Consider the following 72089-nt stretch of genomic DNA (forward strand, 5'->3'; position numbering starts at 1 on the left):
CCGTCCCCATAGACTGCAATGCATTGTCGTGGGGATGCCGTAGAAAGCATTGACATGTCAGTATGTCAGTTCTTTCTGCGGAGGCCCGAATCGGAATTTCCGCGGCAAATGTTTTTGTCATTTGCATAGTGCAGCAGAACCCCATTAAAACAATGGGACTCTGCTGCAACAGAAATTCTAAGTGAAATTTTTTTTGCCGATTACGCATGTAAATTCCACTGTGTGAACTTGGCCTTACAGTACCAAGTAGACTGTCCACCTCTATATAATAGTTATACAGGTACAAAATGACAGTATACAATGAACAAGTATTGTCACCACACATATTGCATCATTCTGTTACTGACCGAATGCAGTATACCGAGACACCATATAAAGGCCAAAAAATATTGGTGTACCAAGTCCAATGTAGCCACCATCCTGTCTTGCCAAGTCCAGGGTGTCCTGATCTGTTTGCTGTGCCTCTTTCATAGTTGTCCAATGATGGTCCAAAGGATCCACATTCTCCCTATATAGAAACACACGTAACAGAAGGTGGAGACCAAAAACAACTTCTCATGTTGTAAATTTACTACTTAAAGGGGTACTCCGGCTCTTAGAGACAGCTGTCACGCCCCTCCAATAGGCTTGCATTGAGGGGGCGGAGCGTGACATCACACGAAGCAGAGCCTTGACTTCACAACGCTCCGGCCCCGTGATCGACAGTAATCAGACCCGGAGCGAACACGCTCCGGGGACTGATTTTAACGGGGTGCGGCGTGCAAGATCAAGGGGGTCCCCAGCGGCGGGACCCCCGCGATCAGGCATCTTATCCTATATCCTTTGGATAGGGGATAAGATGTCTAAGTGCCGGAGTATTCCGGGATTTCTTTTTTCTTCAGCCTTTGAGCCCATGATGCCCGCTTATACTACTACCATGTTTCCCTGAAAATAAGACACTGTCTTATATTTATTTTTCTTCAAAAAGACTCACCATGGCTTATTTTAAGGGGGCGTCTTATACATGCACGACGCCCTGCATATCAGCTGCCGTCCTATGACCCGCCGCCACTGCACAGAAGTCACGTCCCACTGATCAGCTGGGACACGCTGCACTGCATATCAGTTGCCATCCCGGGACCCGCCACTGCACAGAAGTCACGTCCCACTGACCAGCTGGGACACGCTGCACTGCATATCAGTTGCCATCCCGGGACCCGCCGCTGCACAGAAGTCACGTCCCACTGATCAGCTGGGACACGCTGCACTGCATATCAGTTGCCATCCCGGGACCCGCCGCTGCACAGAAGTCACGTCCCACTGATCAGCTGGGACACGCTGCATTGCATGTCAGCTGCCATCCTGGGATCAGCTGGGACACGGGACCCGCTGCTGCTGTAAGGACATCCCTACGGTACAGTACTTGTCAAGAAGTGCTGGCCGTCTTCATTAGCTTTAATAAGCCACACCTACCATTATTGCTTATTTTTGGGGTTATGGCATAAATTAAGCGAATAGATAGAACTGGCTTATTTTATGGCTACATCTTATTTTCGGGGAAACACAATATTACCTCTATGCTCCTCTTTGTCCCGTTTTCATGTACAGGACCCACACCCAGAAGTGCCATAGTGCAAGTCTTTTTATTTTACTGTTATCTCTGACCTTTCCGAGCATTCAATGTGGCCAGAGACAATGGGGGAGATTTATCAAAACCTGTCCAGAGGAAAAGTTGTCCAGTTGCCCATAGCAACCAATCAGATCGCTTCTTTCATTTTTAACAAGGCCTCTGCAAAATGAAAGAAACAATCTGATTGGTTGCTATGGGCAACTGGGCAATTTTCCTTTGCACAGGTTTTGATAAATCTCCCCCCATATGTCATAAGTCCTATGGGGGGAGATTTATCAAAACCTATCCAGAGGTAAAGTTGCCCATAGCAACCAATCAGATTGTTTCTTTCATTTTTTTAAAAGGCTTCTGCAAAATGAAAGAAGCGATCTGATTGGTTGCTATGGGCAACTGGGCAACTTTTTCTCATGACAGTGTGGTAGCCCTTGGGGGGTGTATGGTAGTTGGGGTGTTCTGGTAGATGAGGGGTTAATGTTGTTAACCCTATAGTTCGTGACGCCAGGCTGGGGGCTAGTATGCTGAGGTAATTCTCCGGCCTATCGCCGCCCTTCCCAGTAACGATAGGTGCATATATAAAAATGACTGAAGGTCCACAAGGTCCTTGAACTTGGATAACTTTACTTAAATGCTTGCAGTACACCAATGCACAATAACAGTCTTTGAAATACAGTCTCTATCCAGTGCAATGACTGACAGTTGTTGCGGACCTTGACTTTTCATAAAAGTCTCTGAATTAGGGAATATTGCAAAGATCCGTCCGGATTTAGGGGATAGATAAGGTCCGATGATCTTGCAGAGTGTTTAGGGATTGATACACTCACAATTTAGAAGATATCAGCCGTCGCCGCAAGGCTCAGGCCTAACTCACTGATGATAGCAGCGCAGATCCTTCTCCATCAACAGCCCACAAGGAAAGAGAGAGAGCAATGGCCACCGCTCCCTTATATGGGCAGGGGCGGGGCTGTTTTTACTGGTCTAATTAACTGTCACTCACCGTTACAAGGAGCAATGGGAGATAAACGTCATAGGGAAATCCAAAGGTCCTTAAGCATAAAACCATAGAGTTTACCCGGTCACGTGACCCCTGTTACCCTATGCTCAGGTAATTAACCATTTATATACACTTATACAATCCTATATATATACAAATCCTAAAGAATTATTAGATGACTAATACTTAGATGAGAGGTGACTAGGGGCAGGCTAGTTAAGAAGAACCCCGATGTCCTAGGGACTCTGGCTATGGGGACTTATATACAGAGGTATCAGATAGGATGCGGTAGCGGGACACCACAAACCCCCTTACTTAAGATAAGTCGACCTCGACGCCTGTCCCCTAAGACAGAGGGACTAGGATTAGAACAGGATGATCTATAAATTTGCTATACATCCTAAGTAAACATTGAACACATCTACATTCTCTGATACTCTTACTAGTATCTGGACTAGACAATAGAAATCTATCTAGACATTGGTGCTATCCAGACATGAATGCTATCTAGACATTGGTGCTATCTAGACATAAATGCTATCTAGACATTAACAAAGCTATCTATCCTTTAGTTTCTAGCTTCTTAGACATTTTATTAAACTTACTATACATTCTAAAGCTTTCTTGACAATTAGGCAGCTATCTGACATGTAGTGGCTAGCTCTTAAGACATTTTATTCCTAAGACATTTTATTAGCTCTCTACACATTTTTATGAGGCTAAACTGAACATTAGTACAGCTCTATATACCTTTAGCATCAAGCTGACTAGACATTTTATTATCTCACACATTTTATTCCCCAACAATCAGTCCACCTGTTAGTACACGAAAGGTTATACTGGCTAGCCGGAAGCTAGGTCACAGTAAGGGTGGCTGCTAGGGTCTATCGGCTACATGCAACTTACCCCTAGAGCACTTTCAAAAGAACCTAACTAGGTTATTCTTAGAATTACGTGTCAAATTCTATATTCGCAAGAGCACCTACTGGCCAGGCAGAGCATCTCACACACGCAAAGAAGGAGAAGAAGTGTACCTAACAGTGGAAGGAATTGGGTATCAATATGCTACAATTCCTAAGTGTTTTCTTAAGTGAGATATTTACTTTGGTGTATGTACTAAAGAAACTTGAGGTAGTACATTTAAGTCAATAATCTAGAGTACTGATAGGCAGAGCATTGAAGTGGGTTATCAAAGGTACTATGTGTGCAGGTACTAAATGTGAGTCCTGGTACCTTATGGGTAGTTTTCCCTGTGTAGTCCTTTGAGACCGCCGCAACACCACCTCCGAGTCATCAGGAGTTCCTTCACTTAGGGGTTCTTCAAGAACTTCAGTCCCCGAGGGACCAGCTGGAGGGCTGGAAACGGAAGCAACATCTTCGGTTGGACTGGGGGGGTTCTCTGAAGACAGGTGGAGTAGTGGCATCAATATCTGGAGCAGTCACTGGAGCAGGACTGATGCTGGGTGTAGCAACCAATGGTGGTTGACAGGGAGCAACAGCTACTGGCAACTGACTGGGTGGTGCAACCAGTGGCGGCTGGCTGGATGGAGCTGGGAACGGTATACCCCAATACATGGTAGGCTGCTGAGATGGGAACAAAGGAACATCCATAGTGGGATGAATTCCTTCTCCCGGCACATATTCTCTCATTGGCCTTGTTGGAGGTGGAATAGAAGTAGCAGGAGGAGCAGAAGGAGTAGGAGGAGATGGGCCAAGCATATCTTCTTTCAGGCACACTTTTATCCTATTCCGGAGGACCACCTGTGGCTCGAACCCGTGTTTTTGTATCTCGTACACGTCCGTTTCAGGATATGGAACTGCAGTAATGGTGTATGGCTCTGTTTCCCACAAGGAGTCCAATTTATTGGTTCTAGGAAATTTTCTGAGCCACACTTTATCTCCAAGCTGTAAGGGCTGATCCGAAGCATGTCGATTATAATCTTTCTGCTGGCGTTCATGAACTTCACCCATTTTCTTCTCAACAATGTCCTTGGTTTCCTCAATTCTTCATTGATGCTCTGACACCCAACCTTGGGAAGCCTGAGGAGAATTGTTGAAAGGTGCCTGTAGCCCGAAGGTTCGATCCTTTGGCAATTGGCCGTGTCGGCCCATCATCAGGAAAAAGGGCGTATACCCCGTAGAGCAGTTGACAGTGTTGTTGTAAGTTTCTAGGAGTTCCGGCAAAAGCTGAGGCCACTCTTCGTGCTTTGAAACAGAGGCAGCTCTAAGCATGTGGATGAACACTTGATTGATCCTCTCACAGAGCCCATTCCCTTGGGGATGGTAGGCCGTCGTCTTGCAATCATGCAACCGGCAAAGTTCCTGGAACAACTGGGCTTCAAAGGCGGTTCCCCGATCCGTGAGGACCGATTTGGGACACCCCAGAGGTTGGATCCAATGTCGATAGAAGAGCTGAGCAGCAGTCTTGGCGGTAAGATCCTTGACAGGGACCACGACCACCCACTTGGAATAATGATCCACCATGGTTAGAGCATGACAATAGCCAGATCGAGTGGGGGCTGCTTCACATGATCCAAGGCAACAATTTGATTCGGCCTTTCTGTACAGATGGGATGTAAAGGGGCTCTTGCGTCCCTTCGGGGGTTCTTTGTCACGTTGCACACGGAGCACTCGGCACACCATTTCTCGATGTCTCCCCGCATCCGAATCCAGTAAAATCTTCTTCTGACGGTGATCTCTGTCTTATGGACCCCAAAGTATCCAGATTGATCATGATAGGCATTCAGGACCATTGCTGCATCTCTTCTGGGTACTACAATCTGGTATATGTGGTCCCCGGACACTGGGTCCAGGGAATTTCGGTAGACCAGCCCCTTGTGCAGGAACAGACAATTCCTCTGTCACCACAACCGCTTCAATTCGAAATCCCCGTGGGCCTTGTGCACCCGAGTGGGCACTTTCTTGTGGAGGCAATAGTCTAGGAGGTCCCCGATAACCCGGCTTTCATCCTGAAGTGTCTTCCACGTGGACAAATCTTCAGGGACTTTGGGAGATTCAGGTCCGTCACCCACCTGGGCAGTTAGAGCATTCTGGCTCACGAACCTCCGGTAGAAGGGAGGCATTTCTACATCTTCCCACACGTCTTCAGCAGGAGGTGCTTCTCCCAGGGCCATGCGAGAAAGTACATCCGCATTAACATTGGTTTTTCCTCTGCGATACTTAATGTTGAAATCATAGTTGGCCAACCGAGAGGCCCAATGCTGCTCAAGAGCTCCTAACTTAGCAGTGTTCACATGGGCCAAGGGGTTGTTATCGGTGTAGACCGTGAAGGGAGTAGCAGCCAGATAGTCCTTAAACTTCTCAGTAATGGCCCAGACCAGGGCCAGGAGCTCCAGCTTGAAGGAGCTATAATTGGCATCATTCTTCTTAGCACCCCGGAGATGCCGGCTGGCATAGGCAATCACCCTCTCTATGCCATCTTGCACTTGAGATAAGACCGCCCCCAGACCTTCAAAGCTAGCGTCAGTGTATAAACGGAATGGAAGGCTGTAGTCAGGATATGCCAAAATGGGGGGTTCCATGAGGAGGTACTTCAGGGCTCGAAAGGCATCTTCCTGTTCTTCAGACCACTGTATGGGGAGCCTCCCATTATAATTATCCCGGGCAGTCCCTCTCAGTAATTCGGTTAAGGGTCCAGCAATTTGAGCAAAATGGGGGATGAAGCGCTGGTAATATCCAGCAAATCCCAGGAAACTTTGGATGTCTCGCACCGTCCTGGGTGTAGGCCACTCTTTCACAGCACTCACTTTGTCTGGATCAGGCTGGACTCCTTGAACACTGACGACATGTCCCAGATAGTGTACTTGTGGATTTAGTAAGTGGCATTTGGAAGGTTTAACTTTGAGTCCATGTTGGATAAGGACTTGGAAAACTTCTTTCAGGTGATCCAGGTGTTCCTGATATGTCCGAGAATAGACGATGACGTAATCTAAATACAATAGAACACTCTGGAAGTTAAGATGCCCCAAGCATCACTCCATTAGGCGTTGGAAAGTAGCTGGTGCATTGCACAATCCAAAGGGCATACTTTTGAACTCGAAGAGACCCATAGGGGTCACAAATGCGGTCTTCTCTCTATCCTCTTCTGCCATTGGCACCTGCCAGTAGCCGCTCGTCAGGTCCAGTGTTGAAAAATAGGCGGCCGACCCCAATGCAGTCAAGGATTCTTCGATGCGACGGAGAGGATAGGCATCCTTATGAGTTATGCTGTTCAGCTTCCGGTAATCCACGCAAAAGCCGATACTCCCATCTTTTTTCTTCACCAGGACCAAAGGTGCAGCCCAAGGACTCTGGCTTTCCTGGATGACATCGGCCTCTTTCATCTCCACGAGAATTTGCTTTATGGTCTGATACATCCCAGGAGCCACAGGGCGATGACTCTCTTTAATGTGTGGATTGTCCCCAGTGAGAAACCTATGTTTGATCATGGTGGTCCTGCCAAAGTCTGTGGGGAACTTGCTGAAAGCTTCTTGATATTTCTTAGCCACCTGGATGACTCCTTGCACCTGTTCCTTGGGGGGTATCTTCACCTCCTATCTGTAGTTGGCTCCACCAAGGTTCCGCAGGATTCTGGTCAGGTCCTCGTTGAACCACTTGTGACTTCGAGACCACATCTCTGACGTCTAAATGGTGTAAAGTAGCCACTGGGGTATTCTTGGGTAGTTGGACCGCAACTTGAGAGAGGTTAATAAGTCTCACTGGAACCTTCCCATTACGTATGGTTACCAGGCTTCTAGCGGCTCGCACCAAGGGACAATCTTCCAGTAGGAGGGGTTCCAAGAGCGCTTGGTAATCTTGATTTTTCACCCCGGGCCGGGCACGACACCAAATAACTGTCTCCGTCTGTGGCTGTAGACAAACGGCTCGGATATCTTGAATCCTTACTTGACAGATTTCTCCTTGATGATTCCCGAACTTCTGTTCTGCTTGGAGGATTTTGAGGTGGTGTTGGGCAGCTCGCCGGCCTGGGGGTGACAGGTGAGGGAGAGATGCATGCATTGCACAGACAATATCATCAAAACAGTGTCTCATAATATTTATGCCTAAAATGAAATCAGCTGCCCCCTCATCCCTATCATTGGTGACAATCACACCCTGCCTTCCTAACACATGTTTTCCCACCTGCATCTTGGGCTCCAAGTAGCCATACCTGGGTACTGGTTTCCTGTTCCCTGCAATTACTCTAAACTCTGCTTCCTGAGGGTCACACAACCTTTCTGGGCCCCAATACTTATAGAAAACCCCCTGTGGAATAGTGGATACCTGAGCTTGTAACCGGATACCTTCAACCATCACCTGTACATAAGGACAAGGACACCTGTACATACATAGACAGTCCCTTCTTGTCGCTGGTTGGTTCTGGACCTTCAGTCTCTACTCCTGGGGTGAGGTCCTCGACCCCAGGGGACGCCAGTTTAAAGCCCAGCAATGGCTCTTCCAGTGTCCATTCTTGTTACAATAGCTACAGACGGGTCTCTGACTTCCAGGTGGTCTCACGGGAGGAGTATTAGGTGGAAAACAGGGCGAGGGTCAGCCTTCTTAGGTGGTGGTGTTACAGATCTAGCAGGATTTGGCCGTACAGCCATTTCTTTAAAGGCCTTGGCTAACTGTTCAATGTCCTGTTTGATGTCTTGTAAGTCAGCTGTCCAAGGGCTAGAAGAAGGTGTTGGCGGGGCAGATTGAGAAGGGACAGGCGGCTGGGGCGCAGGCCCCGGAGATTCGGTAGTGGGGACACTAGTCTCTTCTGTCTGAGGTCCTGACTCTATTACTTTAACCTCGAGTCTCTTAAAAGCTGGGAAAGCCATGTCAGGATTTTGCACGGCCAGCATCCTAAGTTGGGCCTTGTCCCATTTGTTCAGTACCCCTTCTATAAAACGGTCCATCAGTACTCGATTGCCCTGATCGGGCGTGATGCCGTCCAACTTCTGTACCGCCTCTAATGCGCTCTGTAAAGCTACTGCATATGCTCGGAGAGTCTCCCTGGCGTACCTCCGAGGGAGAATGAGATTCAAACACTTGAGAAAGTCATTCAAAAATCTGTCCCACTGTGGCTTTATCAGCCGCTGGCCAGGTGCGAAGTTCTTCCAAGGCGGGTCTCTGGAGCTGTCCCAGAAGCAGCTGTATCTATTGATGAGGGGGTAGTGCATAAAATCCAAAGAGGCTGTAGAATTTTTCTTTAAAGTCTCTCAATGTAAAAGGGTGACCATTGTAGGTGGGAAGCACAGGATTCCCCAAGAAGACAGGTGCAGCAACAGGGGCTCCCAACACATAGGGAGAGACTGAAGGTGGACTTGCTGGGTCCTACTCCGCCTGTGATGGAGTTCTTGCTGGAATCATAGGTAGAGCACGTCCTTGTGAGGTAGAAAGTGTTGGTGAAGGCGGCAACACCCTTCTGACTTGGGGTGGAGACCCCATTGGTGGGGCCACTGACATCTCTGAATTTGGTATGCTGGCCCTTTAAATAGATCTTGAATTCCTAGGTCCCAAGGAGGTACGCAGTTGTTCTCTAATCTGGAACTTGAGAGCGTAGATTTCAAATTTGAGAGCGCTGACTTGAAACTCAACAACCTTTAATTGAAATTTGAGTGTGTTGATCGGCAGCTGAATTGCCTCTATATAGGACTTCAATTCGGCAATCTGGCTCAGAGTCCCGTACTGTTCCAGCTCCTCACAGCTTCCAGCCCGTTTTCGCACTCTGCACCTTTTCCCGCGCTGAACTGTCTCTCTTTGTTGGTTTCTGGCACTAGACTCCAACAAAATGGCCGCCGCGGCACCGAGAGCTTCGGTGGGTGGGGTCTCTGGATCATGTGCCCAGGGATGTCCCGCGCTAACTTGTAGCTCCGCTGTACTGTTCGCCTCCCCCTTACTTTACATGCGCACTTCCTCCACACAGCACTGTGTGCGCAACCCCTTACTCCGGCGTATAAGTCACAGTACATAAATAAAGTTTGTTTTCTGGGGGGGGGGGGGGAGTACACTTTCACTAGTGGCAACTGTAGTAGGCACACACCCGAATCCTGTTCATGATGCCAAAAAGGCTTTGTGGTAGCCCTTTGGGGGTTTAAGGTAGTTGGGGTGTTCTGGTAGATGAGGGGTTAATGTTAACCCTATAGTTCGTGACACCAGGCTGTGGGCTAGTATGCTGAGGTAATTCTCCGGCCTATCGCCGCCCTTAACAGTAAAGATAGGTGAATGCATAAAATGACTGAAGGTCCACAAGGTACTTGAACTTCAACTTGGATAACTTTACTTAAATGCTTGCGGTACATCCAAAGCACAATAACAGTCTTTGAAATACAGTCTCTATCCAGTGCAATGACTGACAGTTGTTGCGGATCTTGACTTTCCATAAAAGTCTCTGAATTAGGGAATATTGCGAAGATCCATCCGGATTTAGGGAATAGATGAGGTCCGGTGATCTTGCAGAGTGTTAAGGGATTGATACACTCACAATTTAGAAGATATCAGCCGTCGCCGCAAGGCTCAGGCCTAAACTCACTGATGATAGCAGCGCAGATCCTTCTCCATCAACAGCCCACAAGGAAAGAGAGAGAGCAATGGCCGCCGCTCCCTTATATGGGCAGATGACTAATACTTATCCCTTATATTATTAGATGACTAATACTTAGATAAGAGGTGACTAGGGGCAGGCTAGTTAAGAAGAACCCCGACGTCCTAGGGACTCTGGCTATGGGGACTTATATACAAAGGTACCGGATAGGATGCGGTACCGGGACACCACAACAGGTTTTGATAAATCTGCCCCATGGTCTCCAGGGGTCGCGACTATGCTGCAGTGGGTGGGTGGATAGCAAGATGGAAGGGATTTACTGAAGTAATGCTATCCACCCCACCCACTGCAGCATAGCTACACCCACTGGTGACCATGTGACTTGTAACAAATTATCTCTGGCCGCATGGAATGTTGAGAAAGGTCAGGGACAACAGTGAAATAAAAGACGCACTACAGCACTTCTAGGTGTGGGTCCTGGGACAAAAAGGTAACAGAAGCATATTACACAGTATTATAACTTGGCATCATGGAATGCCCCTCTAAGGTGATCATGATGACGTGGGGCCCCATTCATAGTTTTGCTATAGGGCCCCATGGTCACCTGTTAACCCCATGGACCCATTGAGATTAATTCCTCAAACTACTGTATGACCATTATTAATATGTACCGACAATATGAGGATTCCGCCCTATAGGTTACCGCAGTGAATGGAAACCATCCATTATGTGGCAGATTTATTTGGGAACATGGGATTATTTCCATTGGAGCTGGGTTTATCCTCCCTGGAAAGGTACCGGGACTCATCCATCTTCCCCTTTCCCGTCTCTCTTTATTTATATTCCCTCCCGTCTCCTATAAAGTATTATTAGTGGCGGCAGCGGAGCGTTTGATACAGACCATGCCGCTTTTATAACCTTGTAAAGATCAGATCCGCAGGGACCGTAAATCTCTGTCACGGATCGTAGGAAGAATTTTGCCTTTTTCAACCAAACGAAAACCTCAGGTTTATCCAATAAAACTTATCAGGACATTCCTCCAGGCTTAGGATGCCATAAAAATAGAAGTGAACCGGAATATCAAACATACGGATTTCTAAAACATAAAAAAACAGTCATGGCCTAAAGAACAATCCATCATATTATCCAAGAAAATTCCAGTAACCCTGCGCCCAGTAATACAGTGTCGGCAAACCCGGTTAGATGCTGTTCTGTTCATTTCCAATGTAGACTATATTAGACCCCCAGACATTAGACCCTCTAAAGGTGCCCATGTAAGGGTGGTTTCACACCACATTTTGTACTTACGGTTACCGTATACGGCTGGGAGGAGGGGGGAGGGGCTTAATCGCGGCGACCGCACTCAGCCGTATAGGGGAACCGTATTTAATGCATTTTTATGAGCCGACCGGAGTGAACCGCAGCCTCCGGACGGCTGCGTTTTTGGCCGTATGCGGTTTCCCGACCGCAGGCAAATAACGTTCTGTGGATCATACAGCAGCTGACAAGTATTGGAAGGATTAAGATTTTTTTATATAAGTAATTTACAAATCTGTTTAACTTTCTGGCACCAGTTGATCTAAAAAAAAAAAAAAAATGTTTTCCGGCGCCCCGCACAGGAGATCACGGGGGTTCCATCGGTCAGACTCCACCTCCCAACCCCGTGATCAAAATATATCCCCTTTCCGCAGGAGAAGTTTTTCAGTAATATGTAGGATCAAACATCTCTATTAAACTCCGTCGAGTCTTTTCTTAAAAGGGGTTCTCTAGGATGAGAAAAACAAACAGTAGCTGCTTTCTTCCAAAAACAGTGCCACACCTGTTCTCAGGTCTTGTGTAGTATTGCAGCAATTTTTTTTTATTGAAATGAATGAAGCCTAACTAACATACCATAAGCTCTATAGACTTTGCATGGGACTTACGGAAAAACTTCCTCTGATCATGTCAGTTTTTGGCAACGAGATTGCACATTGGGGATAAGTATCTCTATGGGAGAGCTGGAAATACAGGAGTAGAGCGCTCGTGTATAGCCGGCTCTCCCATAGAGATGCATGGAGGGGGCGTGCCGACCCCCCTCTGTGCAGGAGGAGTGCCATGCGGGAGCCCTCGCGATTTGACACTTATTCCCTATCCATGTTCCCACTCTCTGTCTATGGGACTTAAAGGGGTTATCCAGGAAAAAACTTTATATATATATATATATATATATATAAATCAACTGGCTCCAGAAAGTTAAACAGATTTGTAAATTAAGGTAGAAGAAACAGACATGGTCGCACATCTACAATCTTGCATAATGATCTGATTGCTTCTCAGCATAATATCAAAAACTAACAGGTTGTTAGTATACATTTTTGATCAAAAAGTACAAGCCCACTCGCCACGTCAAGGCCACCTATCCAGAGTGGGTCCCTAACGTCCCTAGCATAAAATGGCGCAGCACCGGGCGGCGACCACCACCGCCGCGACACCAATGCCCACAGGGGGGGAAACGACCCACTGGCAGAGCGGCCCCAATGCCACTCAAACCAGTCTAAGGGCCTATATATAAATCAACTGGCTCCAGAAAGTTAAACAGATTTGTAAATTACTTCTATTAAAAAATCTTAATCCTTTCAGTACTTATGAGCTGCTGAAGTTGAGTTGTTCTTTTCTGTCTAAGTGCTCTCTGATGACATGTGTCTCGGGAACTCTAGAAGCAAATCCCCATAGCAAACCTCTTCTACTCTGTGCAGTTCCCGAGACAAGCAGAGATGTCAGCAGAGAGCACTATGGCCAGACAGAAAAGAACAACTCAACTTCAGCAGCTGATAATTATTGGAAGGATTTAAAAAAATTAATAGAAGTAATTTACAAATATGTTTAACTTTCTGGAGCCAGTTGATATATATAAAAAAAAGTTTTTTCCTGGAATTCCCCTTTAAGATGTCCCATAGACTTACATTATGGTGTGATTTAGACCTGAAAGCGAACGGGCACTTCTTCCAGCTCTATCGATTAATAAACGCATTAATTTTATTTTTTTTTGTTAAAGGGGGATTCCAGGAAAATACTTTTTTTTTTTATATCAACTGGCTTCAGAAAGTTAAACAGATTTGTAAATTACTTCTATTAAAAACCCTTAATCCTTCCAAAAATTATCAGCTGCTGCATAAAACAAGCCATCAAATAGGTCTGTAGGTGGTAAATTGAAAGCGTTAAGAAATTAAAAATGGCAGCGTCCTTAAAGGGGTACTCCAGTGGAACACTTTTTTTTTTTCCCATATCAACTGGTTCCAGAAAGTTAAACAGATTTGTAAATCACTTCTATGTGAAATCTTGAGCCTCCCAGTACTTATCAGCTGCTGTATGCTCCACAGGAAGTTGTGTAGTTCTTTCCAGTCTGACCACAGTGCTCTCTGCTGACACCTCTGTCCATTTTAGTAACTGTCCACGGGACAGCCGCAGCCCCGTTCAGGAGATCACAGGGGGTCCCAGAGGTCGGACCCCCCGCGATCAAACACTTATCCCCTATGCTGTGGATAGGGGATAAGTGTTAATCACGCTGCAGATGTCCTTTAATAACACTGTATGCAGTAAGCTCCCCCTAGTGGTGGCTGCAGCAAGTTGGAAGATATTATATATATATATATATATATATATATATATATGAATGAAATGAATCAGCACATAATTCTGCTTCAGCAAAACGATTTCTGTCTACACCAAGCAGTCGATCGGAGCTTTCTTCTCCAAATCTTGGTTTGATGGGATAACCTTTTAACAACAGCTTCAAGATGTTTTAAGTATTTGCAAATGTAATCTTATCATAACACATCCCCAGCTGCTCTGACGGAACAACCAGAAACAAGGGATAACCACGGTCAGATGTGGAAGGTATTTAGCTGAGACTGACCGGATAAAGGATGTTTTTAAAAAAAAATAATAATAATAAATAAAAAGCTTAAAGTGTACCTGTCATATCACAAAAAAAAAAATGTTTCTATAGGTTAATTACTAGGTCATGCAGATGCTTAACATGTCTTTATTATGTGTCCAGCTTCTGTATTTGTCTCACAAATCCCTCTCTTCTGCTGCTCACTCATACTGACATACGACGCTGCTCAGGAAGGGGCATGTCCGAGCAAAGCACTGAGCCCGCCCCTCACTCACCATGCATTCACGTCCTCCCTGAGTCTGCTGTGCCTTTTCTCTGCATCCAATCACTGCAGGCTGTTCTGTAACCCCCTCCTCTCTGATAGACAGGACAGGAGTGAGCACAGAGGAGTGTTAGTCCCTCCTTCACTTCTTGGACTTTGTCCCAGCCTGTGCTTCAGCTGGGACAAAAGATGATACTGCAACCGGACAGGATTAAGCTTTGGATGGTATGGGGACCCCTAGTGTTTTTTTTTTTTTTTTTTTTTTTTTTATAACCATCCTTTCTATAAAAAGGTCTTGGAGTCATGGCCTCAAAAGGTTTACAACTGCTTTGGCAGCACAAGTAGAGCATCTATTTCTATATGCATGGGTCTCCTATGCATAATCGTGCCCATCAACTCCTCCTTGACCAATTCCTATGTACACACATTCACTTAAAGGGGTACTCCGCCCCTAGAAATCTTATTCCCTATCCAAAAGGACCCCCGCGATCTCTGTGCAGCATCGGGCGTTCACTAAGAATTGCATTGAGGGGGCGTGGTGCTACATCCCAACCCCCGCTCCAAGCGTTCAGAACAAAATGTTCTGAACGCTGGGGCAGCAGAGTACCCTTTTAATACTTCGGACATCCTGGAGCTGATCAATGTACCACTACCTGAGCTGAGCCTCTGAGAGTCCACTTCAGTAGGTGTTCACACCGCACCACTAAATCTATGAACAGATGCTTGCCAAAAAAAAACCTAATAGCATAACAATATAGAATTTGATACGTAAAATGTAATTTGTGCCTTGAAGAACTTAAGAAATTCCTTAAAGAGTCCACAAAGCATCACGTTCAATGTTCTTAGTTACAGACGAAGCTCGGGCCAAAAAGATCCCCCCCCCCCAGCGATTTCTGTTTGCACATGTGACACTCATGGTGTACATGTAGAAACCTGGTGTTGATTTATGGTGGGTGCCTTGGATTACATGCTGAAAAGAACAAACGTTCTTCGACTTTACCTCAAATGATCTCCTTCCAGCTTACAAAACTTTAGCTGCATTTTTTTTTTTTTGGTCCGACTTAAAGATGAGAAAATGATATAGTAGAAGACCAATACAGAAGAGAACCAATTACCCAATGTCCCCCACGGGCAGCATGTGACAGATGCATGACCTGGTGTCCACAAATCCATGGGAGTATGGTGGGTCTTCCAGAGCAAGAAAAGCTTCAACCCCCTATATGAAAAAGTGTTATCCCAAGACTAAAAGTTATCCAAAATATAGGGGATATCTAACAAACAGTGGGGGTCCAATTGCTGGTACCCACGATCAGGAGGTCTTGTGAAAACAATGGGAGGCTGCTGCATCGGAATTTAAAGGGTTACTCACGTGGAAAACTTTTATTTATTTATTTATTTATTTTTTTTAAATCAACTGGTGCCAGAAAGTTTAACAGATTTGTAATTCACATCCATTAAAAAAAATCTTAATCCTTCCAGTACTTTTTAGGGGCAGTATACTACAGAGGAAATGCTTATCTTTTTGGATTTCTCTTCTGTCACGACCACAGTGCTCTCTGCCGACCTCTGCTGTCCATTTTAGGAACTGTCCAGAGCAGCATATGTTTGCTATGGGGATTTTCTCCTGCTCTGGATAGTTCCTAAAATGGACAGCAGAGGTCAGCAGAGAGCACTGTGGTCATGACAGAAGAGAAATCCAAAAAGAAAAGCATTTCCTCTGTATACAGCCCCTAAAATGTGCTGGAAGGATTAAGATTTTTTTTAATAGAAGTCATTTACAAATCTGTTGAGCTTTCTGCCACCAGTTCATAAAAATAAATAAATAAATAAATAATAAAGTTTTCCACGGGAGTACCCCTTTAAAGGAAAATGGTCCTCAGTGTCACCACACTAACCTGTTGGTACAAGTGTATAGTGTGGGTGACACTGATGACAACTAAACTTAAAAGGGGTACCTTTGGATAGGAGATAAGATGTCTAGGGGCGGAGTACCCCTTTAACTGTCCCCGATCTGGGGTCCCATTCTCCGGCAATGTTCCTCCATATCTTAATTTCGGAGCTGGCTTTGGGCATGGGCGGAGCTTCCTGATTTCACCGCTGCTGTTCCCCAAGCCTGCTTGCAGCAGGGCCCAGCAGAGATGTGGTGAAGCTCCACCCGTGCACCAAGCTGGCTCCAGAATGGAAGATAGTGGGAGAACGGCATCACGGATCGGGGAATGGTAAGTATGATTGTCATCACTGTCGCCCGCACTAAAACACATGTACCAACAGGTTATGGTTGGTAACACTGATGACAGTTTTCCTATAAAAGGTGTGTGAATGGACCGAAAGTGGTTATACTGAGGGTTATACACTCTTTCACCTGATAAGTCTCCACAGGGTGCCTTTCCTGGACTGCGAGCAGTTTACACGGCAGCCAAGGTCCTCCAACCATGCCATCTTAGGGTTCCTATTAAAAACAGGTCCCCCTTCTATTCTACTATTTTACCACACAGAGCATATGGGGGAAAAAAAAGTGAGAGGGCTCCCCAATTTGGCCAAGAGTCACGGAACCCCCCTAAAGTGGTTTACCCATTTACAAACCAAGATGACTTCTCCGACTACCTCCAGACTGTTTGTGTCTGCTGGAGATGGTTGGGTGGCTGGCATAAAACCCAATGACATTGGTGGGAGTTGCGTTAAAAAAAAAAAAAGTTATTTACGTATTCATGAGGTTTTCGGTGCTGCACAATTTGTGCACCTCTCATTAACGTCCATGGGAGTTACAGAAATTGCGCAAGACAGCAGTCTCTGCTTTATGCTGGCTGGAAATCCCCTTTCCTAAACTAGTATATGAAAATGAAGTTTCATATAGGATTGGGGGCTTTAAATGCGGTAGAACTAGACATCCCCCCCCCCCCAAAAAAAACTACCATATATACTCAAGTATAAGTAGAGTTTTTCAGCATGATTTTTCGTGCTGAAATGCCCCCCTCGGCTTATACTCGGGTGACTAACCCTCCCCACCGGACAGTCCCTGCAGCATAGATGGCCCGGACCAGCTCACCCTTCCTTCCCACCGAGGGGAGGTGAGTAGAAAACTAAAGGGGGGTCTGGATGATGACGAAGGCTGCAGTGGTCTTCAACCTGCGGACCTCCAGATGTTTCAAAACTACAACTCCCAGCATGCCCGGACAGCCGATGGCTGTCCGGGCATGCTGGGAGTTGGGTTTTGCAACATCTGGAGGTCCACAGGTTGAAGACCACTGAAATTGAAGGGATTGACAGGCAGTGATGATGAAGGGGGGATGATGACGGGGGTCTTGATGATGACGGGGGTGTTCATGACGGTGGTCTGGATGATTACAGGGGGGATGATTTATTTCCCACCCTAGGCTTATAGTCGAGTCAATAACTTTTCCTGTGTTTTTGGGGTGAAATTGGGGGGGTCGGCTTATACGGCAAAAAAAAAAAGCTTTATATACAGTAGTTTTGCACTTTTATTACACAATCAGGACAGCAGGGGAAAAAACAAACCTTTTAATGCAAATTCCAATCTAAACAATGAAAGCAAATAAACAGCCTGCAACAAACTAAAACGCTTAGAAAAATATAAACGGTAAAACGAAAACCTCTATCTATTTAGCATTAGTTGTTATCTAATCTGTCAGTATATCCTTATGAATACTTTATTATGTAATAAATACAATACTAAACCTTAAAATAACTAAATTCTGCAATACTTTCCTATATAGTGCTACATTAGGCTGTAACTTTTTTTTTTTTTCCTTTTAAATTCTTTTTTTTTTTTTTTTTTTTTCTTCACAAGGTCATTTTCCACCTATGGCTTAAAGCAAGGAAGAGGGCTTTGCTGTTATTAAGGATTTGTCTGGTAAAAGCATTAAGGATAAAAGGAATAAATCCCATCCGTAATTTGAAAGAAAAAACCCTGGAAACAAAAGGGAAAAAAAATATCGCAGACAATAAAAAAAACAAAAAAACGAAATAAAAATCTTGCTTTGTAACATGAAAAAAAATATACATATATAATGCTATATCTGCTAATACTATTAAGAAATGCAAGACCCATAGTAACAATTGCTACAAAAATAAAATATATATATATCATTTTTTAATTTGACGGGCATTAGAGGAATCCAAAACAACTGGGATTTTTTTATGAAATAAAGGTTAATAAGTTACTGAATATCAGTTTTTTCTTTTTTAATTTTTTTTTGGTACTCTATATGCTGAAAAAAAATACTAGAAAATCATGTAAAAAATATACACTTGTCAAGGAGAAAACAAAAAGTCTTCTATTTAAGCTGGGATCACACTTTGCACAATTTTACGCTTGCGTTCTGTCCGTAAATCGATTTAAAAAATAAAAAATTATTATTATTTTATTCCCCCCCCTCCCCTTTTGCAGATTATGCTTGAAAATTAAACAGCCTGCAAAATTCTACAAAGTGTGAACCAGGCTTTAAGGTGCCAAAATTCGACTAGCTATTTAAAGGGGTAGTTCACTTAATAATTTTTATCTATTATTAGTTTCCTCCTTGGTAGTTTTTTTTATTTTTGCAATAAACATCCATTAAAAATTTACACTCCTTCCACTATTCCTATGGTGAAAGGTAGAGATGAGCGAACTTACAGTAAATTCGATTCGTCACAAACTTCTCGGCTCGGCAGTTGATGACTTTTCCTGCATAAATTAGTTCAGCTTTCCGGTGCTCCGGTGGGCTGGGAAAGGTGGATACAGTCCTAGGAGACTCTTTCCTAGGAATATATCCACCTTTTCCAGCCCACCGGAGCACCTGAAAGCTGAACTAATTTATGCAGGAAAAGTCATCAACTGCCGAGCCGAGAAGTTTGTGACGAATCGAATTTACTGTAAGTTCGCTCATCTCTAGTGAAAGGTCATCAAAACCCTTTTCTGCCTCCCTGTTCTGGCATCTCTGTCTCGGCTGCTGTCCCTCCCCCTCTACAGCCCCCACCTTCCGAGACGGAGATCACATGACTGCTGAGACAACCACCTGACTCTCCATCTGGGAGTGAGAGCGGGAGACTTCTTCTGCCTAGCAACACCTGTGAGGCAGCGCGTCTGTTCCCTTACGCTCCGGCACTGATGACTGCCCTGGAGCGCAGAGGAGGGAGATGTCTATGTGTGTGTGTGTGTGTGGGGGGGGGGTGTTTGAACCTATGCTACCTTATGCAGGGAAATTATGCTCCTAATGTGGGGGAACTGCTGCCTACCTAATTTTTATTTTTTTATTTTTTTTAAACTACAACTCCCAGCATGCACTGACAGCCAAAGGGCATGCTGAGAGTTGTAGTTATGCAACAGCTGGAAGGGCTAATTTTGGATACCACACTCTAGTGGTCTCCAAACTGTGCCCCTTCAGATCTTGCAAAACTGCAATTCCCAGCATGCCCAGGCATGCTGGGATTTGTAGTCCTGGCCCTTCACATGTTGCCGAACTACAACCCCCAGCCTGCCTGGACTGTGAGTATGCTGGGAATTGTAGTTTTGCAACCTCTGGAGGAGTGCATTTTGTAGACCACTGTACAGTGGTCTATTGCCCTTCAGATGTTGCAATACTTCAACTCCCAGCATGTCCACACTGCACAGGCATGCTGGGAGTTGTAGTTGGCAACATCTGCAGGGACATAATTTGTAAACCATTGCACAGTGGTTTCCAAACTGTGGCCCTCCAGAAGTTGAAAAACGACAACTCCCTGTATGCACGGACAGCCTCTGGTTTCCTAGGCATGCTGGGGGTTATAGTTTTGCAACAGCTGGAGGCACCCTGGTTGGGAAACACTGATTCTATAGAATATATAAAAGTATTTTTTGTATATATATATCTATCTATGATATCTAATACGCACAATTACTTGTTTGAAGAAAAAAAAATACATACGTGTGTATATGTATTTTTATTCAAATATGTGTGTGTATATGTAATGTATATATACACAAGCTATATATTTATTATGCTTTAGTAGAGCTTTATTGGGGAGATATATCTCTGGCTGCCGTGTGTGTGTGTGTGTGTGTGTGTGTATATATATATATATATATATATATATACATACACTATGTAGCAGTGTTTCCCAAAAAGGGTGCATTTAGTTGTTTAAAAACTTTAAAACTTCAACTCCACGCATGCACAGATGGACTTTAACTTTTTGGGACTGCTGGGAGTTGTAGTTTTGTAGATGAAGGCCCCCATTTTGTGAATTATTGCTATATAATGGATGGGAATGGTTGCTTAGTAACATTCTGACTGCTGGGGCTGGTCAGGTGACTGGGGCAGAAAACGGTAGTTAGGAGGAAGTGAGCACAGAGCGGCAGCAAAGAATGCTGGGACCTGTAGTTTAAAGACAGAGTGTGGGGAAGGGAACAAGCAGGAGGACAAAAAAAGGGTATTAGAGCCACGTACAGGAGATACAAAGGTCACAGTAGAATACTAGATGCAAGGTTAATGTCCTATGCTGATCTGAGTTTTTTTTTTTATTTTATTAGATTTGTTGGATAACCCCTTTAAGTGCCTGCTAAAAAAAAAACACTGATGGGAATTCCCACTACACATTATATTTGCCAATACATGTAAAAAATAAAAATAAAAAAAATAATTCCACATTTTTGTGCTGACAGGAGGAAATCTATGTACATAGCCAACTACAAATAGGGAGCTATTTACTGTGAAGCACCACTGGTTAATGGCGTTGTTCAGTGTTAGGATAACATAGTTGCTTTTATTCTAAAACAGCGCCACACATGTCCATGGTTTATCCCTAGAATTGCACCCTGGATCCATTTAAGTGAAAGTTTATGTGTAATACCACATACAACCAGAGGTGGCACTGTTTTGGAACAAAGCAGTCATGTTCAATTCTGAACAACCCCTCATTTGAGATATCTGGAAGCATCTCAGTTATCGACTGGTTTAACTTTGCCTTGATCTTCCACTTTCCTTATAGCAGCCTGAATGGCTTTTTGGTCACCCAGAAATTCGTGAGGCTTGACAGCTTGCAGGTTCTCATCCAGTTCAAGCAGTACAGGAACACCGGTGGGAAGTGAAATTTTTATTATGTCATCGTCAGAGATCCCTGTAAGAAAAGATAAAAGATTATAAATAAAATGATCTAAAACAAGTGCACTGTGTAATACCTCACTTCTCCTGTGGAGGAGCTGCAACAACAGAATACTGTGTGATCTGCTTCAAGAGGTTGTCCTCATCCACAGGAGAAGCAATAAGATTGCTGGGGGTCCAACTTCTGGGATCCTCAACGATAAAGAGAATGGGAATCCTAAGGGCACAACATGTGTAGGGCTTCTAAAATATTTTCCCTACCTATTTCGGGATCAGTGGGGTCCCAGCAGTCAGACCACTAACTATGAGCTTGTGATCACCTATCTAATAGATAAGGGATAACTTACGGGGTCAGGAATTCCCCTTCAATGTCAGGGGACGAGGACATCAATTATAGGTGGGGCTGTAATGGAGGCCATAGAGAGAGAGAGATAGATAGATAGATAGATATGAGAGATAGATAATGAGATAGATAGATAGATATGAGCAGGGGGCAAGTCCTGGGAAAAAAAGTGTGGGAACTCACCCAAGATTTCCATTATAAACATCTTATACCCTATCCACTGCTGGGGACCACCACGTTCTCCCTGCGGCACTCGGCGTTCGTCTAGAGCGTTGGGTGTAGCGCCGGAGGCTCGTTACGTCACAGCCCCTCAATGCAAGTCTATGGGAGGGGGCGTGATGGCCATCACACCCCCTTCCATACAATTGTATTGAGGGGGCATTACTGTGACGTCATGAGCTTTTGCCCACATCACCAGTCATCCGGCATGGAGCGAAGCTTGCTCCAAGCACCGGATGTCTGGGGTGCCGCAGCAGAGATTGCAGGGGTCCACAGCAGCAGGACCCCCGCGATCAGACATCTTACACCCTATACTTTGGATAGGGGATACGATGTCCAGGGGCGGAGTACCCCTTTAAGGGCTGGTCCTGCAGGACACCTGCTAATGGGAACTGCGTTCCTGCTGTGGAAAAAGTGCAGGAACTCTGTTCCCATGAGTTCCTGCAGGACTTGAGCCCTGGATATGAGATAGATAGATAGGAGATAGATAGATAGGAGATAGATAGATAGATAGATAGGAGATAGATAGATAGATAGATAGATAGGAGATAGATAGGAGATAGATAGATAGATAGGAGATAGATAGATAGATAGATAGATAGAAGATAGATAGATAGGAGATAGATAGATAGGAGATAGATAGATAGATAGATAGGAGATAGATAGATAGATAGAGAGATAGATAGATAGATAGACAGGAGATAGATAGATAGACAGGAGATAGATAGATAGACAGGAGATAGATAGATAGACAGGAGATAGATAGATAGACAGGAGATAGATAGATAGACAGGAGATAGATAGATAGACAGGAGATAGATAGGAGATAGATAGATAGGAGATAGATAGATAGGAGATAGATAGATAGGAGATAGATAGATAGGAGATAGATAGATAGGAGATAGATAGATAGGAGATAGATAGGAGATAGATAGATAGGAGATAGATAGATAGGAGATAGATAGATAGGAGATAGATAGGAGATAGATAGATAGATAGATAGATAGATAGATAGATAGATAGGAGATAGATAGATAAGGTGACAGCGTTGAACTTGGTAAAGGTCAGAGGTCGGGAGGAGACTGGTTGCATATAGATATATTTACACCTTGAACTTTTCTCGCTCTCCCTCTAACACAGTAGAAAGGTCAGTCTACGGACTGGGACACATGCTGCCAAAAAAACCTCACAAGTCTACAAGCGGTCTGTGCAAAAACCAGTCTCTGCTCTTCCTTACACTAATTTCACTAACATAGAAGAATAGAGGAAATGTTGGAGTACAAGCAGACAGATTAGTCACCATCAATGTATTACTTAAAGGGGTACTCCGGTGGAAAACTTTTTTGTTTTTAATCAACTGGTGCCAGAAAGTTAAACAGATTTGTACTTCTATTAAAAAATCTTAACCCTTCCAGTACTTATTAGCGGCTGAATACTACAGAGGACGGGGATTTGTTCCTACTCTGGACAGAGGTGTGAGCAGAGAGCACTGTGGTCAGGCTGAAAGGAAATTAAAAAAAGAAAAGAACTTCCTGTGGATCATACAGCAGCTGATAAGTACTGGAAGGATTAAGATTTTTTAATAGAAGTAATTTACAAATCTTTTTAACTTTAAAAAAAAAAAAAAAATTCCAGTGGAGTACCCCTTTAAGTCAGTGAACTGCGATGGCTGCTGGGACTTCTGACAACTGACAGCCCTGACGACGCACCATCGAGCGGGAGGGTGTCACTGGTCAGACATACCGAGTCAGAGCCTGCCGAAATGATCTGACAGACACAGGCCAGGTAAGTAATGGTACAGTAGGAGGGGGGGAGGGAAATGAAATATCACAAGGAGATCAAGGGGCAGAATGAAGTGGCACAGATGGAATTAAGAATGGGGAGAATGAAGTAACACAGGGGGGATCAAAGAGAAGGAATGGAGTGGCACATGGGGGATTCAGAATGGGGAGAATGGGGTGGCACGGGGGAAATTGAAGTGGAACAGAGGGTGATGAAATGGCACATGGGAAGATGAAGGGGGTGATGAAATGGCGCAGGGGGTGATGAAATGGCACAGGGGGAAGATGAAGGGGGGTGATGAAATGGCGCAGGGGGTGATGAAATGGCACAGGGGGAAGATGAAGGGGGGTGATGAAATTGCGCAGGGGGAAGATGAAGGGGGTGATGAAATGGCACAGGGGGAAGATGAAGGGGGTGATGAAATGGCACAGGGGGAAGATGAAGGGGGTGATGAAATGGCACAGGGGGAAGATGAAGGGGGTGATGAAATTGCGCAGGGGGAAGATGAAGGGGGTGATGAAATGGCACAGGGGGAAGATGAAGGGGGTGATGAAATGGCACAGGGGGAAGATGAAGGGGGTGATGAAATGGCACAGGGGGGGTAGCAGCCACATTTCTAATGCTGATACTAGATACTTGTATCACATCATGCATCACAGGACGTGCGACCTGATACATGCAATTGGTGGTACGGCAAGAAGTGTGTCACCAAACTAGGCATGTCTAAAAAGGAGGTCACCAAAAGTTTGGAAAGCTCTGCCTTACACGACCCTGGTTTTCAGCATTTCATAGATACCATATTGTTTATCTCTGAACATACACTGTTACACTATTGAAGATAATTGATCCTGTATACTGTTGGGTGTACACTAGTATTTTTGCTTAGATTTTTATGTATACATTTTTTACATCATCATCATCATAATTTATTTTCTATTTTTTAGAAATTTTACTTTCTTTTCTAACCACAAGGTTCCTGTTATCTTCAATAAATCCAATGGTAACTTGTACTACACAATCCCTCATTCTTCGTGTGTGTGTGTGTGTGTGTGTATGTGTGTATGTATATCTTTTAGAACAGTTTTTTACTATTATATACACTTGTGTTGCACATGTCATTACTATAATGTGGCAGTATTCATATGTCGCATGTTTTTTTACCTTCCATAACTGGAACATGGCCCAGCTCTTACATACGTATACACAATGGGGGGAGATTTATCAAAACCTGTCCATAGCAACCAATCAGATCTCTTCTTTCATTTTGCAGAGGCCTTGTTAAAAATGAAAGTAGAGATCTGATTGGTTGCTATGGGCAACTGGACAACTTTTCCTCTGGACAGGTTTTGATAAATCTCCCCCATTTTCACCATTTACTGAAATGTACTATACTCATCACAGCAGAAGTTTTGTTACAATCGAGCTCAGTCTAGAAGAATTCTGTGTGACCTGGACAGAGACCTGCACTGAAGTTTACAACCTATGCGCCATAGTGGCTAGTGAATGAATTTCTTGCTTCAAAACTTGGCAGATAATCATTCAGGATAGTGCTGGGCGGTATACCGGTTCATACCGAAATTTTTGTGCTGCACAATATGAATTTTTCCCCATACCGCAATACCGGTTGGGCCCCTCCCCCTCGGGAATGAATGAATTACCAACCCAGCTGCGCTGTCCCCATCGGGATATTACTCACATCACCCACAAGTGCTGCCCTCCTCGTCCTCCTGTTTGTTGCGGCCGCCAGAGCTGGAACTCTATACTGTAAACTGTATCCCTATGCCCGGGCTGCAAAAGATAAACAAAATAAACTTTAATGCACCTTCCTATGTTCCGCCGTCGGTCCGGACCAGCCGTCAGCCTATCACCAGCCACAGAGATGTTCCGCCTCGGCCGGTGATAGGTTGAGCTCACTGTTATGTAAGAAGCCGGCCGGCTTCCCATCCCCAGGAAGAGTGTAAGGCCGACGTAGGAAGGTGCGTTAAAGTTTATTTTGTTTATCTTTTGCAGCCCGGCATAGGGATACAGCGTACAGTATAGAGTTCCAGCCCCACAACAAACAGGAGGACGAGGAGGGCAGCGATTGCGGGTGACGTATTTACCCCGATGGGGACAGCGCAGCGCTGGGCTGATAGTTAATTTGGGCGGGGGAAGCAGAACAGCGCTCGTGGGTCATATGATTTGGGGGGGGGGGGGGGGGAGGGGGAGAGAAATACCGTTATATACCGTGGAACCGCCATAAGTTACAAAAATACTGTGATACACATATTTGGTCATACCGCCCAGCTTTAATTCAGGACTCTGGGAAAGCTGGGTAACGTAACTTCTGCAAGTCTTCTGGGTAAGGAGCCGATGACATTGACCCGATAGGATCCCTGAGCCCATCACTGCCTCCTGCTTGTTTATTCTACAACTTACAATAAAGAACATTTCCTCCAGTCATCACCCTCCTTCTATAACGCTATTTATTTTTTTTTCAATATCTGTTTTTGGAAAAGCTGCAGAGGTGGTTTTGCCAATCGTTCCTAAACATTTGACACATGACACATTCAGCAAGAGTAAGTGCCGACACATGGATCACCAAGCTTTATTACAAACAGGTATTGCAAAAAATAAAATAAAATAAAAAATGGCTGAATAGAAGGAGGGTGATGACTGGAGGAAATGTTCTTCATAGTAAGTTGTAGAATAAACAAGCAGAAGGCAGTGATGGGCTCAGGGATCCTGTCAGGTCACCGGCTCTTCCATCATGCCCAGAGGACCTTCTCCGTAGTTTCCTCCTAGCAGAATAAGGATTCTGGGATGCAACGGGCAACAATACGTCTTCCTAGAATAACAGGATAAAGGGGCGCACCGCAGTGCTTCCTGTTGGCACTGTTTTTTGGGAGGAGACGTCACAGCTGCAGAAATACCTGGGGGATAGGAGATAGATAGATAGATAGATAGATAGATAGATATGAGATAGATAGATATCCAGTCCTGGAAAAGTTGAGCAACTATCCGATTTATAGCACCAAATGGGTTAACACAGGATTGGTGGGTGGGAAGCATAGCCAGTCTGGGCATGCTGGAAGTTGTAGTTTTGCAACAGCTTGACCTTCCTGATCCTATTTCTCTCATTTGCATACAGCTGCAGGAGATAAGTGGCTGTCAGAACCCTTGTGTCCACTTATCCCAAGGGAAAATAACAGTATCAGACAGGAAAAATTAACCCCCTTAGCCCAGATATCAGATGTTCAGGCTCAGTATACACCTGTCCTGGTGTGATGAGAACAACAACACAGTGTATGATGAACCCCACCGGCAACTATGTATCAGAACATCTGAGCTCCGACCCCTATAAAAGTATAGAATAAATCACAATACTGGTGTATACAGGTCCCCGGCACCCGTTCAATGTCATAAGGAATTACAGTCGGAATCTTTCTTTAATAGGCAATAAGCCATTGTTTCCTATGAGGTTTCCCCAAGGCCGGCGGAGTAGAAGGTATAATGATGCCTCCAGGAGGGCCATTCATCTTTAAATAGGGAATAATGTTCTTTTTATGCAGGACATTACCAGCGCTCAGACTTTCTTGTCCTGTTGCCAGTAAGATAGGCACCTGCTAGGAGGCTATACATGGCATTTGTTAAAGGAAAACTATGCAATTATACCTAGTACAGGGCCTGATGGGGCAAAGCATTACACCAAAGAGAGAAAGGGCACACCCTCCCACCTTACTTGGGAGCCACTCCCCCCCCCCCCTCTAGTCATCACAGCAGGGCATCCCCCCCCCTTTCTAGTTATAGTGGGGCACCCCCTCTAGTCACAGCAGGGCACCCCCACCTTCTTTAAGTAAACGCAGGGCAGTCCCTCCCTTCTAGTCATCACAGAGGGGCACCCCCACCTTCAAGTCACAGCGGGGGAGCCCCTCCCTTCTAGTTGTCAAAGCGGGGCACTCCCCCCCCCCCCCCCTTTCTAGTCATAGTAGGGCACCCCTCCTAGTCACACAGGAGAAGCCCCTTTCTTCTAGTCACAGCAGGGCACCCCCACCTTCTTCAAGTTACAGCAGGGGAGCCTCCCCCATTCTAGTAGTCACAGAGGGGCACCCCTCTACCATTCAGGTCACAGTGGGGCACCACACCCCTTCTAGTAGTAGTGGGGCACCCCCTTCTTCTAGTCACAGCAGGGCAAATCCCCCAGATTACTTGGGTCCGCGCTACATCTGGCTCCTACGGCGTCCTGCACTGCTGTGCACTGCGCAATGACGAGTGACGTCCTCAACGCGATGTCACCGTCAGTGGCCCAGCACACAGTGACAGCTCAGGACGCCGCCGGAGCCAGAAGTAGCGCGGACCCCGGGAACAGGTGATTATAAAATTGGGGATGGGGGAGGCAATGGAGCAGCGTCGGTGGTTGGACTCAGGACCCCAGGACAGGCAGGGGGAGAGAAGCGGGCGGCGGCGGTCTCTGGCCCCGCAAAAGCCACTGCAGTTCATTGATTAAAGCGCCCGCTTTAAATCATTGATCTGTAGCGGTTTCTCCGGGACCAGAAACCGTTTATCAGGGTATACCCGCGCGCACACACACACGCACCCTCATTTTACCAAGAATATTTGGGGGGGATTAAAATGCACAGAATATCGGTATAAGTTATCGGCTATCGGCCTGAAAGTTCACAGGTTATCGTCTCTAAAAAAATCAATATCGGTCGATCCCTACTTCCCAGACAACGATTCCCAGATCTAAAGCTAAGGAGATGGCCCTCTAAGCAAGATCCGAGCCGAGGGCAGGAGAAATTGGTGGCAGAAAATCTAAAACAGTTCGCCCGCGCTGGCAAAAAAGATGGTGCCGGCTGCGCATCTGCGGCCCAGGCCTCCCGCTCTGACTCTCTACCCCAGCCTGCACTAACTGACCCCTCGGAACCGGAATCAGATATCCCCGAGCTGACTCTACGGGAGGTTAGTGAGATGCTGCTTACCGCTATACAGACCAGCAGCACGTCCCTCACGGGCAAGATGGAAGAGGTGCGGGTGGATGTAGGGCTCCTGCGGCAGGACAAGCATAATCTTAGAGAGCGGGTGACTGAGGCGGAGCAGCGGGTCTCCGTGCTGGAGGACACCAGGGGCCTAATCCCCGACTCTATTGCTCCCGTATGTACTCAGGTGGAGCAGACAAAGCAGAAGAATGATGATTTAGAGAAACAACATCAGGATTATAGGCATGCCTGAACGTGCAGAGGGGCAAAACCCGGGCGCAATTGTAGAGAGCTGGCTCAAAGACCTGTTCCCCGATCTGCACATTTCGCCCACATTTGCCACCCCGGGCACTCCCCCGCGGGCCACTGTTTGCTAGGCTCCTGAACTGTAATGACCGTGATTTGGTCTTGCGCTCTACCCAGAGGTTCCCAGAGATCCGTTATGAAATTGCAAGGGTATCTATATTCCCAGACTTCTCATCTGACCTGCAACACCGCAGAGCCACGTTTGCTGTGATCAAAGGCCGCCTGCGCAACAAAGGAATAGCGTACTCCATGGCTTATCCTGCTAGACTGCGGGTGGTGGACGGAGACAGAGCTCGGTGTTTCTCTACACCTCAAGAGGCTGATGACTGGCTAAGACAACGCCGGGCTGAGTAACTTTGCAAGTTGAGAGCGGTTAATTGTTGCTCCGGTCACTGCATCGTCTCTTGCCATACCTGCCTGCTGTGGTTAGGACTACTCCTGCTAATCCGGGACTGTGTGATCCAAAGCTGCTGCTTAGTGACTTACTCTCCCTCCTCCGATGGCGTGGTCACATGCGCTGTTGCTGAAGATCCCTGGCTTCACTTTCTTTACTAGCTGGACGCTGACTACCTCTGCGGCTGTGCTATTGTGCATATTGCTTGGTGGGGATCACTCCCTTATTCTCCTGACTTCAGCCCTCGGTCCCTTTTCTACCACATTATTGTCCCTTCTCTTTGCTTTGCCCATCTGAATATCCTCCCTCCCCTCTGCTTCTTCCTTCCCTCTCTCCTGTTCTTCTTCCTCCTCCTTCCTCTGCATCCTTTTTCTTGTCTCTGGTCTTTCCCTTCTCTTCTTTTTCTCCTCTTGTCATCCTTTCTCCCTTGCACCTCCTGCCTTCTACCTCCCTCTCTCTCTTTCCTTTCCCTTCCTTCTTCCTCCCCTCTTTATTCCTTTTTTCCTCCTTCTTCTCCCCTCTTCCTCCCATGTCTCCCCATCCTCTCCCTTTTTCATTTCTTTCTCTTATGGTTTCCTTTTACTCTCCTTGGCCCTTCTCCTCTCCGAGAAGCACGTTCTTATGTGTCATTGCAGGCTCTCCCCACTAGATGGAGCCATAACCACAGGGAAACGTCCTCTGTATGCTGTTCTTTACAGCATTTTTGTTTGTTTGTTTTTTCCTTTTGTTACCTGGTCGGTACTCTGGTCAGTGGGTCCTACCCATTCTATACCCACATCATTTTGTCACCCATGATGCTCTGTATGCGTCACGTTCCTCAATATTCACTCTTTATGCCTATGCTTCCGCTGATTTTATGTTATGACTGTGTAGGGATATGGCCTACACCATAGATTGTTCGTTTTTACACAAATACATAAAACTTTACCCTCAGATTATTGCCCTTCAGGAGACTCATATGACACCAGATAGAGTTCATTTACTTATTCACCCCTGGGTACAGTGGTCGCAGCACACGTTCCACATCTCCTTTTCCCGGGGGTATCTATTCTTGTGCATAGGTCTGTAAGATGGGAGCCCACCTTTGTCCGTAAAGACCCGCATGGGAGATTTATTTTCATACATGTCTTTATGAATAATAGTCCTTATGTCTTTCCTTTTGTATATGTACCCCCACCTGCTACTCTTGATACTGTACACCAGGCGATTGCTTTTGCTGCTGGCTACCATAATGCCTCCACTCTGTGTATTGGCCATTTTAATTACCGCACTTTTTCTTCCCCAAAACTGGGGGGAAAAAGTCGGTGCGTCTTATATGGCAAATACACCCCTATCGCGGCGGTCCCTGCGGCCATCAACGGTCCCGAACAGCCCGACTGAATAGCCGGGTTAGTGCTTACAGGACACCGGGAGGGACCTTACCTGCCTCCTCGGTGTCTTCTCTGTTCAGGGATCCCCTGTATGGCCGGCGCCCTCCTTCCTCGTCATCACGTCGTCGCGTACGTGCGTAACGACGTGATGGCGGCGACGGAGAGCGAGGATACCCGGAGCGACGGGGACACGGCCACAGCGATGGAGCGACATCCAGGGCAGTGGTGACAGGTCCGGAGCGGCGGAGTATTACCTCCTCTGCAGTGGTCTTCAATCTGCGGACCTCCAGATGTTGCAAAACTACAACTCCCAGCATGCCCGGACAGCCAACGGCTGTCCGGGCATGCTGGGAGTTGTAGTTTTGCAACATCTGGAGGTCCGCAGGTTGAAGACCACTATTGGGTTCAAAATCTTTATTTTGTTTAGATTTTGCACCTATAAATTGGGTGCGTCTTATACGCCGGTGCTTCCTATAGGGCGAAAAATACGGTAGGTACCTGACCCAATGTTGGATAAACATAATCCTCGGGGACCCCCCCAGACCCCCCCCCCCAGGCCTCGGGGCCTCACTCAACCCCACTTTCCTCACTTTTGGAGGGGGTGGGGTGGCTTGATGCGTTCCTACTTCGTTGCCCTGGATCCAGTGTATAATCCTGCTTTACTATTGGTAGGAATGCCCTCACGCATTGACTTGGCCTTCTGTAATACTGTTATTCCCAGGTGGATTCTGTTACTTATGAGCCCCGAGCCATAACAGATCACTCCCCCTTGTCTGTTTCTCTCCTCATGTCTAGCTCCTCGGGCCCATTATTTGGTTGGAGCTCATTGGGGAGAATGATAGGATCCCGGACCAACTACAAGTATTTTTGCAACATACGGTAACTCGCTTGAGGGCTCGCCTGATATGATATCAAGGCGTTCGGGGGTGTCTTCGCGGGAGGTGGAGCTGGCTGCCAAGTATTCGGAGGCAGCATATATCTCGGACCCTTCTGAGACTAATAAGCAGGCGTGGCTCTCTATGGGACGCTTATGCATGGTTCACTTGAATGAGAAAATGAATAGGAAATTATTCTTTACGAAGCAATTTTACTTTGAACATGGGAAGGGGGAGTCTTATGTTTACTAAATTCTATAGTGGCCCCTTCTATTCCGACTGACCCCTTGATCTGTTTGTTTGGTATTTTGGATGAAGAGGTATGGCAACATCATGTCCGAACCTTCATTAGGGAATCTTTGTTTTTAGCTAGAAAGGTGATTGCACTATGTTGGATGGATCCCAGGCCCCCTATGTGCTCCATATGGAAGAAATTGGAGAACTCTACTATCCCATTCTCTATGGTGGTGTATAAACACAGAAAAAGTCCAGCCAAATTTGAGAAAAGTGTGGGGTCCCTGGTGCTCCTCTGCATCCACTTGTTGCTCCCTAGCCTCCATTTGTGGCCTGACTGACCATTAGTTGCCTCAATACAGTGCCTAATTTGTGTATACTTACTATTAGAGATGAGCGAATTTACAGTAAATTCGATTCGTCACGAACTTCTCGGCTCGGCAGTTGATGACTTTTCCTGCATAAATTAGTTCAGCTTTCCGGTGCTCCGGTAAGCTGGAAAAGGTGGATACAGTCCTAGGAGACTCTTTCCTAGGACAGTATCCACCTTTTCCAGCCCACCGGAGCACCTGAAGGCTGAACTAATTCACGAAGGAAAAGTCATCAACTGCCGAGCCGAGAAGTTCGTGACGAATCGAATTTACTGTAAGTTCGCTCATCTCTACTTACTATGTCTACCTTGCGAGTTCACACAGCGGCAGCAGCTTAATGTTTCCTCGATTGGTGCATAACTTTATCATTATCTTTCATTTATGGGTATACTCTCCCCTAGTGCCTTAAGAGAATAAAGGACCTATGTTTATGTTTTTGACTTTATGGCCCCTGCGGTTGCTTGTTCTGTTTACAATTTTAATCGGCTACCTCACTTATGTTAGTCGGTTAGGCATTATGTACTTTATACTAGGTCATCCCTGGATTTTGTATGCTCTTGCCTACCTTTTTCTTCTGTAATGCCGATGGTTTTTTATTTTTTTCAATAAAACTTTAAAAATAAATAAAGGGTTTTTGGCCAACGTTAGTGTCGCACAATAAAAGTGACCTGTCAGCATTTGTGGTCTGCTGCCTGCAAGGAATGTGTACATGGTCTGGCTCCAAATTGTTACAAGTGATCACCCAAGCTTAGTCTTGTGTCATACCGCCATCTCGGACAAAAGAGACATTAGACGTCTATAAAAAAGGAAAAACAAAAAAAGATCCGAGGCAGCTGCTGCCAACAAACAGCAGTCAGTATACTAACCTGCAAAAACAACCTTGTACTCAATGTCACTTATGATATGGGAGGGGGGTATAAACTTAAATAGGCACTGGGTTATTTAAACAAATTTGGCATAAAATAATAGTAGAAGCGAATGTAGGAAACATTGTAATATATCTTATTGGACAAATATGCTTCTTTCTCCTGATCTCAAGCTTCTTCCCTCTCCTGTGAGACTGCATTCCATTCTGAAAATCAGCTCATCTTTGTCCAGCATCTGCAAGACTAGCAATACAAGTCTATGGATGGGGGAGGATGGAGCTCTGCCCACCAGCTCTGGGAGAACTGCTAATTATCGATGAGGCCTGCAGAGCAGAAATCTGCTGAAAAATACCATATACAAGGGCTTGTTCACACGGCCGTCTGTCCCCGTTAATTTATGCCCGTTCTGCAATCCGTTTGATACTTTTGCAAACGGCTGTAAAAAGGATCCCAATGATGTCAATGGGATTTTTTATTTTATTTTTCACAGTCCTTTGTCACCCGTTTGCTTTCTGTTCCGTTTCTTTTTTTTCTTTGCCGGAGAAAAGACGGTGCATGCAGTATATTTTCTTTCGTCAAAAAAAAAAAAAAAAACGAACAAAAACGGACACAATAAATTTAACATTGAAGTCTATGGAAAACGGATGAGCCTTTAATGTCATCCGTCTTCATAAAAAGAAATTCCAATCCATTATTGATCCGATTTTACTTCTGAGCATGCTCAGAACAAAAAAATTTATAAAATTATTTTTTGTTTATTAACTGAACAATAACAGATCCAAACGGATAACATCCGTTTACTTCAGTTTGTCTGTTAAAAGAAAGGTCAGTAAACCTCAATAACGGGAGAAAAGCGGGACGGAAGACAACAGCCGTGTGAACATAGCCTTATCTAGTGGCCAGAAATAATGCTGCGCCTCACGTAAACACAAGAGGGGAACTTATCCTGAAAAGTCACCTGAAATGACAGGTACACTTAAAAAGGACACAACCAATTTTTATCTTCTTCTAATTTTTTCCTCCTCCATAAACATTATATTTTAATAGTTTAGACAATTTCTGGTAGGGGTCTGACAGATGTGACCCCTGACAATCATCAGTGCAAAGTCATAGCAGGGTTAGGCTCTGTTCACACTGCCATCATGTTATTTCTTATAACAGAAACAATGATGGAAGTGGCAGACCCATTGGGGTCCATTCTGATGTCCAGTGTTTTGATGGGAAGAAGAGCACTGCACCCTGTGCCGCCTTCCTGTCAAATCTTTTGGAAATAACCAATGGAGGCTCTGATGGTAGTGGGAAACATGTGGAGGCCATAGTTATCCCTTTAAAGTTAACGGCCAACCATGTTGCCTCCCCCCAAAAAATAGCTGATAGGCAACAAGGTAACTTTCTACTACATCAAAGTAGTCAAACCCAATTATTCAAAAACACTTCATAGCTTACTCTAAGAGAGTAGCCTAATGGTACCCAATGTAAAGAGAGAGTTGCCAGATGATCAAATATTCTAGAGCAACAAAAAAAAGTCACAAAAACAGCCCAAACTCACTTATAACAGAAAAAAAAAAAAAAAAGGTACTCCGGTGGAAAATCTTAATCCTTCCAGTACTTCTCAGTTGCTATATGCTCCAGAGGAAGTTATTTTCTTTTTGAATTTATTTTCTGCCTGACCACAGTGCTCTCTGCTGACACCTCTGTCCATGTCCGGAACTGTCCAGAGCAAGAGAGATTTGCTATGGGGATTTCTTCCTGCTCTGGACAGTTCCTGACATGGACAGAGATGTCAGCAGAGAGCACTGTGGTCAGACAGAAAAGAAATGAACTTCATGAGGAGCATACAGCAGCTGATAAGTATTGTAAGGATTACAATTTTTAAATAGAAGTAATTTACAAATCTGTTTAACTTTCTGACACCAGATGTTTTAAATAAAAATAAAAAAAAATATTGTTTTCCACTGGAGTACCCCTTTTATGCAAAAAAGTTCTACTACTATTTTTGTAGGAATTTTTAAATAGTTTTTTTTCTAAATTAAATACCCAATTAAAGAAATTTAGAAAAATAAATAATTAAAGAACTAAAAACAGAAAGGCACAGTACCTTCTAAATGTTTTAATAGGGCTCTTGTGCTGTTGCCATGTGCAGAGATAAGGACCCTTTTCCCTTTTTTGATCTCAGGCGCTATCTCCTCGTTCCAGTAGGGAAGGAGCCGTTCCAGAACCTGCTTCAGACTCTCAGATTTCGGCAGGTTATCTTTCTGTATGTCGCAGCACGCGTACCTCCGATCCGTGTGGATCTCCTGATAATAAGGGTGACATTCATCTATAGGGGGAGGGGCCATATCGTAACTCCTCCTCCACATCTTCACCTGCTCTTCCCCATGGTTGAGGGCTAGTTCGGCTCGGTTGAGGCCGATGAGTGCCCCGTAATGTCTCTCGTTGAGCCGCCAAGAGCTCCTCACGGGGACCCATTCTTGCCCAAGTTCTTGCAATATTAGCCAGGCCGTTTGGATGGAGCGGCTCAGGATTGACGTGAAGACCAGGTCAAACTCAAATCCCAGAGACTTTAAATGCTTTCCGCACAGCTCGGCTTCTCGGAGTCCATCCTCGCTTAGCTTTTGGTCAACCCAACTACAAAATCGGTTTTCAATTGTCCAGGCACCCTCACCGTGCCTCAGCATTACAAGTTTATATTTGGACATGTTGGCTACTTTAGTTCGCTTCTTCAGGACACAATTTATGCCTTAAGTTGTTGACCTGACGGGAGAAGAAAGAGAGCACGTTATGTCCTATACGCTAGTCCCTAGGTCTCCAAACTTTGGTCCACCAGATGTTGCCAAACGACCACTCCCAGCATGCCCAGACAGCCAACGGCTGACCGGGCATGCTGGGAGTGGTCGTTTGGCAGCAAAAGGAGGTCCACAGTTTAGAGACCACTGCTCATGTAACATCGAAGATCATCCTTCATTCCACACCCTCTCAGAAGGTACATCTACCAAAAGACACCATAAACCAACCAAGGTTATGACATAGGGGCCAGGTAGGCTTCATTAAGTGTCCCTTTAGGAAATTCTATGTGGAGGCTAAATATGAAGCTCCTCTTTTTGAATCCAAAGTCCAAATGAACACAGAAGCTTTTAAGGTTTCAGGCCCATTATTCAAATACCTTTCTCCGATAAGATATACCCATCGCATGACCAGAGACGACACCGGAATATCACCAACTGCTACTGGTCTTATAGCCGTAAAAAGGTTATAAACATGTGTTTCAGGAATATGGTATTGGGTACTATCAACGCCACTGGCACCAAGGCAGTAATCTGCAAATTAACCTGGCACAAAGAGCTTAATTTCCCTGCAGTGCCTCCACAGGGTGAATGAAGAATTACATAGTCCACTTTTAAATCAATAGGCCACGGGACATCTAGAAATAGATTTTATCTTTTCTGGCTAACTAAAAAGAGGCCCCAAATAAGGAGTTGGCCAAAATCTTTCTTTTATAAGGAAATGTTTTAAATCTGTGTCAGTTTCACTTCTGGTTTTGGTAAAAAAAAATACTGACCAGAAATGAGACTCAAAAAAAGTTGGAACATGGCCTTAAACTACTTGGACCGAAACTGTAACCTGCAAACCATTGTTTTCTGTTTTCCAACCAGTGTGCATCCAGCAGTTGCAGAACTACAACTTACGAACAGCCAAACGGGGAGGGAGGTGGTGGACCAAAAACTACTTAGTGGGGAAGGGGTGTTAGAAAATACTATAGGGGTGCCCAGAGGTGGCCCTAACTACTATATGGGGGCACAGTGAGAGGCATAATTACTATATGGGCACAGAGGTGGGCCTAACTGTTGTATGGTGGCACAATGTTAAGTAATTGCTATGTGGGCACACAGATGTGGGTCTAACTACTATAGGGGGACACAGTGTGAGGCCTAACTACTACATGGGGGCACAGTGGAAGGCCTAATTCCTATGGGGGCACAGAGATGGGCCTAACTATTATGAGGCCTTACTATATGGGGGCACAGTGTGAGGCCTTACTACTATATGGGGGCACAATGTGAGGCCTAATTACATTGTAGGCACAGAGGTGGGCCTAACTATTATATAGGGGCACAGTGTGAAGCCTTACTACTATATGGGGTCAGTGTGAAGCCTAATTACAATGTGGGCACAGAGGTGGGCCTAACTACTATATGGGGGTGCAGTGTGAGGCCTAGTTACTATGTAAGCACAGAAGTGGGCCTAACTTCTATATGCATACGGGAACGGTTAGACAGTAACGTCCTGCTTTAAGAGTCACTAAGGGAGTCATGAACCGAAAATTTTTGGGAACCATTGTACAATAACATTAATATCCCTTCAAAGTGATCACGTATTTAAAGTGGCAGAACGTCAATATTGTGCGCGTGCAGGCTTTTCTCACTCTTAATAGCATCTGACATTCACAAACCTGAAATATCAGACACATGAATTTTGAACAAGCTAAAAAGACGCCCGAGGCTGAACTGCGCTGCATTCAACTCCCTCCACATAAAATGTAAATTCGTCAAGTCTGCTGTAAAGCTGGGTGTACGCGGAGCGGTTATCCAACAATAGACACATAATACGCCCCCACACCTATCTACGCGGCATACTACACAGTGACGTGGACAGTTCATTGCCTTGTGATCATTTTATATGCTTATTCTTTTAATTCGTCTCCATTCCCCTGTGTCTCCTTTATGGTCGAGTACTAAGCTGCTGCGGCCCAGAGATATTTGTCGCCACCAGACAAGGAGCAGCGCGGGGAAGTCATATTGAATATGTATTCATTTTTTTTCTCTATTTAAGGCCCAGGAAAACCTGATCTTAAAAAGGGTTTTCCAGGAATAGAAAAACTGATCTAAAGTCTTCAACAGCGCCACACCTGTCCTTAGGTTCTGTGTGGTATTACAACTTGGCTCCATGGAACTGAGCTGCAATACCACACACAACCTGAGGACAGGGGTGGCACAGTTTTTGGAAGAAATCAGCTCTGTATAACTTTATTTTATAAGGGGGGAGGATAGAAAGCGAGAAAATGACAACACCTATGAGTACAGAGCAGGGTTCCCAACCAGGGTGCCTCCAGCTGTTGCAAAACTACAAACCTCATCATGCCCGGACAGACAACGGCTGTAGTAGTATATAGTATAGGTCAGTGTTTCCCAACCAGGGGTGCCTCCAGCTGTTGTAAAACCACAACTCCCAGCATGCCCAGACAGCCAACAGAAAACAACGGGACTCTGCGGCAAAAGTATTTCAGAGCAGAATTTTTCCACTGGGTCCTGCACGGAAATTCCTTCGTGTGAACGAGGCCTAAGGGCCCAAAAGGAATAAAGGGCAAGTAGGTATGACATTTCATAACTCCCTAATTTACTTTTGGCTAACAAATGGCCGCTGCGTATTTATAAAGCAAAAAAAAAGAAAAAAAAATTATATGTATATTATATATATATATATATATATATATATATATATATATATATATATATATATTATACATAAATTTGACATTTTGTTGGGAATTTGTAAAAAAACAAGTCAAAACTTAGACTGAAAACAATGTATTGTGCAGTTGGAACCCAACATGACCCTTCTCTACCCCAGCACCTATAGTCAGGGAAGAGTTGGGAAGCACCATAAAAGCTAGATCAGGGTTTCCCAACAAGGGTGCCTCCTGCTGTTGCAGAACTACAATGCCTTCGGCTATCTGGGAATGCTAGGAGTTGTAGTTTTGCAACAGCTAAAAGGCACCCCGGTTGGGAAACCTTGATCTAGATCAGTGGTCCCCAAACTGTGGCCCTCCAGATGTTGCAAAACTACAACTCCCAGCATGCCTGGACAGCCAACGGCTGTCCAGGCATGCTGGGAATTGTAGTTTTGCAACATCTGGAGGGCCACAGTTTGGGGACCACTGATCTAGATGGTCAACCAGTCCTGCAGAAATTATATTCGGACAGCTTTACACTATCTCATATTTCAGCTGGCAGGACCCCTGTGTGTACAACACAGGGTAACAGGGCCATTGGGTTCATTGCGTCCACACCTCCTTAGGAGCTTTCTTAGGTCCTCAGCACGACTCCGTATGAGTGAGGCGAAGGAACTGCAGCGTGACACGTGGATTTCCTGTTTAACCAGCGAAAAAAATAATAATAAAAAAATTTAAAAAAATATGTGCAAGGAAATGACGATACCCACGGATGGCTCGAGATAAGTGTAAATTCACGTATGTCAGATTTGGTGCAGAAATTAAAATAAATAAATATCAAATTTGAGGATGTTTAGGTGTCAAGCACATGGATTACTGCAAGAACCATTCAAAAGAAGGAAACAGTCACAGAAATTTCCGCAACATGTCTGCCACATGAGACTATACCCTAGGGCAGTGCTTCCCAACTGGGAGGTGGGGGAAGGGGGGACATGTTTTTAAGTCCACTGGTGCCAAAAAGTTACACAGATTTGTAATTTACTTCTATTTAAAAAATCTTAAAGGAGATGTCCGATGTGGACTTTTCCTATTCCATTCTGCCCGGGCTGCAAAAACAGAAAACAAACAAACTTTCACTTACCTTCCTGCGTTCCCCCGGAGCTCCACAACAGCTGATTGGTCGGCCGGGCTGTCTACTACTTAATTCCCTTAGCCAGATATGTCACAGGGCGCCTCAGCCTATCACCGGCCAAGGCGGGACATCGCTGCAGCCATTGATAGGCTGAGGCGCCCTGTGACGTACCGGGCTGAGGGAAGTAAGTAGTAGACAGCCCGGCCGACCAATCAGCTGTTGCGGAGCTCCGGGGGAACGCAGAAAGTGAAAGTTTGTTTTCTCTTTTTTTGCAGCCCGGGCAGGACGGAATAGGAAAAGTCTGCACCGGATATCTCCTTTAATCCTTCCAGTACTTATCAGCTGCTGTATGCTCAAGAGGAAGTGGTGTAGTTCTTTGCAGTCTGACCACAGCGCTCTCTCCTGCCACCACCGTCCATTTCAGGAACTGTCCAGAGCAGGAGAGGTTTTCTATGGGGATTTGCTTCTACTCTGGACAGTTCCTGACACAGAAAGAAGTGTCAGCAGAGAGCAATGTGGACAGACTGGAAAGAACTACACAACTTCCTCTGGTGCATATAGCAGCTGATAAGTACTGGAAGGATTAAGATTTTCATATAGAAGTTATTTACAGATCTGTTTAACTTTCTGTCACCAGTTGATTTGAAAACATTTACTTTCTTTTGGAGAATACTTTTTCATTTTTTGAGTTTTTGTTTTTTTCTTCCTCGCCTTTCAAGTACCACAGACCCATATGGGGCTTATTGATTGTTTCCCTATGCTGACCCCCTCTAACTTTCTCATTAGAGATGAGCGAACTTACAGTAAATTCGTTTTGTCACGAACTTCTCGGCTCGGCAGTTGATGACTTTTCCTGCATAAATTAGTTCAACTTTCCGGTGCTCCGGTGGGCTGGAAAAGGTGGATACAGTCCTAGGAAAGAGTCTCCTAGGACTGTATCCACCTTTTCCAGCCCACGGGAGCACCGGAAAGCTGAAAAATGTATGCAGGAAAAGACATCAACTGCCAAGCCGAGAAGTTTGTGACGAATCGAATTTACTGTAAGTTCGCTCATCTCTATTTCTCATTTTACCCGTATACACGGCTGTATGAGGACCCATTTTTTTTTTGCTCTGTGTTCCGTAGTTTTTATTGGTTCTACTTTTATGTATATGTGACTTTTTGATCATTTTTTATAAAAATTTTGTTCTGGGATGTGATGTGACTAAAATCAGCTATTTTAGACATTTCCTTACACAGCAATATTAAATATATTTTTTTTACGTAAAAAAAATTTTTTTATGGGAAAGGGTGATTTCACTTTTGTTGGGGGAGTTGCTTATTTATATTAAAAAAATTAAAAAAGATACATTTTTTATTACATTATTTATATTTTAAAAAATATAAAACATTTTATTAGATAATTTTACATATTTTAAATGGACACTGTCAGGATAAAAAAAAAAATATATATATATATATATATATATATATATATATATATATATATATATTTAGCAGATAAACCCCAAGCAGATCGCAGTCGCACACAACTTGCACTGAGGTCAGTCCTGGCGCAGTGGCATGTCGCGGATGTCACATTGCAACCTCCATGTCCTGCAACCAAATTTGCCATGTCGCCGTAGCCTTTCACTGCAGGTAGCAATATTGTCAATATGGTGAAGATTGGCACCACGAAAACTTCAGCCAAGTGCAGACCGGGCCTTGGTGTCCAGCTTTGAGGTACTATTAAAATGTCTTAAAAAAATAATTAAAGGGTACCTCTCATCAAATAAACTTTTGATATATTTTAGATGAATGAATGTTGAATAACTTTCCAATAGCATGTTAATGAAAAATATGCTTCTTTCTATTGTATTTTTCCCGATCAGTCCTGTCAGCAAGCATTTCTGACTCATGCTGGAGTCCTAAACACTCAGAGCTGCCAGCCTGCTTTGCTCACAGCCATACAGGCTGTGAACAAAGCAGGCTGGCAGCTCTGAGTGTTCTCCTTTGTGAACAAAGCAGACTGGCAGCTCGTAGTGTTTAGGACTCCAGCATGAGTCTGAAATGCTTGCTGCCAGGACTGGTAGGGAGACCCCTAGTGGTCATTTCTTCAAAGTGGAAAATTAAATAGAAAGAAGCATATTTTTTTATAACATGCAATTGTAAAGTTATTCTGCATACATTAATCTATAATATATCAAAAGATTTTTTGATGAGAGGTACCCTTTAAATATTAATATTAATAAATTAATGTGCTAGATTTGAGTTTATTTGGTAGTTTTCATAGGACTTCTAGCAAACATGCCAGTCGTATGATGCATAATGGTGCAAAACTAAAAACATGTTCAGCACTGCTACACCCACCTATACTCACATATGCTGCTGAGCTAAATTTTGCATTTCGTACTAGTAATAATTATAGCACTGTGTCTTACATGGGACTGCAGCTTAATATTGTAGGCAAAAAAGACCGTTAATTCCCAAATGACAGATAAATCTATTTATCTATTACGTGCCTATGTTACTCTGGATCTATCTAGTGTCTGTTAATTTGTATACAGTGATCCCTCAACTTACAATGGCCTCAACATACAATAGTTTCAACATACAATGGTCTTTTCTGGACCATTGTAACTTGAAACCAGACTCATCATACAATGTACAGACAGTCCAGATCTGTGAAACTTGTCACAACTGGAGGAACTGACCAATCAGAATTGGCATTTTACTGGTAAATCACCTCTATTACTGAAGTACAAGCACTGACTGGCTGTCTGGTAGCGCCAACTACAGTACAGGGAGGAACTACAAGTTCTGTACTACTCCTTACCTGTGCCAGGGTTAGCTGCTCCTTTGGACACCAAGTAAGGGCGGCTCCATTTGGGACACTGTGTGTACTGTACAGGACCCTGAAGAAGCTCCTGTCCTCTACATAAACCATTGTTTCCCAACCAGGGTGCCTCCAGCTGTTGCAAAACTACAACTCCCAGCATTCCCGGACAGCCGTTGGCTGTCCGGGCATGCTGGGAGTTGTAGTTTTGCAACTGCTGGAGGCACCCTGGTTGGGAAACACTGACAGACAGTGATTTACAGCTCCCAGCAGCTCTTTCTTACTTTTATATGTAAGGATTTGCTTTATCTGTATTAGTTATCTACTTATTTTTCTTTAGCCTTTACCTTTTCCTATTTTTGGATGACATTTTGGTGGCTTCAGAACCAATTACCAGGTTTCCATAGCGTTATAGTCTCAACATACAATGGTTTCAACATACAATGGTCGTCCCAGAACCAATTAATATTGTAACTTGAGGGACCACTGTATATCTTTCCTGTGCCTATGTTAGATGGATATAGAGAGACAAATACAAAGTATCTACTCCGTGCCTATGTTACTTTGTATCTATCTTTGTATTTATCTATGATAAATCGATAGATACATAGACACATATGCACAGACTAGATAGATACAAAGTAACATAGGCAATAAATAGATACTTTGTATGTGTCTATCTATTCTGCGCCTATGCTTTGTATTTATTAGAGATAAGCGAACTTACAGTAAATTCGATTCGTCACGAACTTCTCCGCTCGGCGGTTGCTGACTTTTCCTGCATAAAATTAGTTCAGCTTTCCGGTGCTCCGGTGGGCTGGAAAAGGTGGATACAGTCCTAGGAAAGAGTCTCCTAGGACTGTATCCACCTTTTCCAGCCCACCAGAGCACCGGAAAGCTGGACTAATTTATGCAGGAAAAGCCATCAACTGCTGAGCCGAGAAGTTCGTGACGAATCGAATTTACTGTAAGTTCGCTCATCTCTAGTATTTATCTATCCTTCCATTTAAAGGGGTACTCCGATGCTAAGACATCTTATCCCCTATCCAAAGCATAGGGGAAAAGATGCCTGATCGCGGGGGTCCCACCGCTGGGGACCCCCGTGATCTTGCACGCAGCACCCCGTTTCAATCAGTCCCCAGAGCATGTTCGCTCCGGGTCTGATTAATGGCGATCACGCTGCCACGCTCCTATGGGAGCCGACATGCCCCCTCCCATAGTCCTGCATTGAGGGGGTGGGGTGTGATGTCACACAGGGGCGGCGCCGTGATGTCACAATGCTCCGGCCCCGTGATCGCCATTAATCAGACCCGGAGCGAACATGCTCCGGGGACTGATTGTAACGTGGTGCTGCATGCAAGATCATGTGGGTCCCCAGCAGTGGGACCCCCGCGATCAGGCATCTTATCCCCTATCCTTTGGATAGGGGATAGGATGTCTTAGTGCCGGAGTACCCCTTTAACATAGACAGAATAAACAGAGAGATACCAAGTAAAAGGCATTGGATAGATGAATGGATAGATAGATAGATAGATACAAAGAATATATCTATCCTGTGCCTTTGTATGCATCTATTCTGTGTTAGATGGATGGATAGCTATAAACTTTGTATGTGTCTGTTTATCTACCTATTTTGTATTTATCTAAGAAACATAGGCACAGAAAAAAAAATAGATAGGTATGAGAGATACTTTGTATGTGTCTATCTATCCTGTTACTTTCTGTCTATTCCGCGCATATACACGGCTCAAAAAAATAAAGGGAACACTAAGATAACACATCCTAGATCTTAATGAATGAACTAATCGTATGAAATACTTTCCTCTTTACATAGTTGAATGCGCTGACAACAAAATCACACAAATATTATCAATGGAAATTAAATGTATCAACCCATGGAGGTCTGGATATGGAGTCACACTCAAAATCACAGTGGAAAACCTCACTACAGGCTGATCCAACTTTATGTAATGTCCTTAATACAAGTCACAATGAGGCTCAGTAGTGTGTGTGGCCTCCACGTGCCCGTATGACCTCCCTACAACACCTGGGCATGATCCTGATGAGGTGGAGGATGGTCTCCTGAGGGATGTCCTCCTAGACCTGGACTAAAGCATCTGCCAACTCCTGGACAGTCTGTGGTGGATGGAGCGAGACGTGATGTCCCACATGTGCTCAATCGGATTCAGGTCTGGGGAACAGGCGGCCCAGTCCATAGCATCAATGCCTTCCTCCTGTAGGAACTGCTGACACACTCCAGCCACATGAGGTCTAGCATTGTCTTGCATTAGAAGGAACCCAGGGCCAACCGCACCAGCATATGGTCTCACATGGGGTCTGAGGGTCTCATCACGGTACCTAATGGCAGTCAGGCTACCTCTGGCAAGCACATGGAGGGCTGTGCGGCCCCCCAGAGAAATGCCACCCCACACCATTACTGACCCACCGCCAAACCGGTAATGCTGGAGGATGTTGCAGGCAGCAGAACGTTCTCCACAGCATCTCCAGACTCTGTCATGTCTGTCATGTGCTCAGTGTGAACTGTGAAGACCCCAGGGTGCCAGTGGCGAATTTGCCAATCTTGGTGTTCTCTGGCAAATGCCAAATGTCCTGCACAGTGTTGGGCTGTAAGCACAACCCCCACCTGTGGACGTCGGGCCCTCATGGAGTCTGTTTCTGACCGTTTGAGTGGACATATGCACATTTGTGTCCTGCTGGAGGTCATTTTGCAGGGCTCTGGCAGTGCTCCTCATGCTCCTCCTTGCACAAAGGCGGAGGTAGTGGTCCTGCTGCTGGGTTGTTGCCCTCCTACGGCCTCCTCCACGTCTCCTGATGTACTGGCCTGTCTCCTGGTAGCACCTACATGCTCTGGACACTACGCTGACAGACACAGCAAACCTTCGATTTGGAGTTACATTGTGTTGTTTACGTGTTCCCTTTATTTTTTTGAGCAGTGTATTAGATAGATGGAAAGATAGATACAAAGTAACAGACACATACAAAGTATCTATCCAGCCATCTCACATAGGTACAGAATAGACAGATAGATACAAAGTAACAGGTAATAGATTAGATAAATAATAGAAAGATATGAGATAAATACTTTATATGTGTCTATTGCCTGTGTTACTTTGTATCTATTAAGTTATCTATCCTGTGCCTAATATTTTGTATGGTTCTGTCTATTCTGTTTTGAATGATTAGATAGATCCTTTGTATATTGTTTCTCTCATATCTATCATGTGCCTACATTACTTTTTATCTAAAGCAGTATTTCCCAACCAGTGCGCCTTCTGCAAAACTACAACTCCTAGCAACAGCTGAAGGTACCCTGGTTGGGAAACACAGATATAAAGTAAGGGTGCATGCACACCACGTTTTTACTATACAGTTCCCGTATACAGTTTCAAGTTAAAAACCGTACGGAACCGTATAGAAAACCGTATGCATTGACTTAACATTGTAAACCATATGTCAAACGCATCATCCATCCGGTTTAGTCCGTTTTGCGTCTTATAGGTTTTTTTTTTACCCGTACCCAAAACCGTAGTCTACCACATTTTTTTTTTTATCTGGGTGAAAAACCGTATACGTTTTTTTTTTTTTTTTTTTTTTTTTTTTTTTTTTTAACATGGGAGTCAATGGAACCGTACAGAACCATATGTGCATTTTTTTTTCTGGGTATTTCCAACAAACAAGTGAAACTTTATTCAAAATGGAGTGAAAAAGTTAAAAATGTATACTTTTTTTCTTTAAAAAAAACGGATGAAACCGGACATCATTTTTAAAACCGTATACGGTTTTTAACCATATACAGGATGAAATTTGTACACACATTTTGATACAGTTTGGTCAGGTTTTGAGGAATCAGTTTTTCATCAAAAAAAAAAAAAAAAAAAAACCTGATACAGGAACTGTATTGCAAAAACGTGGTGTGAATGCAGCCTAACATAAGCATATGATAGATAGATAATGAGATAGAGAGATAGATATGACATATAGATATGAGATAGATATGAGATATAGATATGAGGTGATAAATATAGACATTAGCCCAGAATAGACACATGCATACATCATACCCGTGCTGGTCTCTGCAGCTGCATCACACTTCCCAGCATGTACTCACCATACACCCCTATAGAAAGATAGCACACAGTCAGCTCTGCTACATCTGGCCCTATATACAGTGTATAGTAGAGTGCACAGCCCCTATTACTCACCATACACCCCTATAGAAAGATAGCACACAGTCAGCTCTGCTACATCTGGCCCTATATACAGTGTATACAGAGTGCACAGCCCCTATTACTCACCCAGTGCAGTAGACAGGTGGTGCAGCAGATCAGTCCAGGTTTTGGGGTGGGGGTTCATGCACAGCACCTCTCTTTCTGGCAGCTGTGTGCACTGGGTACATATAAGGCTGGCAGAGCCGGATGGCTGTGGTGTTGTTGATGTAGTGCAGGCTGTGCTGCAGGATTGGGTCTCCTTCCTCCTCCTCTCTGCAGCTCCCGCACTGTGCTCTGCCCTGGTTGCTGGCGCTGGCCCCGCCCCTTTGTCACGTTGATTGACAGCAGGACTGCCCAATGGCGTGCGGGGGGACGTGGACGCCACTAGCGGGATGGGGATGTTGTTGTTGTTGTTGCTGTGACACTTCAATGGCTTCTAGTGCACAGAGGAAACCGTGCAGCTGTGACTGAGACATAGTAACACGCAACACTATAGCAGCGTTCCAGCTGTTGCAAAACTACAACTCCCAGCACGCTCGGACAGCCGAGCGTGCTGGGAGTTGTAGTTTTGCAACAGCTGGAAAGGAAAACTATGAGATAGTGTTGCCCATAGCAACCAATCACTACTAGGGCTGTCCAGGAATGCTAGGAGTTGTAGTTTTGCAACAGCTGGAAAGTAAAACTATGAGATAGTGTTGCCCATAGCAACCAAACACTACTAGGGCTGTCCAGGTATGCTGGGAGTTGTAGTTTTGCAACAGCTGGAAAGGCAAACTATGAGATAGTGTTGCCCATAGCAACCAATCATCACTAGGCTGTCCAGCCATGCCGAGAGATGTAGTTTTGCAACAGCTGGAAAGGAAAACTGAGATAGTGTTGCCCATAGCAACCAATCACTACTAGGGCTGTCCAGGCATGCTGGGAGTTGTAGTTTTGCAACAGCTGGAAAGGAAAACTATGAGATAGTGTTGCCCATAGCAACCAATCACTACTAGGGCTCTCCAGGCATGCTGGGAGTTGTAGTTTTGCAACAGCTGGAAAGTAAAACTATGATATAGTGTTGCCCATAGCAACCAATCACTACTAGGGCTGTCCAGGCATGCTGGGAGATGTAGTTTTGCAAAAGCTGAAAAGGAAAACTATGAAACTATGAGATAGTGTTACCCATAGCAACCAGTCACCACTAGGGCTGTCCAAATGCTGGGAGTAATAGTTTTGCAACAGCTGTGAAGCCACACTATGAAATAGTGTTGCCCATAACTACCAATTGCCATCTTGGGCTGTCCGGGCATGCTGGAAGTAGTTGTTTTGCAACAGCTGGAGAGCCGCCGTATGAGGAAGACATAGTGGCCCATTGCAACCAATCATTACCCAGGGATGCGGGGAGAATGATGGGAGTTGTAGTTTTGCAACAGCTCTATGAGGGAGATAGTGTTGCCCATAGCAACAAATTACTGCCCAGGGATGTATGCACTTGCTGGGAGTTGTAGTTTTGCAACAACGGGAGAGCCACATCATGAGTTAGATAGTGTTGCCTATAGCAACCAATCACAGCCCAGGCCTGTCTGGGCATGAAGGGAATTGTAGTTTTGCAACAGCTGGAGGGCCATACTATGACGAAGTGTAGGCCCATAGTGACCATACACCACCCAGGGTTGTTCGGGCATGCTGGGAGTTGTAGTTTTGCAACAGCTATAAAACCTCACCCATTAATTTGATAGTGTTTCCCATAACAACTAATCACAGCCCAGGGCTGTTCGAGCATGTTGGGAGTTGTAGTATGTAGTATTGTAACAGGTGGGGAGCGGTATCATGAGGTAGATAATATTGCCTTTAGCAATTACAACCCAGGACTGTCCGGGCATGCTGGCAGTTGTAGTATTGATACAGCAGGAGAGCTGGATCATAATGTAGATAGTGTTACCCATAACAACCAATCAGAGTCTTTGGCTATCTGGGCATGCTGGGGGTTGTAGTTTTGCAACAGCTAGAGATGGACGAGTCAGGGTTTGGTGAATACCAGGAGAATATTACCCACCTGACTGCATTGTGCCAGCTGTAAAGTATTATAAGAGACAAAAAACAGACCACACAGGGCGCCTAGTGCGTTATCCCAAATATCCGAATAGGTGTACAGAATTGTATTGTGCTCACCTGGAGTGCAAGTTAAATGCCCATATCACCCAACACAGTGGGTTTAGATGTCTGGTAGATTCCTTGGAGTGCTGCAAGGCCGTAGGGATATGGAGACAGACCGAGGTCCGTCCACAAATGGTTCAGCTGGAGTCTGGAAAATGATCCCCCTCTAGGCGCTACTTCTCTGGATGGAATCACACAAATGATGGATCAGAATAAAGTTGCATTTTTTAATGAATTTACCAATGACGCGTTTCGGGTATTCACCCTTCCTCAGATTGGCATGCCAATCTGAGGAAGGGTGTATACCCGAAACGCGTCATTGGTAAATTGATTGAAAAATTCTACTTTATTCTGAACCATCCTTTGTGTGATTCCATCCAGAGAAGTAGCGCCTAGAGGGGGATCATTTTCCAGACTCCAGCTGTAAAGTATGGCAGAGGAGGGATGTTACTATGGGGTTGTTCTTCAGGGGTCGGCCTAGTCCTCTTAGTCCCAGTAAACTTTAGTAGAGGGACATCTTACCACTATATCAGTCCATCATAAACCTCTGGCACCACCGCAAAGAATATATAGAACATACCCACATCATACTGTAGTGCTGTACGGATGTGACAAAAAAACACCTTTTATCAAATATATACAAATGAGGTATTTAGAGCCCTTGGGGGAGGGGGTTGTAGTTGCAGATCTAGTTGCACCATAGCAGTCGCTCAGATAACTCCCTTCGCCATTCCTGTCTTGCAAGAAATAGCCGTCCCTCAGCGAAAATCTCAAGCATGCACATTAACTTGATTCTTTTTTGCTCCTTTTTGTGAATAATATATATATATATGTGGTAGCTTGGGGGTGTGGGGTATATGGGGTGTAGCTGTGCAGTACTTTAATGCGGTCTGTTTAACCCTTTCTACTCGAGACGCCGGGGTGAGGGCTCCTCTGCAATGCTTGTCCTACCGCCACCCTTCCCAAAAGCGATAGGGAGGTATGAAATAATTGAATGTCCACAACCAGAGAGTTTGCTGAAAACAGTCGGAACTTTTACTGAAGATTTTATGCAAGCTTTATAACCGGAACAAGCAAAGTCTCTTAGATATTGACAGTGGTTGGGACCTTAAGCGTTTTAGAGTCCATAGACTGATATGCACTGTTCCGCTGGATTTAGGGGATTTAGTTGAGGTCCGGCAGTCACGCTAGCTTTAGCGGGGATTCAGTTTAAGACTCACGTTTTGAGTTTACGCTGAGGCCAGCAGGCTTCAGGCCTAGGGTTGTCTTTGCAAGTTGCACGGATCTGTCCTCTCTGAAAGTTCGGAACCCAAGAGAGCGATCATTGGCTGCAGCTCCCTTATATCGGCAGGGGCTGGCCTTAAGCTGATTGGTCCAATACTTCTGTCATTTATCTGTACAAATAGTTATGGGTAATCATGTGACCCAAGGACCTCCAAAGGTACTCCAACATAATATAGAGGAATTAACATAGTCACATGACCGAAGGTCCTGCGACGCTACCAAGGTAAGCATACTAACATACATTATATTAAAGGGAACCAATCATGAGATTTTACCCTATATAATGCTTGGCAAAGCATTATATAGGGTAAAATTCTTGTCCTCACCATCCCCGGGGGACGCTCCTGCCCCAGGGATGGTGAAGATATGAAGTTATAAACTAGTCACCCCCGCCGCCGTAAGTAGTCACCTGGGCGGGGATCTCCACTCACCTACTCCCGTTCTTCTGCCGGCAGCGACACCCCCTCCGCTTGATTGATGGGCCACGTCATTGTTCCGCTCACTGAACAGACGGAGCAGAGCAATGACATGGCCCATCAATCAAGCGGAGGGGGCGTCACTGCCGGCAGAAGAAAGGGAGTAGGTGAGAAGAGTTCCCCGCCCAGGTGACTACTTATGGCGGCGGCGGTGACTAGTTTATAACTTCATATCTTCACCATCCCTGGGGGCAGGAGCGTCCCCCGGGAATGGTGAAAATAAAGATTTTACCCTATGTAACGCTTTGCCAAGTGTTATATAGGGTAAAAATCTGATGATTGGTTCCTTTTAAATATATACATTTAAACATAACAAAATTAGAAAAGAGAAAGGCAACTAGGGGCTGTCCCACCTGGGGGACCCTACCTGAACGTAGTAACTCTGACTTTGGGGACCACCATACAGGGTACGGTATGCAATACATATATATATATATATATATATATATATATATATATATATATGTGTGTGTGTGTGGTGGCCCAGTACGGGAGTTGCACCCCTGTACCCTAGCTGCCCTGTACGGCAGACTCCATGCAGTGACCCCTCCATGCAGTGCACTGGTGTTCTACCAACTCCCTTAAGTGCCTATGTTATGCAGTATGATGTACATAGAATGTGTTATAGCTTGAAGACCTGTTGTCATGTGATTAACCTGTTGTCATGTGACCCAGTGAGGTATCAGTGACCATGTGACCTAAAGGTGACCTATGGGACCCCTCCTAGTCTCCCCCATATAAGCCCTGGGTGGAGATAGCTCACTCTCTTAGCTCTTTCTGTTTAGCTGAGTTGCAGTGAGGTCAAGTCCTGTCAGATTGTGTCTGGAGTCCAGTGGAGGCCTAAAGTCAGTCCAGCAGCCACGGATTCCCAAGTCCATTGCCCCACAGAGCCTGGTAAGCTACAGAAGGGGTGAAGTCAGTCATAGTCTGTCATAGTCAAGTCAGTCCAAATCATCCTGCATCAAGTCAGCGTGGCCTGCAAATGACAGTATGCAAATTATCCAAGTCCACTATAAGTCTCAGCAAAGCTTAAAGGGGTATTCCCGAAAAAACTTTTTTTATACCGACTGGCTCCAGAAAGTTAAACAGATTTGTAAATTACTTCTATTAAAAAATCTTAATCCTTCCAATAATTATCAGCTGCTGAAGTTGAGTTGTCCTTTTCTGTCTGACAACAGTGCTCTCTGCTGACATCTCTGCTTGTCACGGGAACTGCACAGAGTAGAAGAGGTTTGCTATGGTGATTTGCTTCTAAACTGGACGGTTCCCGAGACACGTGTCATCATAGAGCACTTAAACAGAAAAGAACAACTCAACTTCAGCAGCTCATAAGTACTGAAAGGATTAAGATTTTTTTAATAGAAGTAATTTACAAATCTGTTTAACTTTCTGGAGCCAGTTGATATATATAAAAAACATTTTTTCCTGGATAACCCCTTTAAGGTCTCTGGAGTCATTGGTCACCTCCTTGGGCCTAGGCAAGCTGTATAGACTGTTACACCTGTCTGACTCAGTAAAGCTGCCGTTGTTCTGTAACTTGGCGTCAGAGTCATTATTGTCCCCGTACCTAGCCCAGGATCCAGCGGTATACTTTCGGGTGGTGTAGAGGATAAACCACGCCCCGGCATCACGAACACAGGGGGATTAATGCCATCTGCCCCTAGGTGAATTCCATCTGCCCTCATCACACCCTCACACACACACACACACATATGTATATATATATATATATATATATATATATATATATATATATTACACTGTACGGTGGTATCTGTTGTTTGTACAGTATGGTTGCATTATTCACATGTATGGTCTGAGGGTAGTAGTTATTTTTCCAGTACATTATGTGATGCATTTAATTTTGAGGGTACTGACAATGTCTTTTCAGTGCATGTCTATAACCGTACCTGTGAACATCTATTTCTCTGTGCACCCATTGTCCTATTGTTGTACCTTGGCTCCACTTGTGACAAAACCTCCAAAATTTGCCTTTTTCGTTCAGAGTACTGTACAGACAGTGCAAGACAAACAGGAAACATCCAGTCATGAATGACCAATGTGGAGAAAATGAACTGACTCCCATGTCAGGACCAAAACAATTACGAAAAGTGATGAGAAACTACTTAAAGGGCTTGTTCAGTTTTACATGAGTAAACCTTATTAGTCATTTTGTAATGGGAAGTTCTATACCTTTGTGCTTTAATTCTTTTTGACTTTTAAAATCTTCACCTGCAGAGCTTAAAAACCATTCGGGCTCAATGCAAAACTTACAGGGACATGAATGCTATGTGTGCAACAGGGCCCCATTAAAGAAGCCCTTCAGGTTGTTGTCTTTTTTGCCCATATCATGCACATTTGTTTCATTCCATCACAGTGGCATTCATTTCATTACTGTAACTGGGTCATGTGATCACCAGTCTGACCCACAGAAAATCCCTTCGCCTAATGTGTCAGAGGAAGTGGTCAGTCCTTGCCCAGTTGACTTCCTGTGAACTAAAGAATGACATCATTACTTACTAGATTTGCCCTCCCAGCTCTATCTGTATACTGCTACTATCTCTATGGGATTAGGATATATAGTAGTTATACACCTCCCCTCCAGCTCTAGCTGTATACTGCGGTTATCTCTATGGGTCCCGGGTATATAGTAGTTATACACCTCCCCTCCCAGCTCTATCTGTATACTGCTGCTATCTCTATGGGATCAGGATATAGAGTAGTTATTCACCTCCCCGGAAGCTGCGTTCACATGTTGCATTGTTTGCATTTTTTTTTTTCTGTTTTGACATCATTTTCCAGAATTGCAGAAAATTGGTGCTCATTCCTACAATTGCGCAAATTGCGGTAAAAGCTGAACACAGCTTAATGACTTCACATCTTTATAAAAGCAATATTTCACTAAAAAGGCACTTTGAATAAGAAAATCCATTAAAGAGGTACTTCGGCGATAAACATCTTATTCCCGATCTGAAGGATAGGGGATAAGATGTCTGATCGTGGGGGGTCCCGCTGCTGGGGACCCCCATGATCTCCGGCGTGGCACCCCGATCATCCGTGCAATGAGCGAACTCTGCTCTGTGCCGGATGACTGGAGACTACAGCTGCCATGCCCCGTCCATTCATGTCTATGGTAGGACGTATGATGGCTACTTTATAGCTGTCACGCCCCCTCCCATAGACATGAATAGAGGGGGCGTGACATGATGTCTTGAACACGGAAGCTCAAAGCTTCCGTGTTCCAGACGCCACCACTTCTGACCAGGAGATCGCGGGGGTCCCCAGCGGTGGGACCCCTGCGATCAGACATCTTATCCTCTATCCTTTGGATAGGGGATAAGATGTTTATCGCCGGAGTACCCCTTTAAAACAGCATGTAGTATAAACTCACCCCAACACATTTAGGCTTCTGGTTGCTTGAGTCTAACCTGGTGATTAGGTTAAATTGCAGTGATGAGACTCCACCCCTTCTCTCTGCAAAGCCAGAGCCATGTAGAGAGCATGAGAAAATTATTTCTGTTCTGAAATAGAATCAAGATGGCTAAAAACTCATCCAACCAACACATCAGATAAAACAGGAAAGCACAAGGCATACTTCCCGGAATGCCTCTTTATGTCAGGGAGCCTGCAGGGAGAATGCAGAAGACGTATATGCCTGAGACAAGTGCTGTGCGTGGTGCTGGGTAGTGTGTGACGGTGAGGAAAGGTCCGATACAGAATGGCTAATGCGTTGTTGGAGGCTGCGAACTGTAAGGGTGGTGAGATGTCGCCATTACCAATGGAGAGTAAGAGGCACTGAGAAGTTGAAGCCGCTAAAAGGTCATGGGCCCTAATGGTAGTGTGGTAGAGGGTGTGATGCAAAGGGCAGAGGAAATTACCCTAGGGGCAGATGGCATTAACCCCTTGTATTTGTGACACCAGGGCATGGTTTATCCTCAATACCACCCAAAGGAATACCGCTAGATCCTGGGCTAGGCACGGGGGCAATAATCACTCCAACGCCAAGTTACGGATAACAGTATCTTTACTGAGGGTAGACATATGGTAAAGTCTATACAGTTTAGCCAGGGCCCAAGGAGGTGAACAATGCTTGGACTTGTAGTAGGTGGGGTCAATTTAATGCAGGCCACGTTGACATGACAGTTGCTGACTGTGACTGACTTGACTGATGACTGACAATCTGACTGACAATGAGACTGTGGTTACTTGTAGCTGCTTGTGGCTGCAGACTGGACTTGAGGCTCCTATGACTCTGGACTTTCTCTAGGACTTGACTTGACTTCAGTAAAGACTTGTAAGGAAAGAGAGAAGCTCCACCCAGGGCTTATATGGGGGAGACTAGCAGGGAGCCCATGGGTCACTCTTGGGTCATCTGGTCACTGGTACCTCCTGGGTAACAATCACATGACAAGTCACATGGAAAACACTTCCTGAACACATTACATGGTATAATACATTAGAACCATATTTACATGGGGGGACAGATGCAAAGGGGCTCAGGGGATACTATAGGGAGGCTGCCTGACAGGGCACCAAGAGTATGGGGTAACATCTCCCGTACTGTGTCACCATAGTAGGAATGGTGGGGAGCTGAGAGAGTGGGTTAAGGAGAGCTCTCTATGTGTGTTAGGTTGGAGTGGAGCATGCACTGGAGAGCAGGGAGCAGAGAACTTTGCCTACCTTTCCCCTACTTGTGCCATAACTATCTTGTTGGGTTGTCACCACCTAACCCCACACCTGATAACCAGCCACATCTTACAGGAGGATCCCCTAGCCCACTGATGGGCCATTATGGCCCTACCCCCAATTACTGGTGGACTTAAGAAGAGACATATAAGGGCTGCTTGGACTTCTGACTATGCTTTCTCTATACCCCCTGGAATTGTCGACTCACATTAACCACCTGGTTCTGAGTCTTGGCTGATGTCTGGCATCTATACTATTTCTACATCTATGCTGTTGTTTGAGTTGGAAGCAAGGATGAAGCTGAGCCGTCTCAAAGAAAAACACCCAGTGTGAGTAAAAACCCCTTACGCCGACGCGTTTCGGACCACTAGGCCATGATTAGAGGGTTACTCTGCTGCTCAGCATTTGAAACAAACTGTCCCAAACACTGGAGACAGTGCCGGGGGGATTGTTAAGTCATAGCCCCGCCCCCTCATGATGTCAAACCCCGCCTCCTCAATGCAAGTGTTACGCTGAGCGCTCCGGGTCCCCGCTCCTCCCCGAAGCGCTCGCAGCGTTCTTTAATTCGCAGCGCTCCGGTCAGACCTGCTGACCGGGTGCGCTGCGATATTGCTCCCAGCCGGGATGCGATTCGCGATGCGGGACGCGCCCGCTCGCGATGCGCATCTCGGTCCCCGTACCTGACCCGTTCCCCGTCTGTGTTGTCCCTGTGCGCGCGGCCCCGCTCCTTAGGGCGTGCGCGCGCCGGGTCTCTGCAATTTAAAGGGCCAGTGCACCAATGATGGTGCCTGGCCCAATCTCCCTGATTAGTTTCCACCTGTGCACTCCCTATTTATACCTCACTTCCCCTGCACTTCCTGGCCGGATCTTGTTGCCCTTGTGCCAGAGAAAGCCTTTCCTTGAGTGTTCCTAGCCTGTGTTCCAGACCTCCTGCCGTTGCCCCTGACTACGATCCTTGCTGCCTGCCCTGACCTTCTGCTACGTCCGACCTTGCTCTTGCCTTATCCCTTGTACCATGCCTATCTCAGCAGTCAGAGAGGTTGAGCCGTTGCCGGTGGATACGACCTGGTTGCTACCGCCGCTGCAAGACCATCCCGCTTTGCGGCGGGCTCTGGTGAAAACCAGTAGCTACTTAGAACCGGTCCACCGACACGGTCCACGCCAAACACTCTCTGACACAGAGGATCCACCTCCTGCCTGCCGAACCGAGACAGTAGATCCGGCCATGGATTCCGCTGAGGTGCCGCTGTCAAGTCTTGCCGACATTTCCACGGTGATTGCCCAGCAATCCCTAATGATCACCCAACGAAATCACCAGCTGGCATACTTGACCACCGTGACACAGCAACTTCAGTCACAGATACAGCAGCTGCTGCCGCAGATACAGCAACTTCAGTCACAGACACAGCAGCTGCAACAGCAACAACCATCTCCTCCGCCGGCTCCTGCAACTCCTCCGCAGCGACCGGCCGCTCCTAACCCCTGCTTGTCCCTGCCGGACAAATTTGATGGGGACTCTAGACTCTGCCGTGTTCTCCTGCCTGGGAAGGCCCTGCCATGTGCCACACCGCTCGGAGCACCTCTCTCACAGTATCCTTTGCAATCCACCCCTGTGCCTCCCGCCGAGGAGGCTATGCAAGTGGATCGGTCTCGCCTGACCCCTGAAGAGAGGACTCGCCGCAGAAAGAAAGAAGATTTACTTCTATACTGCACTGTGCGTTACCGCACAGAACCCCTGCTCTGGAGCATGGAACTTTTTGTTTTGCCCAAATGCTCCTCTGAAGTCCTCCTCGGTCTGCCATGGCTCCAACGCCACTCCTCTACCCTTGTCTGGACCACCGGGGAGATCATGAGCTGGGGTGCTTCTTGCCACAGAAAATGCCTCACGTCTGCTCCCAGTCCCGTCAGTCAAACCTCTGTGTCTCCCCCTTTACCTGGTCTCCCGAAGGCCTATCTGGACTGTGCTGTGTCTCCTCCTCACAGCCCCCGTCCTGTTAACACTCTGCCCCATGCCAAGCTTGACCCTCTTCCCTCCCTCCCCACCCCCACGCCTTCTTGTGTGCCCGCTGTTGATGTGGTTTCCCGGGGCTTAGCCACCATCTGGAAAAAGACTCTAAAATCCCTCATACTAGCCTCATCCCGGGTGAAGAAGCTTGCCGAAGAAAAAAGAAGAACTCCTCCTGTTTTTGTGTGGCTCTCCACCAAGTATATCCGCTTCCGTGTCCCCAGTTTTAATCTGGGACCACGTTATCTTGGACCCTTTGTAGTTGAGTGCTCTGAGGAGAGATCTTGGGAACCTGAGGACAACATCCTGGACAAAAGTCTTATCCTCAGGTTCTCAGGCTCCAAGAAGAGGGGGAGACCCAAGGGGGGGGGGTACTGTTACGCTGAGCGCTCCGGGTCCCCGCTCCTCCCCGAAGCGCTCGCAGCGTTCTTTAATTCGCAGCGCTCCGGTCAGACCTGCTGACCGGGTGCGCTGCGATATTGCTCCCAGCCGGGATGCGATTCGCGATGCGGGACGCGCCCGCTCGCGATGCGCATCTCGGTCCCCGTACCTGACCCGTTCCCCGTCTGTGTTGTCCCTGTGCGCGCGGCCCCGCTCCTTAGGGCGCGCGCGCGCCGGGTCTCTGCAATTTAAAGGGCCAGTGCACCAATGATGGTGCCTGGCCCAATCTCCCTGATTAGTTTCCACCTGTGCACTCCCTATTTATACCTCACTTCCCCTGCACTTCCTGGCCGGATCTTGTTGCCCTTGTGCCAGAGAAAGCCTTTCCTTGAGTGTTCCTAGCCTGTGTTCCAGACCTCCTGCCGTTGCCCCTGACTACGATCCTTGCTGCCTGCCCTGACCTTCTGCTACGTCCGACCTTGCTCTTGCCTTATCCCTTGTACCATCTCAGCAGTCAGAGAGGTTGAGCCGTTGCCGGTGGATACGACCTGGTTGCTACCGCCGCTGCAAGACCATCCCGCTTTGCGGCGGGCTCTGGTGAAAACCAGTAGCTACTTAGAACCGGTCCACCGACACGGTCCACGCCAAACACTCTCTGACACAGAGGATCCACCTCCTGCCTGCCGAACCGTGACAGCAAGTCTATGGGAGGGGGCGTGATGGCTGTCACGCCCCCTCCCATAGACTTGCATTGAGGGAGCGGGGCGTGACATCATGAGGGGCGAGGCTATGACGTCACTAGGTCCTGGCGCTGGCCCCAGCGTTTGGAACAGTTTGTTTCAAATGCTGAGCGGCAGAGTACCCCTTTAAGGACCTAATGGTCCAAAACGTGTAGGCGTAAGGTTTTTTTTTTTACTCACACTGGGTGTTTTTCTTTGAGCGTTTTAAAAATGGATTATTAAAGTTTGGACTTTTAACCTTTTTTTTTTCGTTTGGGAGCTGGACACCTCTCTGTTTATCCTGGCAACATCATTGTGATGTGTACTGTGAAAAAAAACGAAAAGAAAAAAAAAAGAAACTGGATATTCATCATAACGAATATAATTTGCGATATTCTAAATATTTGCGAAGTGCCGATATTTGCCAAAAAAAATCCCTATTCGAATATTCGCACTCAACACTACTATTTACATGGGATGATATGTTCCTGACAAAGAATGATATTAATGACTGAACAATCCTAGTGATCAGCCAACGAATGAGTGTTTGGTCATTCGTCCAATGGTCGAGGTGCTGTTTACAAAGGGCATTGAATGTCCCATTTGGCCAATAATAGCCCTTTAGACCCCTCATTTTACTTAGTGCTTGACCGATTGCAGCCCGAAAGGTCCACTTTTTGCAGCATGCCATCCTAACAGGTTTCATTAAAGGGTTACTCCCGTGGAAAACTTTTTTTTTTAAATCAACTGGTGCCAGAAAGTTAAACAGATTTGTAAATCACTTCTATTAAAAAATCTTAATCCTTCCAGTACTTTTTAGGTGCTGTATACTAAAGAGAAATCCAAAAAAGAAATGCATTTCCTCTGATGTCATGACCACTGTGCTCTCTGCTGACCTCTGCTGTCCATTTTAGGAACTGTCCAGAGCAGCATATGTTTGCTATGGGGATTTTCTCCTGCTCTGGACAGTTCCTAAGATGGACAACAGAGGTCAGCAGAGAGCACTGTGGTCATGACATCAGAGGAAATGCATTTCTTTTTTGGATTTCTAGCTAGCATCACCAATCACCGAATAAACCACACTCCAGCTTTCATGACCTTATTGTATAAACTCTTACTGGTATCCTTATAAACATTATAACCTCCGGCTACAGATGAAGTTGAAGTTCTATCTGGCCTTCCCTGGTTGGGTGAATTCACATTAGGTTATAAACATCACATGATGATTCACGACGGGCACAGATACAATTAAACATGCCTCTGCACATAGGAGGGATGGGTTCTCACTGTCATTGACTGCCAAAAGCTAAAAGAGGGAGGAGGATCCTTTGTGTGACAGATAAATAGGCCCCATGAGACCTAATATGGGGGACATTGTTAGGTGACGGACAGCTACTTCCTGTCCCAAGAAGCATGCAGGAAAAGCCTGATCTCACGAGAGAGAGAGGACACTTGGTTATGGCAGCAGAGGCAGGTCTTCTTTCTTGGTCAGGAATTGCAGCCTGTCATTGTTGACTATATAAACAAAATAAGAATATTATAACCTAGTCAGGGCGTCCTTACTGTTGGCATTGACTTTGTTCCTGAGTTAATAAGACAGTGTGTAAGCTGGTAGAACCAGCCGGCCAAGACTCTGATGATAGCGTGTGATCCTCTCCCTGGCACTAACCTAACTCCTTACACAAGCTATGGACAAACACGGACGTCAAATGTTTAATCGAAAAGTAACAGACTACTTATTAATACAGTATTATAGTACTTGCCACATATTAAGTCACTTCAGGTCATGCAAAGCTTCTGGGCACAATGCAAAATCCGTGACAGGGTCCCTCGCATACTCTGATAATGACTTTGTGAAAAAGGAGATTCGGCACCTTCTATAGTTTCCTTAAAAGGGCACTGTCAGATACAAAAACTTTTGATATGTGGTAAAGCATGTATAACCAATAGGTTTTGCAATTGCTTTCATTAGAAAATTTCTAGTATTTCATACTGAAAAAGCCAGTCAAACAACTGCCCCTCCTGCCTACTTGGACACATACTAGTCCTGCTGTGTCCATGCGTCATCACCTATGTCATGGACACACTTCCTTGATTGACAGCTGTGAGCGCAGGGCTCAGAGCTGGAGGAAAAATCCTCCCGCTGTCAGCTTGTGTCCGGCTACTGTCAGTGAGGACAAGCTGGGAGTTGTAGTTTTGGTAATGCTAGGGGAGATGTGAGCAGACAACATAGTGAGGGAGGGGGCGGAGACCTGCACAGTGAGGCCACGCCCCCTCCCTTTGAGAGGAATTCAGACTAGGGAGCTAAATTAAAAGTGTGATAAAAAAGGAATTAAGGTGCTAGACACATAAAAATTCGATGTGCATGGTCAGGATTAGGTACTAAGTGATATATAAAAAAAAAAAAAATTTGTTGGATCTGACGGGCACGCTTTAAGTAGTTAAAAAGGTTTTCTGTAAATACATATTGATGATCTTTCTACTGGATAGACTATAAACGGGTGATCGATGAGAGTGCCACCCCTAGGACCCTCACATATGCAAGTACGAATGGTCTTACAGTGCTCACTGGAGATACTTACCGTATTTTTCGCCCTATAGGATGCACCGGCGTATAAGACGCACCCTATTTTTAGGTGCAAAATCAAAAAAAATGTAAGTTTTTGAACCCAATAGTGGTGTTCAACCTGCGGATCTCCAGATGTTGCAAAACTACAACTCCCAGCATGCCCGGACAGCCGTTGGCTGTCCGGGCATGCTGGGAGTTGTAGTTTTGCAACATCTGGAGGTCCGCAGATTGAAGACCACTGCATAGGAGGTAACACTCACGTGTACCCGCCGCTCTGGACCCGTCACCGCTGCCCTGGATGTCGCTCCATCGCTGTCGCCGTGTCCCCGTCGCTCTGCTGCCGGCCTGCTGCTGAACGTCTCTGCTGGCGGCCGGGTATACTCGCTCTCCGTCGCCGTCATCACGTCGTTACGCACGCTGACACACGTACGCGACGACGTGATGACGTGTAAGGAGAACGCCGGCCATACAGGGGATCCCTGAACGGAGAAGACACCGAGGAGGCAGGTAAGGTCCCTCCCGGTGTCCTGTAAGCACTAACCCGGCTATTCAGTCGGGCTGTTCGGGACCGCCGCAGTGAGATTGCGGCGGTCCCAAACAGCCCGACTGAACAGCCGGGTTAGTGTCACTTTCCCTTCAGACGCGGCGGTCAGCTTTGATCGCCACATCTGAAGGGTTAATACAGGGCATCACCGCGATTGGTGATGTCCTGTATTAGCCGCAGGTCCCGCCCATTGATGGCCGCAGGGACCGCCGCGATAGGGGTGTATTCGCCGTATAAGACGCACTGACTTTCCCCCCCCCCCCCCCCCCCAGTTTTGGGGAAGAAAAAGTGCGTCTTATACGGTGAAAAATACGGTAAATGGGCATGACGTAGAGACATAGCAAAAGTTTTTGATCGGTCGGGGTCTGATTACAAAAACAAGCTATGAGAGGTGTGCCCATAGCGCTTTTTCTCTCAACTCTGTGTCACGTGACCTGGACAAACTTAAAGGGGTATTCCAGGAAAAATCTTTTTTTATATCAACTGGCTCCAGAAAGTTAAACAGATTTGTAAATTTCTTCTATTAAAAAATCTTAATCCTTCCAATAATTATCAGCTGCTGAAGTTGAGTTGTCCTTTTCTGTCGGGCAACAGTGCTCTCTGCTGACATCTCTGCTTGTCTCGGGAACTGCACAGAGTAGAAGAGGTTTGCTATGGGGATTTGCTTCTACTCTGGACATGTCCCGAGACAGGTGTCATCAGAGAGCACGTAGACAGAAAGGAACAACTCAACTTCAGCAGCTCATAAGTACTGAAAGGATTAAGATTTTTTAATAGAAGTAATTTACAAATCTGTTTATCTTTTTGGAGCCAGTTGATATATATATATATATATATATATATATATATTAAAAAAAAGTTATTTCTTGGATAACCCCTTTAAAATGTTAGTCTATTAGACCATCCAGATCACATAGACACAAAGTGGGAAGAGAAGTGTGCGTTCTTGACATCGGTCAGGGTCTAAACACTCATGCCCCGACCGGTAAAAACTTTTGACATGTCAAAAGTTTTTCTGATGACAGGTACACTTTAAGGGTGCGTTCACACATACAGGATCTGCTGCATATTTTGTTGCATATTTTTGGCAGTGACACATATTGAAGTCAAAGAGTAGCTAAATCAGCAGAAGAAAAAAATGCTGCAAAATATGCAGCAGGTCCTGTATGTGTAAACGGGGTTAAGGGGTTTTCCAAAGTTAGACACTTCACTTATGCACTGGATAGGTGACAAGTGCCTGATTGGTGGGTGTCCAACCACTGGTACCCCCTTCGATCACATAAATTGGGGTCATCTGTTTCCACGTGGGAATGGAGAGGCAGTCAAGCAAGCATGCTGCTGTCCTATTCATTTGCTATGGGAACGACAGGTTGGTGGGGATCTGACCCCTGAAACCCCCTTTTGTCATAAGAATTGGCCATTCATGTTACTGAACCATTCACTTGCTACAGGACTGATGGAGATAGCCAAGAGCTGTACTTGGCGATCTCCAGCATTCCTATGACGACTAAAGGGAGCTGCAGTACACATGCTCCACTAGCACTCTGGTGGATCAGACATGTTTCGCCTGTTAAAGGGGTACTGCACCCCTAGACATCTTATCCCCTATCCAAAGGGACCCCCGCGATCTCCCTGCTGCACCTGGTGTTTGTTTGGAGCGTCGCATGCAGCACCGGAGGCTCGTGACGTCAAGACCACGCCCCGCTCGTGACGTCACGGCCAAGCCCCCTCAATGCAAGTCTATGGGAGGGGGCGTGACGGCCGTCACGCCCCCTTCCATAGACTTGCATTGAGGGGGCGTGGCCGTGATGTCATGAGCGGGGCGAGGCTGACGCCACGAGCCTCCGCCCCACCAGTCATCCGGCACGGAGCTAAGGTCGCTCCGTGCATCAGATGTCTGGGGTGGCGCAGCCGAGATTGCGGGGGTCCCACGCGGCGGGACCCCCGTGATCAGACATCTTATCCCCTATTCTTTGGACTGGGGATAAGATGTCTAGGGGCGGAGTACCCCTTTAAGTATTAAACTAAAATCTTTTAAATTGGGTGAACTGTAGTATTAAAAAATTACATATAACTTTTCTCTCTTCTACAGTAGTAGGTACAGTAGTTACATTATCGACAGTAGTTTTATCTTGAGCAAGAGGATGGTGACCATCGGCACTGACAGCTGCATTATCAGTGTGGCCACCCATCCTGTATCACTGTTTGCCGCCTCATAGTAACTTATAGAACCTCCCTGTAAACTTTTAACCTGAATGGCTCTATCTTGCAAAAATACAGTACTCACACCACGTTCCCCACTAAGCAACTAAGAGTGAGGAAGTAGACAAATGTATACATAGCCATCTGTGCTTTCAGCATTAAAGGGGTACTCTGGTGGAAAACCTTTTTTTTTTTTTTTTTTAAATGAACTGGTGTCAGAAAAATAAACAGATTTGTAAATGACTTCTATAAAAAAAAATCTCAATCCTTCCAGTACTTATTAGCAGCTGTATGCTACAGAAGAAATTCTTTTCTTTTTGAATTTCTTTTTTGTCTTGTCCACAGTGCTCTCTGCTGACACCTCTGTCCGTGTCAGGAACCGTCCAGAGCAGCATAGGTTTGCTATGGGGATTTTCTCCTGCTCTGGACAGTTCCTGATACGGGCATCAGGTGTCAGCAGAGAGCACTGTGGACAAGACAAAAAAGAAATTCCAAAAGAAATGAATTTCCTAGGTAGCATACAGCTGCTAAAACGTACTGGAAGGGTAAAGTAATTTACAAATCTGTTTAACTTTCTGGCCCCAGTTGATTAAAAAAAAAAAAAAAAGGTTTTCCACCAGAGTACCCCTTTAAGGATAAAGTTGTACCTTTACAATGTCATTGTAGAGTCAGGGATTCTGGTGATGGTACCTCCTGTAGTGCCATGATGACATTACACAGCACTACACAACATCACGTTCACTTGTGGCCTAGGAAGCCTGAACTAATAGGTGTGCACTGGGATCCTTGGCTACCCCAAGGTACATAGTTTATCTTGATAGAGCTCTACTGTCTTGGTAAAAGTAAATTTTTGCTAAATACTGATCTGGATTAACCCCTTAAGGACTCAGGGTTTTTCCGTTTTTGCACTTTCGTTTTTTCCTCCTTACCTTTTAAAAATCATAACCCTTTCAATTTTCCACCTAAAAATCCATATTATGGCTTATTTTTTGCATCGCCAATTCTACTTTGCAGTGACATTAGTCATTTTACTCAAAAATGCACGGCGAAACGGAAAAAAAAATCATTGTGTGACAAAATCGAAAAAAAAAACGCCATTTTGTAACTTTTGGGGGCTTCCGTTTCTACGCAGTGCATATTTCGGTAAAAATGACACCTTATCATTATTCTGTAGGTCCATACGGTTTAAATGATCCCCTACTTATATAGGTTTGATTTTGTCGCACTTCTGGAAAAAATCATAACTACATGCAGGAAAATTTATACGTTTAAAAATGTCATCTTCTGACCCCTATAACTTTTTTATTTTTCCACGTACAGGGCGGTATGAGGACTCATTTTTTGCGCTGTGATCTGAAGTTTTTATTGGTATGATTTTTGTTTTGATCGGACTTTTTGATCACTTTTTATTCATTTTTTTAATGGTATAAAAAGTGACCAAAATACGCTTTTTTGGACTTTGGAATTTTTTTGCGCTTACGCAATTGACCGTGCGGTTTAATTAATGATATATTTTTATAGTTCGGACATTTACGCACGCGGCGATACCACATATGTTTATTTTTTTTTTTTTTTTTACACTGTTTTATTTTTTTTATGGGAAAAGGGGGGTGATTCAAACTTTTATTAGGGAAGGGGTTAAATGACCTTTATTAACACTTTTTTTTAACATTTTTTTTGCAGTGTTATAGGTCCCATATGGACCTATAACACTGCACACACTGATCTCCTATGCTGATCACTGGCGTGTATTAACTAACACGCCTGTGATCAGCATTATCGGCGCTTGACTGCTCCTGCCTGGATCTCAGGCACGGAGCAGTCATTCGTCGATCGGACACCGAGGAGGCAGGTAAGGGCCCTCCCGGTGTCCGGTCAGCTGTTCGGGACACCGCGATTTCACCGCGGCGGTCCCGAACAGCCCGACTGAGCAGCCGGGTCACTTTCAGTTTTACTTTAGAAGCGGCGGTCAGCTTTGACCGCCGCTTCTAAAGGGTTAATACCGCACATCGCCGCGACCGGCGATGTGTGGTATTAGCCGCGGGTCCCGGCCGTTGATGAGCGCCGGGACCGACGCGATATGATGCAGGATCGCGGCGCGATCTCGCTTCATATCGCGGGAGCCGGCGCAGGACGTAAATATACGTCCTGCGTCGTTAAGGGGTTAAACAAAGTCAGAAAGTTGCCTATTAACTTCACATGCCGGAATGTCTGCACAGAGAATCTCCGGGACACTGCGGGGCACCGGCATAATCTGCTGGTGCTAGGATCACACGGAAATGCGCCGTGCATTCCATACAGTCTTTGCACAAAGAATGAACATGTTCATTCTTTGGGCGGACACGGAAATCGGAAATTCCGCCGTGTGCACAGAGCAGCCGAATCCCATTGAATTCAACGGGACTCTGCTGCGGTGGAACCTTTGGAATCCGGCACGGAAATTCTGCCATGTGAACATAGCCTTACAGTGCTGAACCTGATTTCACAGGCGTGTGAGCACTGCCAGAGAGCAGCAGAGAGGAGTTGCTCTGAAGCAGATCAGCTTGTCTGTGGTAAGTTGGATGCTGATAAACTGCACCAAAAAGACTGACTTTGGGACTGAACATGCCAAGTTTTGGGTGAGAAGCTGGGCGAGTTTATGTTATGCAAAGATCATGATGTAAAGGACATGTAAGTTTCTGTTATACTGCGTGCTGCAAGCAGAGCTTGTTGCTGTTAGTGATTAACGGAAGGGGCCATATTCAAATTTGCGATATTTTGCGAATATATGGACGAATATATGTTCCCAAAATTTGTTTATTCGCTATGTTCGTTCTTTTTTTTTCCCACGCAAAAATTCGGAATAAAATTTGCATAGTGCGCATGCGCAATTATATCTTTCACCTAAAAGAAGGGAGGGATCAGTGTCCAGTCTGGAAGTGCCGATATTCACATATATTTTCGCATAAATTTGCATAAAAAGAAAAGAAAAAAAAAATTATATTCGTCATTACGAATATATATCACTATATTCAAAATATTTGCGAAATTGGGAAGTGCCGATATTCGCGCTAAAAATTCACATTTCGAATATTTGCGCGCAACACTAGTTTGTTAGTTTGTGTGAATTGTTACAATAAACCAAGGACTACTGAACTGTGACACCTGCTTGTCTGGGTTTGTGTACTTGCTTGATAAACTGTATGAAGGATCCTGTTCTACAAATGTTATTAGTTATTTTTATGTTCCTCTGTACCTGCACCAATTTAGTTATGTATTTCTTCATACACAGATGCCCAAAACTATACACAATATTCCAGGCAAAACTTTGTTCCCCTCATGTGCATCTAGGCTTCTTCTGATAACATCCCATAATGTCATATGCCTTGGCAGCAGCTGCCTCACGCTGGTTGCTAAATTTAGGTTTATGGTCCATCAATTTCCCAAAGTCCTTTTCAATGTCAATGTCACTACCTGGAAGGATCATTGCAGAAAACTGTGGAAAACAAAGGCTATAGAACATACACAGAATAGCCAGAACAATAAAATATAGTTCAACCTTGACCAATTGAGGCATGGACGCCATGGACCTCTGAAGGTGTCCTGTGGAATCTGGCACCGAAATAATAGCAGCAGATCCCAAGTTGGGAGGTGGGGCCTCCATTGATCAGATGTTTTTCCAACACATCCTACAGGTGGTTGGATTGTGATCTGGAGAATTTGGAAGTTACCATCTTGATGTCTTTGTCGTGTTCCTAAATCCATTTCTGAAAAGAGGCCACTGTCATTAGGGAACCCCACTGCTATGGAGGGTGGGACTTGGTCTGTACAGTGTTTAGGTAGGTAGTATGTATCACAGTAACACCCACAGGATGCCAGGACCCAAGGTTTCAAGCAGAACATTGCCCATCAGATCACCAGCTCGTCTTCTTCCCATAGTGAATCCTGGTGCAATTTATTCCCTAGGTGACGAACGCTCAACCAGCCATCCATATATTGTAAAAGAAAATGTGATTCATTAAACCAAACCGCCTTCTTCCATTTTCCATACTCCAATGGTCATGTGGGCACTTTCATGGTAAAATATGTGGTGTCCACAGGGTGGTGTTAGTGAAAATACCTATTCACTTTGTGACGCCAGGGCACCGTTATCCAATACACTGTCCGAGGTTGGAGACAGCTTCTCCTGGGCCAGAGACGGGGAGTAAATGAACACACCGACGTCAGGTTACAGATAACTGTCTTTACTGAGCTAGGTGCACATGGTATTACACAAACAGCTGGCTTTAGGTGAGAGAAGGTAGCGTAACCATTTGGAAGCCCTGTTGCCTTGCTGGGACTTGTGGTGTTTACACCAAACAGATTAATACTGACTTGTAAGATTGAATCCTTGTAGCTAGGGTCCTGTCAAGGTACTGAAGACTTTTCTGCAGAGGCATGAACTTCCTCCTTGGGAGTAATCCTTGCAGGATGACCAGTTGAGAGGTTAGACTTGAAGTAGGCCTCTCCTCAGAGCACACGACACACAGCACACCTGAACCTCACTGTGCTCAGGAGCAACACTAGCAATGGACTGAGGTAACTCCCCCCCCCCCCCCCACTATATTATATATGGGAGACTTTACGGGTTCCTATTGGCAGGCAGGGTCACACGGGGTTCACTGCTCTCAATTAAAGGTACAGTAACATGGAAAACATATATACATATAACAATAGTAGAATTAATTTAGAAAAATATATTATCTGACATCATAGTGTGAACATAATTAATTTAACAGTAAGTCCCTTGACTGGACCCAACACCTTGTGCTGCCAAGCTGCCCGAGATAGTCCAAAGCCACAGGCCAACTATTGGTGCTGGGACACCACTGTCATGTGTCAAAATGGAAACTGAGTGGCCTGCAGCTACTCAGCAAGTTGCAATGTCCTGTGTTAGTTCCTTCTATCATAGCCAGCATGAACTTTTTCAGCCATTCGCTCTACAGTATCTCTTCTGTGTGTTCAGACCGATGGCCCTTACTCTCCATGGGCATCAGTGAGCCTTGGGCCCCCATGACTCTTCACACTAGAAAAACTCCACAAGATCATCTCCACCTTTCTTTGGGGTGGTGATAGTCATGCTGGTGTATGCCAGGGCCAGATTAACATAGGGGCGGATGGAGTGGGAGCTCCAGGCCCCTGCGTTAGAATAGGCCCGGCGGCCCACACAAACGGCCGGCACAGACCGACCGGCGCCCGCGACAATCAAGCCGCAAACTCCCGGCCCGCAGGCCATTTGTGGCCCGTGGAACGAAAGCTTGTGGCCCGCACCAGGAATGTGAAATTTGTATTGCCTGACGCCCGGGACATGCAGTTCCGGGCGCCGGGCAGGTAACTTCTTCAGGCATTTAACCCTGCTTCCCGCGAGCAGCGCCCTCCTTCGCGTCTCCAGTTGGCCAGCCCGAGTCTGATGAGGGACTCGCCCCGGGGAGGAGAAGCGCAGCGCAGGACAGGTAAGTGTGTCTATATGTGTGTGTCTGTGCGTGTATGTTTGTGTGTCTGTGTGTGTGTATATATGTGGGGGACAACGACAATTCTACCTAATGTGGGGAGCCTGCTACTACCTAATGTGGGGAACCTGCTACTACGTAATGTGGGGAACCTGCTACTACGTAATGTGGGGAACCTGCTACTACCTAATGTGGGGAACCTGCTACTACTAGTGTTGCTCACAATATTCACAATGCAAATCTTATTCGCGAATATCGCATATTCGCGAATTCGTGAATATAGCACTATATATTCGTAATTACGAATATTCGTTGTTTTGTTTTTGTTTTTTTCACAGTACACATCACAGTGATCACCCCTCTCTGCTTCCAGCTTGTTTGGTGTAAAGAAGCCTCTAATACTACTGTGTGAGTCTGGTGTGCTAATTTTCGCATATGCGAAAATTTGCATATGCGAATATTCGCGAATATATGACGAATATTCGTCCATATATTCACGAATATTCGCGAATTCGAATATGGCCTATGCCGCTCAACACTAGCTACTACCTAATGTGGGGAACCTGCTACTACCTAATGTGGGGAACCTGCTACTACCTAATGTGGGGAACCTGCTACTACTAGTGTTGCTCACGAATATTCACAATGCGAATTTTATGCGCGAATATCGCATATTCGCGAATTCGCGAATATTTGCGAATATAGCACTATATATTCGTAATTACGAATATTGTTTTTTTTTTTTTTTTTCACAGTACACATCACAGTGATCATCCCTCTCTGCATCCAGCTTGTGTGATGTAAAGAAGGCTCTAATACTACTGTGTGAGTCTGGTGTGCGAATTTTCGCATATGCAAAAATTAGCATATGCTAATATGCGAATATTCGCGAATATATGACGAATATTCGTCCATATATTCGCGAATATTCGCGAATTCGAATATGGCCTATGCCGCTCAACACTAGCTACTACCTAATGTAGGGAACCTGCTACTACCTAATGTGGGGAACCTGCTACTACCTAATGTGGGGAACCTGCTACTACCTAATGTGGGGAACCTGCTTCTACCTAATGTGGGGAACCTGCTTCTAACTAATGTAGGGAACCTGCTACTACCTAATGTGGGGAACCTGCTGCCTACCTAATGTGGGGAAACTGATACTACCTAATGTGGGGAACCTGCTACTACCTAATGTAGGGAACCTGCTTCTACCTAATGTGGGAAACCTGCTAGTACCTAATGTGGGGAACCTGCTACTACCTAATGTAGGGAACCTGCTACTACCTAATGTGGGGAACCTAGTTCTACTACCTAATGTGGGGAACCTGCTACTACCTAATGTGGGGAACCTGCTTCTACCTAATGTGGGGAGCCTGCTACTACCTAATGTGGGGAACCTGCTACTACCTAATGTGGGGAACATGCTACCTACCTAATGTGGGGAACATGCTACCTACCCAATGTGGGGAACATGCTACCTACCCAATGTGGGGAACATGCTACCTACCTAATGTGGGGAAACTGCTGCCTGCCTAATGCTCCCCCCCCCCAGAAATAGCACCCCCATCATCCATAAGCTCATGCTATTACCACACAGGGGTAGGCGGAATGGGGGGGGGGGGTGCTGGTAGATAATGGGGGTGTTACTTCTGGTGGGGGGTGTTGCTGGTGGATGATGAGGGGCCCATGATGGGGGGCATTATATGTAAGGGGCGCATGATGGGGGCATAATATGTAAGGGGCGCATGATGGGGGCATTATATGTAATGGGCGCATGATGGGGACATTATATGTAAGGGGCGCATGCGACCCAGCCTCACCCAGCTGCTGCCTCCAGTGGCCCCCAGATAATTTGAGTTTGAGACCCCTGCTCTATCATCTCCGTGCTGCCAGTGGCAGATCCAGGGGGGCAACGGGGCAATTGCCCCCTGAGATTGTTGCCCCTCCTGTACTATAGCATGGTGGAGCGGGAGCGGTCAGCTGTCCCGCTCCACCACTCCCTCACATTTCTCACACAATGCTGCATTCTTGCAGTGTGAGCGGCGGGGACGCCATCCACGGCAGGCCGGCGCGATGACGTCACATCATTGCGCCGGCGCCCAGAGATCATGTTCCCACAGCTCTCACACTGCAAGAACGGAGCAGCGTGTGAGAAATGGGACAGTTGGAGAGAGGTGCTCAGGCGCCATATGGCACAGGGGAATTATTAAAACTTGGGGAAGGGGGGGCGGTGTGCATGCACAGAAAAGGGCAAATTATATGTGAGGGGCACATAACAGAGCATTATATGTGAGGGGCACAGGACAGGGGGCATTATATGTGAGGGGCATTATATGTGAGGGGCACAGGACAGGGGGGCATTATATGTGAGAGGCACAGGACATGGGGCATTATATGTGAGGGGCACAGGACAGGGGGCATTATATGTGAGGGGCACAGGACATGGGGTATTATATGTGATGGGCATTATATGTGAGGGGCACAGGACAGGGGGGCATTATATGGGAGGGGCACAGGACATGGGGTATTAAATGTGAGGGGCACAGGACATGGGGCATTATGTGTGAGGGGCACAGGACATGGGGGCATTATTCGTGAGGGGTACATGTCAGGGGGCATTATATGTGAGGGGCACATGACAAGGGCCCTCCCTGTCTTGTGCCCATATAATGCACCTATAATGCCCCCCTGTCCTGTGCCCTTCACATATAATGCCCCTTGTCTTGTGCCCCTCACATATAATGCCCCCTGAGGGGGCAGGACATGGGGCATTATATGTGAGGGGAACATATATATACTTTGATAAAAAGGCCCATCACAATCTTCAGCACCAGGCCCATGATGCTCTTAATCCGGCCCTGGTGTATGCACATACTTTATACCTTTTTATGTGCTGTTTTGTCTACCAGGCTTTCAGGCCT

General features: G+C 45.6%; 1 protein-coding gene across 1 annotated transcript; it reads right to left on the reverse strand.

The window, feature by feature from the left end:
• Positions 1 to 19102: 19102 nt before the first annotated feature.
• Positions 19103 to 47271, reverse strand: BPGM (bisphosphoglycerate mutase). Its single transcript, XM_056517198.1, has 3 exons — positions 46780 to 47271; positions 35166 to 35821; positions 19103 to 21365 (listed from the first exon to the last, which is right to left on the reverse strand). Exons 2-3 carry the CDS (start codon positions 35764 to 35766, stop codon positions 21187 to 21189), a joined length of 780 nt encoding a protein of 259 aa, XP_056373173.1. The 5' UTR covers positions 35767 to 35821; positions 46780 to 47271; the 3' UTR covers positions 19103 to 21186.
• Positions 47272 to 72089: the final 24818 nt, after the last annotated feature.

This window comes from Hyla sarda, chromosome 4, assembly GCF_029499605.1.
Source record: "Hyla sarda isolate aHylSar1 chromosome 4, aHylSar1.hap1, whole genome shotgun sequence".
Lineage (NCBI taxonomy): Eukaryota > Metazoa > Chordata > Amphibia > Anura > Hylidae > Hyla > Hyla sarda.

Coding starts and splice junctions, on each gene's coding strand:
- BPGM (XM_056517198.1), bottom strand. CDS start 35,766: ATGTCCAAATATAAACTTGTAATGCTGAGGCACGGTGAGGGTGCCTGG. Junction 21,366..35,165: donor CCTATTAAAACATTTAGAAG/GTACTGTGCCTT, acceptor CTTTTCTTACAG/GGATCTCTGACGATGACATA.